The 57800-nt window shown below is 39.7% G+C and overlaps 2 protein-coding genes across 4 annotated transcripts in view; one reads left to right on the forward strand and one right to left on the reverse strand.

Moving 5' to 3' along the window:
- LOC100497894 (elongin-A) overlaps positions 1 to 7052 on the reverse strand; it is a 25444-nt gene extending 18392 nt beyond the window's left edge. For both annotated transcript variants that reach the window (XM_004914492.4, XM_002934865.5), the window contains exon 1: positions 6888 to 7052. In XM_004914492.4, coding sequence (XP_004914549.1) covers positions 6888 to 6962 — 75 coding nt within the window. In that variant the 5' untranslated portion in view covers positions 6963 to 7052. The remainder of the gene's footprint in view (positions 1 to 6887) is intronic.
- A 5891-nt stretch (positions 7053 to 12943) lies between these two features.
- On the forward strand, positions 12944 to 26174 carry klhl31 (kelch like family member 31). Of its 2 annotated transcripts, none has more exons than XM_004914493.2 (3): positions 12944 to 13119; positions 18774 to 19977; positions 20891 to 26174. In XM_004914493.2, the coding sequence occupies exons 2-3, from the start codon at positions 18806 to 18808 to the stop codon at positions 21621 to 21623; spliced, it is 1905 nt and encodes a 634-aa protein (XP_004914550.1). In that variant the 5' UTR covers positions 12944 to 13119; positions 18774 to 18805; the 3' UTR covers positions 21624 to 26174. The 2 variants fall into 2 exon arrangements, with proteins under 2 accessions (XP_004914550.1, XP_002934899.1); XM_002934853.5 differs by lacking the exon at positions 12944 to 13119 and adding an exon at positions 14027 to 14138.
- Positions 26175 to 57800: the final 31626 nt, after the last annotated feature.

A 57800-nucleotide genomic window follows, 5' to 3' on the forward strand; every position in this document is an offset into this window, starting at 1 on the left:
CTGGCTCAAGAGCAACATTTTACTCACCAATCCCTTGGATGTCGCTCCCAGTGGCCTCAAAGTACTGTAGGTGTTATTTTTGAATTTCTGTCTTAGAGGCAATATTTGGTTGCATAAAAATCAGGTGCACTCACAAACAGAACCTCCTTTATGTAGCCTGCCAGGCCACATAGAGGCTACCAAATAACCAATCACAGCCCTTATTTGGCACCCCCAGGAACTTTTTTCGTGCTTGTGTTGTTCCCAAACTCTTAACATTTAAATGGCTCATGGGAAAAAAGTTTGGGGGGCCTCCTGCCCTAGAGCAGAACTGTATCAAAGCCTCATATCCCCAGTTATTATCATGAAGATTATATGCATACTACCCAAATAGTTAAGAAAAACTTTCTAGATATGCACTAAATTTAAGTTTTTGCATTCAAACAAATCTTCCACAGGAGTCAGATGACGAATACAACCCTAAATTTTCATATAATTGGTGAACAAAATATGACATTTGAAATTCCCCTTGTACACAGCCATTGACAACACAGTGACTTAATGTTTGGATTCATTTTGGCTAATCAGTTAACATTTACTGAATCCCAGAACTTTTTGAAGGATTCTTGCGAATCTTAATCGCTCCGCCTAGCTAAGTACCCCCGACCCACTCCAACATGAACAAAGCGCAGGGGGACAGCATCAACTTGGCTGCCTCAGGGTGCCAAGGACCCCTGAGATGGCACTGCAGCACACGGGTAAATTCAGAGAATGAGATTAGCATTAGAGAGGAAGTAACTGGAACTTTACATTTACTGGACAAGCCAGTCAGTTATCTTCCTTCAAATAGTAATACTCAAAAAATGTTTGTTTAATAAAAAAAAAGGCTAAATCGACCAACACCAATTTATCGTTTAACTCATGTTTACGTGATATTTTCATTAAATCCTAAGCATCTGGTAAATAACACGGATGTGATAAAATCCTTTTTCCTACTTGCTCAAACAAATTCAAGTAAACCTAGTAAAATCATAAAACATCCACAAGATTAACAGCTATCTGCTTAATTTCATTTAATTTCCTATTTTAATTTAAAGTAGTGCTGTTGTAGTCCCTGCAATTTCCCCACATGCGTCAAAATGCGCTTCTTGCCCTTCTGCATAGAAGCCCTTCTTGCCTTCCATTCCAAATCAAACACCTATTGATGCAGGGGAATCCTCACACTTGCGCCTAAAGAATTAGGTGCAGATTCCACTTGCACATCAAACACCGGAAATTACACCAGTCAGACTTCCATGACTAATTTGCAACCAAATGCAGTTGTGGTAGTTTTGCGAAATCTGATGGAATTGAGGTGGGTGCAGCAAAACTGCGTCAGGAGCATCGCCCCAGTGTGACTGCAGTGATGGCAGAATTCTGGTAAACACTGCATTGTGGTTAAAAAACTACATTTCTTTCATTGCAATTGCGGATGTACATGTGCCCTAAGATCAGCGCTGTCCCACTTTTGTGATGTCGAGGGCTGGAATTTCTCTAGCCTACATAGTGGAGGGCCGCTAATGGAAGCCAGTTTTGACCACTCCTCTTTTTTAAACCACACCCATGTTAACACAAGACCATGCCCACATTAATGGTCGTAGCACAGCAAAAACCCAAATGCTTGGTGCTCACTGCGTGGATATCAACCATCATTCATATGTGAAAGAATTATATTAGGTCATATTAAGACATCCTTAAATCCATAGGTCTCCTCCTCCCCTGTGGGCAGCACAGCACATAATTACACATTACCTTAGGGACAATTTGATGGCTCTTTCCAACTGCCAACAAACTCCCAGAATCTACCTGCCCTACCCTGCTGTGTGTGCCATAATCTACCTGCCCTACCCCACCTGTGTATGCCATCCTCTGCCTGCCCTTAGCTGCCTGTGTGTGCCATATACAGTGCAAACAGTGACACAATGCTGGCACTGTTCCTACAGTCTGTCTGAGGTGTAAAAAAAAAACTGAACAATGTGGGTGCTTACAGTCTGAGCCTGGCGTATGAACAATGCAGAGATTAAAAGATGTGTACAGTACAGGTTACATGTTAAAACAATACAGGCGATTTACAGCCTTAATCTGAGGTGTGAACAATGCAGGGGGCCAGTAATCCCAATACTGATACCATTTAAACCTTACACAAAGGTATGCCAGCAAAGCAGTCAGACAGGTGGGGGGGCCAAACAGAGGGAGGTTGTGGGCTGTCAGTTGGACAGCACTTCTTTAGATCATTAATTACGGACAATAATAGCAACAGTAAGTAGTTGGTCTTTATAAATGGAGAGTGCTAGTAAATGTTACCCTGGGGAGTAGTCTAAAGATGTTACATAAATAGCTTATGGCATAGTAGTCAACTGAACACAAGCTACACTAAGGTAGTAAAGTTATTTCATAAAATGAAGCTGTGATAAATCAATGGCTAAAACATTGCCCAGGAGGTAAAGTACTAACAGCCATTTATGGGAAGGGCCTTCTGTTATCTAGGAAGCTTAGAATGGCTGAGTGTGCAGTGAGCTCAGTAGCTATGTATGGGAATGGAAAGCTCAGTTTACCATAGACTATAAATGGGAAATGAAAATGCCTTCAAGTCCATGGGTAAAAACAGGCTGACCTCACAACCTGAAACAGTACTGAATGGGGGAAGCTAAACAGTAGAGTAGCAGATGTCCTTTGCCAGTAAAATTGTAAGGTTTCATTTTAATAAATCACCTGCTAAAAATGTATTAATTATATTATATATTCTCACACACACCTCCAGTGCTGGATCCACATCTGCCTCTACATACTGTATAAGCTAGCTCTCACAAAGTTATACTTTGAACACTGCACTTGCCTCTATTCTTTTAAACAAGTCCTTAACTTTGGTAGTGGAGCCGGAGGGGAGGGAAAGGTGAGACTTAGGGGGAAATGTAATAAAAGTCTTTAATAGCAAAATATTTGCAAGTCAAAACATTATTCCTTTACATGAACAATTATTTCTTTGTGCGAATTTAATGTTGCTCTTAAAAACCAAAAAAGGATTAAGCAACCAAAATTGTCAAGGAGAAGAAAAATTGCAAATGTGCAGGGTATCTAATAATAAAACATCTTACAAAAAAAGTTATTTTTGCATCAAATAAATATGCCATGTAGGCCTTTAAAATCTACAACGTTATAATTATCCAACAAAGATTGTTTTGTTGCAAAATACATATTTTGTTTCTAATGCACATTTCATGGGGCCCGTTTTCCTACTCAGGAAGGTACTGTCACAACCTAGAGCAGCTGTCTATCAATCTTCATTTTTATACAATGTACCTCCTCCCTGCACTATTCCTACCCATCACAACAGAAGCACATGCCTCAGCTGAGACAACAACCGGTCCAGATTCCCACAAGGTCACCTCTCCTATGGAAACATGTCACTTCTCACAGTTTCACCTCAGATCTGTCAATTAGTTACGCTCTGGGTGCACAAAGTGGTTTATCCACTTTTTTCAGCCTGTGTTTTTCCATGAGACAATCTGCTCTGTGTGCCCAGGGCCTTAATGTGGCCATACACTGGCAGATTTAGGCCACGGATTCAGGCCCTTCAGACCCTTATCGGGCCCTTATCTGCCCGTTTATGGGGCCCTCCAACGGTTCTACCAGACCAATATCTGATCCGATAAGCCAGATATCACCCACCTAAGGTTGGGATATTAGGGAAAGATCCGGTCCTCTAGCAACCTCGCTAAAAGAGTGGATCTTATGTATGGCCAGCTAAAGTTCTCATAAGAAAAAGGCAATTTAAAAAATCTAGTTTATGGCACTGTTTTCTGGAACTTGACAGGCAACATTTAGGGCTAAACTCCACTGAATATTTAGTACGATAGTGTCAGACGTACAAAACGCACTCTTCAAGTATATAGTAGCACAGGCTAAAATATAATGGAACTGAAAGAAAAATCTGATGTGTACACTACATGAAATATCTGACATCCCACACAACATGCCTGTTTGAAGGAACGCATTATGCTGCATCTTTATCAGAAGTGATAAAATCGGACGGTGTCTGACAGCCTTTTTCTCCTAGAAATTCACTGACTGTTGAATGTACATGCAGGAACAAAATACCCCATCTGACTTTACATTACAGCCTATGGAGATCAGATTTTGTAGGATCCTAGATTTTATTGAATCTTGTGCTGTTCCATGAAGGATCAGATTAAATCTGACCCACAAAATCTGATGAAAATCTCCCATGGAGATTAGCCCTTAGGTTCAACCTGCAAAGTAAAAGATAACACCTTTGTTTATCACACCTTAAGACGTTTGAAGACAGAGCAAAGACGCGAAAGACACAGAGTGAAGATGTGGAATGAACACGCGGAGTAAAGACGCGGATTAATAAAGACGCCGTACGACGTAGCTTACTCCTCCCTTATGAGAGGCCTAACTATTACGTGGTAGCAGATCGCCTGGAGCTCAACTCACTCTCTTCGTGTGTATTGTCATGCGACTTGTCGCCAAAAAAAAAATCGCGGGCGACAAATCTCCCCGTGTGCCAGAGCCCTAATGGAGACTGCACACACAAAGATTTTGGCTTATTCTGCCAGTGTACCACACATCACCATATGTCCAGGGAAGCAGGCACCATGGTCATTCATCCAAGGATTTGTGCAGCTGTACAATTTGTATGCATTAAATTGGCATAGAGGAGTCAGAGACTGAGGAGCACTGGTGTTAAAATAGAGTGCACAGGTTTTATTGTGGTTAGTGTTTATAATTTGTACCCACTGGTATCTGCACCTTATGCTGCATTAGTTGCAGCCATTTTTAGAAATGGGATAATTTGCAATGGATTTTCCTTCTCAGAACAAGCGGCATACAGTTTACAGGCAACTCAACTGGCAGTGCCTAGTGATACAACACAAGCACTTTACGTAACATTTGTTCAACCAAGTACATAGTACAGGACTACAAACAAACTGGTGCACAGCATTAATGGATGGCAAATGACAGGTGCAAATGTGGCCACATGACTAGGCCCAAATGAGACTATTAAATATCTGCACAGTCAGTAAGACCTCGAGTGTAACAGCCCTTTGCAAAATGTGGGACATTTAAAAGGTTTTTAAAACAAATAAAACATTAGCGCGAGGATTTCTTACATTGACCTTTTCTGCCATTCTCTCAATTAGGGATGCACCAACTCCATTATTTTTGGGTTTGGCCGAACCCCGAATTCTTCATGAAAGATTTGGCCGAATACCAAACCAAATCTGAATCCTAATTTTCATATGGAAGTTATGCTACGGAAAAGTTAAATAGAAGCGCACGCTTTAAGGAGAAAGAAAGGTAAAAACTAAGTAAGCTTTATCAGAAAGGTCTATGTAAATACAGCCATAAGCACTCACAGAAACACTGCACTGAATTCTCTGTCAAAAGATTTCTTGTGTCTGTAATTCCTCTGCCAGAGACAGGCAGCTTTCAGCTCTCTCCTCTCTGCTGCTCCCCCTCCCTCGAGAATGCTAAGAACTCACTCCCCCCCTTTAGGAATGTGGATCTGAGCCAATTAGCAGGAAGCTGACTAACTGAGCATGTTCACTTGGTCTGGGTGTCTGTGCAGAAGTGAGGCATTATGGGAACTTTCTTTACACAGCTCAGCATTTTTTCTGCCTGTTTGGCTTCAGATCTTCTGAACAGGTGAAATATGGGGAGACTTACGGGCACTATTGAGACAACTGAAGGTATGCCTGCAGCTTGAGATTAACTCTTTACTAGCCTTTCCTTCTCCTTTAAAAATTATTTTACTTCCCTGTTTATGTAACCAAAAGTCACAAGATTTTAAGGCTAAAATCCTGCTGAAAAAGACAGAATCGAATCTTCTATGAATCCTGGATTCTGTGCATCTGTACTCTCTATACAAAGGCTACCTAATACGTCATTCTGTAGCAATCAAATGCCCTCCATACTGGCATTCACAGAATGTGCTGAATATGCTACACAAGGGTGCAAATGAGCCAGAACACAGAAATATTAACAGCAAATCTGGTAGCAAGAAGGGCAAGCTAAGAGGACTGCCATGGCCACAAACTATGTTTCAACCGGTCTTGGTCTAAAGGCAGCAGTACACTATGCTATGGCCATTTGGGCAACTCATATTACTTCAGAACGTTCATACAATCAATATGCTAACTTTGCAACATTTAGCTGTGCATGGTACGCTGTACCCATTTCCACCAAAACACTTGCATGTAACCGAGTCCAGGACATCAATTATGTAATAATCCATTTGTGGCATTTGGGGGTAATGGCTGTGCTTTCCAACAGAAGGTAACATGACATAAATGACTTGGTGAAAAAATATACTAGAACATTACAGATTGTGTGTGTTGGAATCTCTGGATCCAACTGCATTTTATCATTAGCTAACTACTATGCTGATAAACTATTAATATGCATTAGTCTTTAAATAAATCAGATTCAACTTCAATACAAATAAATGGTTTGATAAATAATGTGTATGGTGAGGGGGAAATACAAAATATTTAGTCCACACTTACATAACAAAGAGCAGTGCAAAGGTTAAAGTAGATCCTTTACACCTGTATATCTAAATGAAAATGGTTAAAAAGAAATTAATTTTTCACCCACCCACGGATTCATTTGTCCATGAGCTGGCAGTGCCCATGAGAAGGTGCCCTGTTGGCTTTTGTAGCGTGTGACAATGAGGAGAGGGGAGAGGGGCTGCAAACTGATATGCCTGTTGCACTCCCGCAGCTGTGTCCCCCCCTCCCTCCGCTCCCACACCTGTTCCAATCCTGCCCCCGGCCTGCAGCCTGCCTACTGGGAGCTAACGGCTCAGTAAGTTTAGTAGCACAGGCATTAGGCGGCCGGCGTACCTTCCGTGTATCTTGTGCGCGGCCGAGTCGCTCTTTGAGCTGCTGGACCCTCTGCACTGTACCCTTCGCATCCATGTCGGCAGCTGAACCGGTTCCCTCCCGGGAATCGCATGCAGCGCATAAAGCACTCCGCGTCCAGCCGGTGCTATAACTGCTAGAGCGCCATCACACAGTGCTTTATATAGCCCTTGCCGCTGCGGGGCGCTATATTGCCCATGCGAGGCATAAAATGGCGCGCTGTTTGGCTTCTGTGTGTAAACATATGAGGGGTACCACAGAGATATCAGTGCTTGAAGGAATTGTAAATACCATATGTTTAGTTTAAATAAAGGCTTACATTTAGGCCCCCGGGCTTTTTTGCAAACATCGTAATCGTGTGTCTCACGGGGGCAAGTTATATCATAGAGCTGATGCTGTGTTTTTGGCCTACTAAACACACAGAAAGCCAAGCTTATAGAAAATGTTTTACATTATTATTCTCAGAGTATGTTCCAGAAAATGCACTGATTAATCTTGGGATTAGCAATGAATGCGTAGCAAAGGAGCATTGGCACCCAAGGTGAGGTTGGTTAGTGGTGTTACTGCTGGGGGTGCAACTGTACCAGGATGGAGGGCCAAAGTTTGATTAGTGTTGTCCAACTGGTGGCCCCCACCTGTCTGGCTGCTGTGACTGTTAGTGTAAACTTTAAATGGTAGCATTAATTAACTGGCCCCTACATTGTTCACAACTCAGATTTGGGTTGTAAGGCCCTGCATTGTTCACACCACATGTGTGCTATATTCTGTCTGCCCTATGCTGCATGTGTGTGCCATATTCTGCATGCTCTATGCTCAGTGCCGGATTTCTGATCCGTGTGCCCGAGGCCATCCACTTTCACTGCCCATTCATTGGGAAGAGGTCCCCATTGCTCCGTATGGGAGCGAAACTTCAGCACAGCGGGGCGGCATGCCGCCCTAGGCCCGGGCTTTTGTGGCCTCGCCACAAATCTGGGCCTGCCTATGCTGCCTGTGTGTGCCATACTCTGCTTGCCCTATGCTGCCTGTCTGGGCCATACTCGACCTGCCCTATGCTGCCTGTATGTGCCATACTCTACCCGCCCTATGCAGCCTGTGTGTGCCATACTCTGCCTGCCCTATGCTGCCTGTGTGTGCCATACTCGACCTGCCCTATGCTGCCTGTATGTGCCATACTCTACCTTCCTTATGCAGCCTGTATGTGCCATACTCTGCCTGCCCTATGCAGCCTGTGTGTGCCATACTCTGCCTGCCCTATGCTGCCTGTATGTGCCATACTCTACCTGCCCTATGCAGCCTGTATGTGCCATACTCTGCCTGCCCTATGCAGCCTGTGTGTGCCATACTCTGCCTGCCCTATGATGCCTGTATGTGCCATACTCTACCTGCCCTATGCAGCCTGTGTGTGCCATACTCTGCCTGCCCTATGCTGCCTGTGTGTGCCATACTCGACCTGCCCTATGCTGCCTGTGTGTGCCATACTCGACCTGCCCTATGCTGCCTGTATGTGCCATACTCTACCTGCCCTATGCAGCCTGTGTGTGCCATACTCTGCCTGCCCTATGCTTCCTGTGTGTGCCATACTCTACATGCCCTATCCTGCCTGTTTGTGTCATACTCTGCCTGAGCTATTCTGCCAGTGGTGGGTAACTGTTAGGGGTTTGTTCTGGGAGTTTGTTAACATTTGGAAATAGTTGTTAGGGATCCCTAAGGTGTGTAATTATGTGCTGGGGGTTGCTGTGCTGCCCACAGGGGAGGGTTATATTATGGCATATTATGTCTTAAAATTACATAATAAAGGTCTTTCACATATGAGTGATGGGTGATATCCCTGCAGTGAGCACTAATTATTTTTTTGTGTCCTACCACCATTAATGTGGGTATAATATTAAAAGCTCTTGTTATGACATGGGTGTGGTTTAAGAAAATGGGTGGTCAAAACTGGCTTCTAATATTGGCCTCTATTATATAGGCCCTCAGTAGCACAGAAGTTTGAAAGAACTCATCTAGATGGCTGAATTAACCCAATGCTATTGTAGTTACCAAACTAATCATCAAATAGGATGACTTCTAAAACCATTACATGTGTTGACTTGCCTCAAACTTACTTTAGCAGTATTTTAAAGCAATACAGTGTTTTAGCAGGTTTTTATTCCAGTTGCCCTAAGTTAAAAAAAGACACAGTTTAATCAAGTTTAACCTTTTCTGTCTAAGTGGAGCGTGACGCAGTGCCGATTTAGGAAACATAGAGCTCTGAGCTGTTTTGAAGACATGCTTCCTTCAACTTAAGTGTTCCCTCTAACAGAGTTGGACTGGCCTGCAAGAATACCAGAGAATCATCCAGTGGTCCCTAATCTGGAATAATTCCCACAAAACCTCTATTCCTTTCACCATAAACCTCTATTACCTCTATATTGATGGATGCTATCTCTGTCTAATTGTAGTGAGAGTAGACTCTGGTCCTCAGCTTCTCTGGTGGGCCTTAGAAGACCAGTTTTCTCTTTGGCATTTATCATGAAAGTGAGGGCTGATTACCTTTTGATTTCAATAGCAGTAATGTTTAAAAGGAAAGTTGCTGCACACTACAACCAGATCCCATCTGCTTTATTACAGATTGCTGACATCACTACATGAATGTGCCTCCACTAATAAATTGACTGAATTTACAGAAATAGTATCTGTTTGGTACAGAGTGGAACTACAGAACTATGGGCATCAGTTCCCAGATATTAAAAAGAATTCTATGGCGACCAAACTATTGACTGAAAAAATAGTTTTTTTAATCACTCTATGACGACCTGTCAATGCCTCTTAATTTTTTTGGAACTATATTTTTATTTATTTATGTACAGATAAAGATATAACAGCACAAATTAGATTTTTTTATTTTATTTTAGAAATGTATATTTTCTCCCATTGCTGTATTCATATAGTGGTGCCTAACTAGATTTTACAGTAAGTCATAAGGTGCTGTGACCTTTCAGGAAGCCATATATTGTGGAGATCAGGCCCTTTGTTGTTGTAAGTAATTTTCAAAAGGTGTTTAGAACTTATTTCTGTAGCCCAGGCCACATAGAATGCACATATCCCCATATGCAAAAAAAGGCACCAAGTTTGCCCTGTAGCAGTAACCCATAGCAACCAATAATATGTGTGCTTTTAAACAGGTGAGCAGTAAATTCTGTTTGCTAAATGGTTGCTGTGTGTTACTGCTCCTGGGCAAACTTACTGCATTTTACTACATAACCCTCATTACGTCATAACTTTAATAACATAGAGTCCTTCAAGCCATAGTATTGATAGACACTCATTAGTATCAATTTCGCCACAGACTTTTTAGAGAGGGCATTGAAAAACTGGATGTATATGAACAACATTCCGGTAAATCAGTTTAAAATAAAACAAATGTGCAAGTTCTCTGTTTCTATAACTTTGTTTGCCTGCAGTGGGTAAGCAGCTAAATCCCTGGTTGGGCTGTAGGCTCCAGAGAGCGATAGACTTGTGCTTTTGATGGCATACTGTTGTTGCATAGCTGAAAGCCATGTTTGTTTGTTTATTATTTTATGACACTGAAGAGAACAAGCTGACTCAGAAAAAGTTTGGAACTAGGACTTGCAGTTTGTTGTAATCATAAATCAGCAAAACGAAACTACTCTGCACCATCATTTTATATCATGCTGCATTTACTAGCCAAGGTATTTCTGATTACATCAGCATCAAATTCAACTGAATTATTCCTTCTTTTTTACTTAACGCTTTATCTACGAACAGGCTTAGCCCCACTGTCTTTTGTCTGTTGCCTTGTATGTATGTATGTATGTATGTATATTTTTATTTATAAAGCGCTACTTATGTACGCAGCAGTGTACAGTAGAATACATTAATACAGACAGGGGGTTAATAAGATAATAGATAAATACAAAGTATAACAATAAATACAAGATACAGTTACAGTTGCAATAAGTTAAGAGTCAAAGACACAAGAGGATGGAGGTCCCTGCACCGTAGAGCTTACAATCTATTGTACCAAGTCTTACAACCACTGTCACACTAGGTAAATATCACTTTATGGTCATTGGACTGATGCAATTGCAGTTCATACAAATATATTTAAAATGATAATTGATGGAGTTCTGTCATGTGTCCTCTATTCCTCTGCACCAAGCCCTATTCCCAATGATGTACCAATTTAAGGCTCTCTGTACATACCCTGTCCACTGACCATGTGCTATGCATACAGCTAGATAAGGTATAGCTCACTGTATGTCTTCTGCTCCCCTGCACCAAGTCTTATTGCAACAGACAGACTCAGAGATCCACTGTGTCTCCCCCTGCAAAGAGACTTGGCTAATTTTATTATTATTAGAATTGGAGACAAACATCACCACTGATGTTGCCCATAGGAACCAATCAGCAATAAAATTTGAACTAATACCTACAAGTAAAAAAACAAAAGCAAGGATCTGATTGGTTGCTATGGGCAACATTGTATGTCTTTAATGTAATTGACTACACCTCTATGAATTTATATTAGTGGAGAAATGAGTTTTAGGGCAAAGACACACGCAGCGATTATTAACCATGACTTTAAAAAGTTGCAATGACTGCAACTGCACGTATCTTCACCCTTAAACAGCTACTTGTTTTCAAAGGGGAGATATATTAGACCTTACATTTTATGCTTTTGAAGAAGTAAGTAATGGATTATAGGGATTAATATAATGTCAAGGGGTCACTGTAAGATATATACATGTCAGAATTTTACATAACAATTTATGTGAAAACTCCTGGTTTCCAAACATACAATGACTCAATGTTTATTGTTATCTCAAATGCATTTAAGAATCTGAGCACACAAAACAATATATATTTAATTATCTAAACGGGTCTAGCATTGGGTACAGGCCTACATAGATAACTGGGGCAACAAAAATCTGTTTACAGCAAACTCGCTAATAGTCAGTTACTGACAGGTATGGACATGCAAATGCTGAATTAAAATGGAGGGACACCATGGTAATGTTCCCTATACTAAATGTTATAAATTTACAAGCCACTTAGGGGTTCTGCATCAATGATATAGTCACAGATCTCTTTGGTGACTTGTCGTATTCTTATCCACTCTGTATTTAACTAATTATTAAAGGGGTAGTTCACCTTTAAAGGACAATGAAAGGTTAATATAAATTAAAAGTAAGTCTAAAGGCATTCTTACTGCATATCTAAATTTCCAGATCCCTGCTTGCTTCTCTGAGATATGGTGCTGGCAGCCTACAGCAGTGTGAAGACTACAGTGACATCACTGAAATCTCACTGTCCTTCCTGTAGGTGCCAGCGGCAGCCTTCCTATTCTCTGAGCATGTGTGTAACTTGATCCTGTCTCCTGTTCTGAGCTACACATGCCCACCAGCCAATCAGAAGCGGATCTGGCAGAGGGGAGGGGGGGGGGGAATATAACACATGTGCAGTATGAAGCAAGGAGGGAAAGGAAGTGTGGCGTTTTTACTAAACAATAGGAGGACTATTGGGCAGTATCCTTTTTAAATTTTGACTTGCATTCTCCTTTAAATTAATTTTTTATTATGACGTAGACTTTGATATTCTGAGACAATTTGCAATTGGTCTCCATTTTTCATGGTGTTTCAATTATTTTGCTTTTGGTTTAGCAGCTCTCCAGTTCGGTTTCGGTCCGGTTGCTAGGCTCTTATTTACCCTAGCAATAAGGCAGTACTTTAAATGAGAAATGGGAATATGAATAGGAAAGGCCTGATAACATAAACTATACTACTTGCTTGTCCTGGTCAAAAAAATGAAAGCAAACATAACTGGACAATATGATCATTGTCATTATTTCCCTTTACCAATACCACAAAGTAAATGCACAAAGTTTTTAATTAAAATGTTTCAGCTTTCTCTTTATAATACAACACAAAAAAATATCTTGCCCTGCTTATAGAAACATACAAAGCAATAGCAATGGCACCTCCCTGGAGGTGGTGCTGAAGGAACCAAAGGTGGAGTCACACTTAAATTTCAGTTCCCCCAAACGTTGGTCTCTTTGTAATGTGAAAGGGAAGGCTTGAGGAAGTGAGCCGTAGTGACCGGTGCTGAGAAGTGACAGTAGCTCTGGTGTGTCTGATCGTATGAATATTTGACTACCTTTGGAAGTAGTTCTGCTTCTGTGCACCAAGACTGGGACAGCAACTGACATCAAAGAGTAAGAAAAAAAGCCTCGTAAATATTTCCCAGATAGAAAATGAAATTGCCACTTTGGGGCAATGTTACTAATTTTTGGCGGTTTGTTCTCAGGCTAAAAGCAATCGATCATTTCTTGATAATATATGCAGTATTTTCTATTTAGTTATTACTGCCTTCAAGCGTAGATGGCAATAACTATGCATACACAAATCAGCATATATCCTTGGATTCTGGGGAGCTGGGTAAAGTTAAACAATTTTTAGGATTTTTTGTTTTTAGGAAATTTTTGTTATAAAAAAATATATTTATTATTTTTACATAAAGTAGCTTAATATATAGTACCTGTATATGAATATCTATAATATCTATGCATTATAATTTTACTTATCATAAATTGTAATTCAGTTTTTCAGTCTACAAGTACAAGAAGAAATGCCTATTTCTATAAATCACGTCTATTTTAAATCCATCAACTCAACTGTGCTGAAGTTGTTTCCCTGCTACATGTAAAATGCCACATGTATTTTCACTCATCTCAAATTCAGATCACGGTATGATAGCAAGTGTGGGGCAAAACGGGTTGACTGTTAATTTCTGGTATAAATATGAAGTATTAGATAGACTAATGGTTATTCATTAATTTTATTTGTTTTACTTGCAGTATTCCAGCTGTCAACATAAAGTTTTGATAGGGGTAGGGATAATAAACTCAAGAGGATTCAGTGGAATGTGTCCCAGCTGAGGGCATTGAGATGGCCACTATCTTTGGATGTTCTCCCTGTGAGCAGCACTTTGTGTTACTATTTGTAGACCTGACTGTGATTCCTTGTAACAGATGCAGCCTCCAGAATGTGAAATAGGGAGGGGAGATGGTTGGGGGCCGAGCTGGGGAGGCTGGGCAGATAAGCAGTGAACAGCTGATTTCTAGTTTTGCCCTAGTGAAGCTAATAGCTTAAGCACAAGTGGGCCTCTCACACTGCTTGTGGCAGAAGCAGTCCCTAAAGAGCAACATTCCATTTTAGAACTGACAATATACAGGTATTGTTTTGCATGTTTTTAAGACAATTCAACTGCTAAGCAATTGTTTTTCTGTTAATGTAAATGTTCTTTTACTGAGAACTCACAGATGGAAATATTTCAGGGTAACTAAGTGCAAACCCTGCAACAGTTTCAATAGGGGGTCAGCCAAGGTAACAAATCAGATTCTGATTTTAATTAATTTTAAATCGTAAATGTGAAAAAAAACTTTATTAAGAAGGGTGAAATATTTGTTTTGGGAGACTAATACTTGGTGAACTTCTCAGCTTTTCATTCTCCTTCTAGAGCACCTCTAAACCTTAATAATTCTGCCCCTATTTTCCCGCAAACTTAAATAGAAGTTCTGCTAGGCACCACATAGCTTTTATTATTTTCACTGTACCCCTATGCTTGTTTCTGAAAGTTGTACCTGTACCCGGAAGCACTGCTTTGGCCTAGGTGCAGGCACACACAGTATGCAGTTTAGAGCTGAAATACCCTGCGTGTGCCTGCACCTGGGCCTAAACAACGCTTCTGCTTGCAGGTTCTTCATCCCTTTTTCCCCTCAAGTTTTGGCCTCTGCCTTGCTGCTTTGCCTGGGACACTCTCATTTCTACCTACACCCCTTCCTAACCCCCCCCCCCCCCGTGTGGCAGAAGTAGGGATATTGAAGACATAACAACATTTTAAATGTAATTTTACACAGTTCTTGTTTAAAAATAAGCACAAGAACATTTTAATATGAACTGTGTGGAAATTGCCTGTGACGGTGTTGTCACCGGTTTCCTTAACACAGGTATACCTGATACTTCTTCTGTTGTTATTAACCCCAGAACTGCTATACTAAATCAGCTAGTATTTAATGGTATTATGACAGATCAAATATTTGATAGTACGTAAAGGCAAACACTGTATATTCTATTTTCAGCTATAATTTACATTACATTACATTTCTTTCTACTTTAATTCTAAGTAAAGGCATCCGCATAGGGCAATGTGTGCGGAACGTGAATTATTTGAGTGAGGGTTGCCATGCTGTGAAAGAGATAGTCAATCTCTTTCTTGGCCTCTTACGGCCCAGTTAGCATTCGGCCTGTTTGTATGGTATAGGTTAAGAAGTATAAGCAATGAACTTCATGTTAGCCTGTGATGGAATGGATTTGTCTTTCCCATAAAACTTTATGCAACATTTTATGATAACACATAACTATGTTAGATGCTACAGTACCTTATCCTGTATGCGTATACATACAACAATCGGTGTATTTGAATGATAATCAAAATAGGTGACAATGCTGCCATTGCCCAGATAAAGATTCTGGATTTTGCATTTGGCCCTGACAGTCATGTTGTGTCAAATTGCAAACATCCCATGTTAAAAGCAACATTTTTGTAAATTAGTCACATAATTTTATGTACTATATGACTATATGAAGCTTTTGAGGTATGTATAGCTTTATTTATAAAGCACCACAAGGGTACACAGCGCTGTACAATCTTACAAAATACAAAATTACACAGGTGTGATAAATTAATCGGAGAAAACAAATTATTTTAGGTTACTGGCTCAAGTCCATTCCTTTTACAGCTAATAGGAGGCAATGACCTTGGGGGCACAATGTTACCAGAAAACTTAAAGTTTGGGTTGTTGGTAAAACGTTTATTATGTGTCATAAAAGACTCCTATTAAATGTAATAGGGATTTGATTTGAGACAGTTCCAGGCATTTTGCTGATATGATGCATGTTTTCTAAGAAAACAACACAGTTGTAAAATGTCACATGTCATTACCTTATGGTGTTTTTTACACAAGCAATTTAGTTCATCAGATTTTCTGTGTAAACACACAAATTGAAACCAAACAAATCCTAGTCTCACAAATGTGATGTTTTATGATTCATTCATTTCTATCGCAATAGAGAAATATGGACATTCAATCAAATTGTTTTGGTGAACAGGTCGTAAATGTTCTGAGCCAAGGTTCCCTGTAAACAAATTATGTGTGTTCCTTATTCCGAAAATAGATCATTGCTCCAAATTCTCCTGAACAGAAGTGCAAGACCACTAAGGGGATGCAGAAAGCATTGCAGAGAGCACTTCTGCCTGGGGTCTGGCTGCATAGGAGAGGCAGTATGTACAGGACCTGTTACAGCCTACATCTGGCAGAGCACCCTATCTTTCATGTTTGAATAGTGCAATTGATTTCCACAGCTTGTGGGCAATGTTTTAACTCTGCCACATGCCTGGAAATGCTTTTTATAGGAAGTACCATGTGTTGTCTGGCACACAGGATTAGGACCTGAATATGTCTGGGCACTTTTTTTAAGTTGTAATCGCTCGTTTAAGGCAAACGAATGCCCTAAGAGTTAAGAAAATAGTTCAGACTAATTTTTAAAAATAGTGCTAAGCTAAGGCCAGAGTGTTCTTATAACTTGTTATTTACCTGTGGCACGGTGTATCTAAAATGAAATTCATAGCCTGATAAGAACGTTGGCCTACAGTAACTGACTGTCACTCAGGAAAGCCTAAGCCTTAATCTGCGCATGAGACAACAAAAACAGAACTCAACAATGCTTATGTAACTTACTAGTCACTACAGTAACTAGTTCAGAAAAAATAACATCTAACTGGAAAAGTGTAAAATTTCCAGAATTCTGGCAAATTGTTACATTCCTATCTGCTGTTAAGGAAGAACACTTGAATGTTGTTTATTTCAGCATTCCAAGTCAGTTTTCTATAGCACCTGGGTGATTATAATACTCAACTGGGTTGAGCCATTCTGTATCCCCAACATTGGTGAAGGCATTAGAAAGTTTAGTATATTTTAGGGCTCATGTACAATGCCCAACACAGCAGGCAAAGTGTAAAAAGTACATATGGTGCTCAGTGCAAAGCACAGCATCTAAGGAGACACAGTTGCTTAGGCTCTTGCACACTGCCCCAAGGGGTCATGAGTGACCCCTTTTAACTTATTCACCATTCCTGGAGAGCTGGACAGACCCAAAGAGTGAAGTAAAGTGCTGCAGAGGATTATAAGGCTTTGTTTATAAATTAAAACTGTAGCGCTCATGTACAATACCCCACGCAATGGGAACAGTACAAATAAATGGCTGATTTCCCACTGTGTGGGGCATAGTGTGAAAATCTGCAGTCCTCTGCAATCCATTTCAGAGTGCAGAGAGCTGCAGACCATGAATGGAATGTTGCTTGTGCTAGGCTGCCCTCTATGAAAAAGTGGGGGGTAGGGGGAGGCACAAAGGTGTCCTACCCTCCTGCCCCAGTCAGGGCTGAATATATATATATATATATAACAAACAAAAGATACCGCACTCACAGGTCTTATTTGCAGAAAATGGTGATTTATTTTTCACAGCATAACCCTCATATATATATATATATATATAGTAAATAATGAACCGGTATTGTGCAATATAAGGATATTATACAGTAATTTTCAATGGTGACCATATAAAGGCATGAGGCTGAGTGCTTTTAGAACAGGTCATGGAAATCCAGGGTGACTTTTAATATCCTCATATCTTTTATCAATGGATATATTATTTATTATAATAACACAAGTTTCAATGAGTCATGTGACAGAAATGACATCACTAAGCACCGATTATGATCGATGAACATATTTCCTACCACATTTTTCTTCCACACACGCACAAACACACATACTATATATTAGTAAGAGTGACAGTTTCTTTAATTATTGAATAAAAGTGTTTATATATATATACATACTTGTGCGTCCAATGAGTACTGTCATAAACTATAATGGAGTAACAGATGTCAGCTGTCAATGGCTTCAGAGTATATGCTGCATTTGACTTTGATTTAAATATAGTAAGTAATATGAGAACTGGTGAGACTAGCTGGTGCAGATATCCAAGGACTGACCTTTCTATTTTCCATTTATGACACAATAACTTTTACTCATACTCACATATTTATTACTGCTTTTGAATGCTTAAAAATATGTGGCAGCGTTATTTAAATTATTATGAAGACAGGACTTTTTTTTAGTTTAGCTCTATAACTTCTAAAAATACTCAAGTGATTTCTTATTCCATAACATTTTACCTTAGTTTTAAAACACCAAACCTAAAAATACAAGTAAAATAGATAGAAGGATCTATACTGGGAAGCAGATGGGTAATGAGATTCACATTAATTTATATACTATATATTAATTTCACTATACTATAAATTAATTCTGAATTATGATAGTATTATAAATACCACAGAAGCACCACGCTCTTTCTTATACATTAGCTTGTTTGCACTGTGGACACCATTTCCCATGTATTTATTAAATATCTCTTGGTCATTCACATGCTGTTTATCCAGTGAGATATTTTTGATAGAATCCTACATAAAAACTGTCCTAGTGCCAAGGGTACATTTTTAGAGACAACCTGAAACTAAAATACAGATTTTACATCAGACGAGTTTACTCTCATTATTCACTTGCCTATTATTACAGTATCCATATCCTTTTAAAGAATGTACATATCTCTTAATTTTTCCTGTCTACTATATTCTGATTTCTCTACAGCCTTCAGCACTTTTAACAACACTGTAAACATAAACATAGGTATACACCTATACACACTCCTAATACGATTTTTTTTTTTTTTTTTTTTTTAGAAAGGTCTTGGCTGTGATTCCTCATTGCAGTCATGGCACCAAAGAAGAAGAATGCTAAGAAGAATAAGGCAGACATCAATGAGATGACCATCATTGTAGAGGACAGCCCTCTAAGCAAACTTAATGGTTTGAGTGGTCTAATTGATGGTGGGAATGGCTTCAGTTACATCTCAACAGAAGTTACGGATTCCTCCTATGGCACTACCCTTATGGAAGGGATGAGCAGAATGAGGCAGGACAGTTTCCTTTGTGATCTAACCATTGGTACCAAAACAAAATCTTTTATGGTTCACAAAGTTGTTATGGCCTCCTGCAGTGAATACTTCTATGACATCCTCAAGAAAGATTCCTCAACTCAGAGAGTTGACCTGAATGATATCTCTCCATTAGGCTTAGCCACTGTAATAACATATGCATACACTGGAAAGATCACCCTTTCTTTATATACTATTGGCAGCACCATATCTTCAGCAATTTACCTGCAGATCAATGCCCTTGTAAACATGTGCTGTGATTTTCTAATGCAAGAAATGAATGTTGAAAACTGCATGTATGTTGCTAATATTGCAGAAACCTATGGACTCAAAAGTACAAAAGAAGCAGCACAGAAATTTATCAGAGACAACTTCATTGAGTTTTCTGATACAGACCAGTTTTTAAAATTAACCTTTGATCAAATCAATGAACTTCTAATAGATGACTATTTACAGCTTCCTTCTGAAATTGTGGCGTTCCAGATTGCAATGAAATGGCTAGACTTTGATGAAAAGAGAATAAAATATGCCTCCGAACTCCTTAGCAATATCCGCTTTGGTACCATCTCAGCCCAAGACCTTGTCAACTATGTCCAGTCAGTGCCTCGTATGATGCAAGATACAGATTGCCACAGACTTTTGGTAGAAGCCATGAATTATCATCTCCTTCCATATCATCAGAACACATTGCAGTCTAGAAGAACAAAGATACGTGGTGGTTCCAGGGTCCTGGTTACTGTTGGGGGTCGCCCAGCTCTCGCAGAAAAGTCCCTAAGCAGAGAAATCCTATACCGAGATCCTGATGGTGGATGGAAAAGACTGGCAGAGCTTCCAGCTAAGAGTTTCAATCAGTGTGTCACTGTAATGGATGGATTTCTTTATATTGCTGGTGGTGAAGACCAGAATGATGCCCGAAACCAAGCCAAACATGCTGTCAGCAATTTCTGCAGGTAATACAAATTCCAGATATGCATAAATAGCCTAACTGTGCATAACTGTGCCTTGATTTCTTTTTAAACGTTGCACTGTTGCTTTATAGTACTATTTGAGCCTCAAAAATCAGATATTTTAATGTATACTAACTCGTATAGTATTGTATACTAAGTAAATTGAGCTTGCTCCTGATTTTTAAGAAACAATTAAAACATTGGAGACTGTAATATGTTCCACCAAAAATGCATTTAAAGAAACAGTAACACCAAAAAATAAAAGAGCTTTAAAGTAATAAAAATATAATGCACTGTTGCCCTGCACTGGTAAAACTGGTGTGTTTGCTACAGTAACACTACTATAATTCATATAATAAGCTGCTGTGTAGCCCCGGGGGCAGAAATTCAAGCTGGAAAAAAGAAAAGGCACAGGTTACATAACAGATAAGCTCTGTAGAATACAATAGTGTTTTATCCGTTATCTGTTATGTGCCTGTGCCTTTTCTCCTTTGAATGGCTGCCCCCATACTACACAGCAGCTTATTTATATAAATTATAGTAGACTTTCTGAAGTAAACACACAACTTTTACCAGTGCAGGGCAGCAGCACATTATATTTTAGTTACTTTTATACACTTTCATTTTTTGGTGTTACTGTTCCTTTAACTTTTAGAGCCATTCGTTTTGAATATCAGATGGCATACTATCTGCACACTGTCTGCAACTGAAGGTTTTATTTACACACACCATGCAAAACCTGATAGGTCTGCCCACGGAGGTCACTTGTATTTGTTCAAGGAGAGGACCTATGGTAGGCATATGTATAAACTAAACTGTGCCTTTTATTTTGTAATTTCATGTTTTTATGCTCATAGAAATATTTGCAGCTATAAGCTTTATCATTGTTCTCTTTTCTTACTTTAACCATTTTTAGATATGACCCTCGTTTCAACACATGGATTCATCTCGCAAACATGATCCAGAAACGCACACATTTCAGTTTCAATGTGTTTAATGGGCTTATTTTTGCAATCGGAGGCCGGAATTCTGACGGCGGTCTGGCATCAGTTGAGTGCTATGTGCCTTCAACCAATCAGTGGCAAATGAAAGCACCACTAGAGGTAGCTAGGTGCTGTCATTCTAGCTCCATAATAGATGGTAAAATCTTGGTCGTAGGTGGATATATAAATAATGCATACTCTCGATCTGTGTGCATGTATGACCCTTCTATGGATAGCTGGCAAGATAAAGCAAACCTCAGTACCCCTAGAGGATGGCATTGCTCTGTTACACTTGGTGACAGGGTGTATGTTATGGGTGGCAGTCAACTTGGTGGTCGTGGTGAGAGAGTTGATGTCCTACCCGTTGAGTGTTACAATCCCCACACAGGTCAGTGGAGCTATGTTGCTCCTCTTCAGAATGGAGTTAGTACAGCCGGTGCTTCAACTCTTAATGGAAAAATCTATCTAGTCGGTGGTTGGAATGAAGTTGAAAAGAAATATAAGAAATGCATCCAGTGCTACAATCCTGATCTCAATGAATGGACAGAGGAAGATGAGTTACCTGAAGCAACAGTTGGAGTGTCATGCTGCTCCATTAACATGCCCAATTTTAAAACACGAGAATCTAGGGCAAGTTCAGTATCTTCTGTACCAGTCAGTATATAAATAACACCTGAAAAAATGTTAGTGCCACTGTTCTTTTTTTACACAGATCTACTTCAATCTCTTATGCCCATTATTTTGAAGTTTGTGATAATAATTAAATTATTTTAAACATGTCTTAGGAAAGTTATTATAGTAAAGTAGAAGGAAAGGCTAAATCACTGGTGCCAATTGCTAGGCACTCCCCAGTGATTGTAATCGCTTACCTGAAACCTGCCAGGGGGTAATGCAAACGAGCGATCCTCTTCCTTCCTTCTCCTTTTGATGAGATCCTGGGGCCCGCGCATGCACAGTGGAGCGAAAAGCTGGCTGTTTTGTTAAAGTTAGGCTTTTTGCATGCACGAAGGCTGAAGAAGGAAGAGGATCGCTTCATCGCATACACCCCGGCCGATGCAGTACCAACCTGGGGTCTCAGGGTAAGCAATTACAAAACTGGGGGGTGCCTAATATTTTGGCACCCCACAGTCATTGTAACTTTCCTTTTCCTTTAAAGAAACGCACTGGAAAATAAACAAAAACATTATTTACTTCCATCAAAGATCTTTTAAAAGGAACATCCCATGAAAAGCAAATATGGGGCCATTTAGGTTTAAATCATGATTTGGGAAGTACAGGCCTTGTATTACAAATACATAAATAACAATATATTTATATATAATCCATGAACACATGCTCCAAAGATGGGGATGGAGCATTTTAACTGTAAAACTTTTGATTTTGGTTCCAAGAATTCTGGATAATGGATTCCATACCTTCTTTCATACACACATATATCCATGTGAGGGCTATAAAGCTGATTCTCAATAATAATTTGTATACTCAGGGTCTTGAAAAGCCTTCTACAAAAAGGATGTGCCCTCAGGACCTGCACTTGGCTTCTTTATTTTGCTTTCCTTTTATTAACTGTGAATACAGGAAACATTTCAGAAATAAATGGGTGGTATATACGGCATACTTTTGTGTATAGATTTGAAATATATACTTTGATGTTATTGTTTCAAACAGCATATACCACTCATATATCTGCTACTTTAGCAGACTAAGAGCCACTTTAAAGTAGTGTCTGCTACCAGTCCAAAGTATATGGCAAGTACTTGTTTAAGTGGCCCAGCTTTACTTTATATATTAAATATGCAATACTAATTTCTGCACATGATCTAGAAATAAAGTAATTAGGGCCCTCCAAATGTGTCATTATAGGAAAAGACACATTCATGAGACAGTGGCATAAAAATATGTACACACTACAGAATATATCTGATTGATTTAAACACACTGGAACTATTCAGTTCTGTAATAGTACTTGAGATATACAGACTATTCTAGGATTCTAGGTTCATTTAGAGCTCAGTCATTTGTGATTACCATGACATCTTTGTTTAATTAGAACTGTGAAAAAAATATTGCTCTTTAATCCTGTGGATCAATTTTATAAGATTAGGCCTGTATTTAACATTTTGGTGTTTTTTTTTTTTTGAAACTGTTCAAGACAAAAAAAAAATAAACATTATTTGCATGAATCAGTGTAAAATGCTGCCTTTTATCAAGGCAATGTTCCTTTTTGATATAGTAAAAGTCCCATAAATAGCACACTTTGCCCAAAATGTAGTGTGGCCAGTAGGCTACTGCAATAAGGGTATATATAGAGGGGTGCTCTTTACTCACACAATTAATCTGGTATTATAAACTAAAAAGCTTGCGCGTTTCTATAGAAGTCAATGGGAGCTGTCCTAGGCATAGTCAAGCCATATTTTCAATCCAAGTTTTCGAGTGTTATTTGAGTTTGTAAACTTGAAAATTCAAGGTTTTTGAGTTTTTAATTGCATGAGTTTACCACATTAATAAGTAAGTGAACATTCAATATGCAAGTTTACTCAATTTAGTGAAACAAACTCAAATTCACAAATTTGAAAACTGATAAATAAGCCCATTAATCTCTCAAATGCCTATTACATGCTTTGTACATAGCATCTGAGATTGTCTAAGGACAGGGTGACATCAACACTCTAAAGAACATTGTAAAGAAATCCCACTACTGTCTAGGAATGGTCTGTTAGGTATGGGATCCCTTATACAGAAACGTGTTATCCAGAAATTCCGAATTACAGAAAGGCTATGTCCCATAGGCATAATTTTAATTTTTAAAAATGATTTCCTTTTTCTCTGTAATAATAAAACAGTACCTTGTACTTGATCCCAACTAAGATATAATTAATCCTTATTGGAGGAAAAACACTCCTATTGGGTTAATTTAATGTTTAAATTATTTTTAGCAGTTAAGTTAAGGAGATCCAAATTACGGATAGATCACTTATCCGGAAAACCCCAGGTCCTGAGCATTTTGGATAACAGGTCCCATACCTGTACAACGTTTAAGTCAGTTGTCAGTTCTGCCACTGTAGAACCCAGAAACAAAAAAGGTAGAGCAGAAAAGGGTAGAGGGATTATGTAGCCTATTTTAAGATGCATTTCACCTTTTTTGTTATCACTGTGACACCTTCTGTGTTTATATAGATATGTTGTGTCTTTTTAGGAGTCCATCCCACATAAATGTGAAGGGTATCCTGTTTTTATTTCGACTATGCTCACTTGGTCATACATGTGAATAATATTTTGCAGCCCTCTAACAGCTTTAGGGACATCCTGGGATCTGCAGCTCATTGACAGTTTGGGAGATATAAGTTGGACACTGTTGATCTCTAGACAGACTCTGCCTATCCATTGCTCCCTATTTGTTGTTGGTTGTCTTGCTGAATATGTTAAGTATTCGTGCACACCAACAGTTGTTGTGACCCATTTTGGTTATCCCTATTGCTGAGTATTTTTCTCTTTTTTTTGAATGTTAGTTCAGAAGGTTTAGAATGTAGTGACTGCCCAAGCTGTGCATGTCCTTCAGCTGTTTATGCATTGAGCACTGTAGGCTATTGAGATTCCCTTGAATTGAATTTGACTGAATGCAGTTGGCTAGGGAAGACACCACAAAAATGCACAGTAAAAGTTATGTCTTAAAAATTTCAAGTTTTGAAAATTTAAAAGTATATTTAGGACAGCAAGACGTGGGTTATCGGACAAGTGGAATTTGATATTGCTGCACATCACACATTCTGGCACATACATTGCAGAGAAATTTTGGAAGTCTTGTGCTTAGCAACCAAGGCTCCAGTCTTAAAAATGGAGTCAGCTATGAGAATAGGCAACATCACATGTTGTGCCCCAGTGCCAGAATTAACAGCAATGTAAGTCTTTGTAGGACAATTTAGGGGTATCATAAGTGAAATATAGCTGATATATGTTCTGGTTATTTGAATGAATACAAATAAATAGATGAGGGCTCAAACACTCTGAATCTGCAAGTGTTGCTGAACTACCAGCTTATGGTTATTTGTGTAGTTCAGCAATATTTGAATAGTCACACATTAAATATAGAGTACATAGGTATATATAACATGTGGTATAAAACATTCAAGATAATGACCATTCATATTATAGTAATAGAGCAAGTACAATTCATAAATACTTTAATACTGCACAGGCATCACTCAGATGTAACATTTTAGAACATGTTAAATTTGCATTAATTTTTAATTCTGTTCAAATCCTTGATACCTGAATAAATAAGTTGCAACAGAAGACATTTTATGTTGGTCACTTTACTCTAGATTGAGGTGTCAGACACCTCCCTGAGCATGCTGGGAGTTACCATCATTAACAGCTGGAGCACATGTGATCCCACCTGCCATGATTTTATTCTATTTTATTTAAAGTTTTTATTTAGTTCATAATCAGTGCATACAACCACAAGGGAACACATAGCTTTTTATTCTGTAAAAAAATGTAAAAAAGAAAAAAAGTAGTTGTTTGTGTAATGTATAGCTGTATGTAGTCAGGACATGTTCCTTAGTAGCCTACAATGATTTCATTGATGGAGCTTATTGGATATAATGGGCCCATTACAGCACATAAAATGAATAAATGAGCCCCTAGATCTGTACTTCGAATATTGTAGTTCACAACGAACAGGCCATTTTAACAGCAAAACTACTAGTAGTGCTAAACCTTTTCAAATAGTACACCAAAAATAATGACTTTTTTCAAATTTTTTTTTTTTGTTTTTTTGCTGTTACAGCTTTAATATCTGCTGTCCAGCACTGAGTAACTTTCACAATTTCAACAAATTCATTTTTAAAAGGTATCTATAAGAAAAAAACAGAAGAATAGAAAATAAAAAAATCATCATTGGTGGTATGCTAAATAAAAACAAAGCTTTGTGAAAGTTAACTGCCTCCTTAATATCAATGGTAACTAACAAAATTAAAAAGAAAAAAAAACAGAAATGATTTAGTACATATTTTAGGCAATGCATTTTCAGAGTATATCACTGTTCATCAGCCCTGGGGTTGGCTACAAATTGTAACAAGATAGATGTAAGCTATTCTATAAAAAAATGGAAACTATTTGTGCAAATAAAACATTTGGATAAAGTATGCAGTTGTGTTTGGTTATCTGTTTTAAGAATAAAATAAAAACATGGCAACATGTCAAGTAAATGATTAATATATGTTGTACTTTATTCACACTTTTTTTCATGTTTTTTCTTTGAATGAATAATGTTAGGATAAGGATGTTATGCGTTATTTGTTTTCCCCAGAGGGCTCTTGCGCTCCTGTGCGGTGGAACATTACTGACAGGACCGCACTGAAATGCCGAACACAGATGCACTCTGTCCCAACAGTACTGTCCCTATAGAGTAGAATGGGGGTGTGTTAACTCCTGCAACAGCATGGGACTGCAACAAAAGCTGCCTGTGTGCAAGAGCCCAAGCTCTCACATGTCAGGTAGAACTGCGTGGGATTTTGCATGCAGATTTAAATGGGATGGCAAAGGGGCAAATATACATTTGCTATGTATAGGTGTTCTTTTCAAGAAGAATAAATCTAACATGTGAAAATACTAAACTTGGTACGAGGTGTGAAACTTTGCAACATTTCTTTTTTAAACAAACTGCACGTGTCAGGATAAAAGCCAGTCAGTAAAGTGGCAGCTTCTTGTTCTTTAAAAGCAGCATCACAGGTCAGTTTTGCACCTAATAGTTTTTACATTAGGACAGATGGGCAGAGCAGCACACCTTGTCTCATGGGATAAAAAAACAAAATTATAAGGCATTATGTTTAAATGGCCACTGCACCACATAATGGATAGGGGCAAATATTGCATACCTTCTCTTGTGCCCTATATGTCAAGGGCAGTTATGTCATTATGAGCTCACTACATATGGGTACTTTGGGGGTTCCTTTGCATGTGAACAGTGTAGCATTGCTAATGCACCCTCACACAGAACAATGTGTAATACCTGTACTACCTAGATACTATATTTAGTACCAGGTTATTATTTTCATGTATACCTAATACTCGAGGCTCAAGGAGCGCTATAAAAATTTACATACATACATACAAGGCTGACATGATTTTTCATGGTGGATGTTATGACCTACTTTTTCTTTAGCCTGTTTTCTTGGCCTGAATAAAATAGAAGGACTGCAAGAGCCAACTGCCCAACTTTTTTTCTTTTTCCACTGTGTGCAAAACTACCCTTGGGCTTTTTGCAGTGATCTTGCATGCGTAGGCCAGCTCAGTGTTCCACTCCTGCCTGCAATCCTTTCCACATAGTCCTTGGGAAATACCCAGTTTGGCGTCCAACATATATCCTGTATCCTAGATATAAATACTGACAAACCATTATCACATATCAAGCCATGAGAAATACAGCAAATAAAGGAATCTTGGGACCAGATATATACATCCGCACTTCAATATTCACTAAACACTTCCAAAAGGTAATTTTAAAGTTATATATGGTTCTTACAAGCTTACACAAAATAAATTACCTACTGGGTCAGGGCTGTTTTAGGTAATACTTTAGGAGGGTACAGTGTTGCACATATGGTGGGACTGCCCCTAAGTCAAAAAGATTTTGGCCTAAAGTTCATAATATGACAATCCATAACAACATGGGGAAGGTAAACAACAACGAGCGAGAGGTGGAGGAATACATTTTTGGACTAGGCGACCGACAGAAGAGGGATGTACCTAGCCCCCCGTGATTGAGCCATAGGCACGTGCCTCTTCTACCTACCCCTAGTTTCGGCCCTGATAGCACCTATGTATTTGCTGAATATTGTAAAAGAGGTGCTAAATGTGCACTATGTGAAGGAATCCTTTGCTTTACACTTGCCACTGACCAGGTCTCTCTCGGGGGGTTGATACTTCCTGGTGCAACCCCCCTTGTGCTTACCTTTTGAGTGAGATTGAGGGAGTGCAGAGGTCAATCGCTAGTGCAAAAAATACAGTTGTGCTCTCTGCACCAGAAGAACCAGATTTCTATTTTAAAAGCTGGAATTTGGGCTCTTAGGGTAGTGGCACAAACAGGGTAATTGCATTCACTTTTGTGCTTAAGGATTTATGCACAACATCTGAGTGTATAAATAAAAGCCCATATTACACCCATTTTATCACCTGTACAATTAGATGGAAATTAATAACTGGCATAATATTTTACCTCTAAATTGCACAATCAAAAGGTAGCCACAACTTATGCGTAATTATCCATTGGGAATGCAAGTCGTGTCCATGTAAGTAAATTGCATTGGGCTGGCTGCTTTGTAGTCACCTTTTGCAATTACTGAAGCGGATGTCTGGTAAATAAAGCTTGAACCTTTCACTTGCCTTTTAGTAAAGGAGGTTGTATAATTTTTTTTTGTATATTCTAAAGTAAATTATATTGCACCACTGCCATCTTGTGGACAAATAAATCATATACACAATATTTATTTATGTTCCTGTTACTTGATTAACTGTATGGAAAGTTTTTTAAGTATGGATTAAAAAGAAAAATCCTTTAATCCTATCTGTACAGCACCTATCTGCCCACTCACCCCAAGTTGCCAGTGTGTGCATGTCTGTTACATGCAATAAGCCCCTTTTTAGGAACACCTAATAGGGTGGATCTGACTGTTCTGTATGCTATTGGATAATAGATAAGTAAGTATACATTAAAATATGTGTTCTCCACTCTGCCAATATTCCTTTGTTTCTTGCTCCACAACACTGACCTTTACAGTCTGTTTTGTTTTAGCTACATTTTACTTGACCTTTCAAAGTTATTGTGTTCTTTGCATTCTATAATTCTATAACAACAGTCTTAGGTTACCGACATCTTAGAACAAAGGTCTGTGGAGCTATCAACAATAGTGCCTCTTAACCTGTTAAGTTCTCTAGACATATTGCTAAGTCCTGTGTGTATATTTATATAATTTAAAAGATTTATATTGAGCTGTAAAACATATATTAAGCTCCTATGTAGTTGCACGTAAGTGTGTTTTTGACATGGATTTCTTTATTATAAATACATCTTTCTACCTAAGGTTGTGCAGTATTCAGAACATTAGATTAAAACTTAACCTATATTAACCATACTCTTAAACTTAATCCCCACTAAGAACACGGTTATACCAGACACATTAACACAACAACTATTAAATGCAGCAAGAACACTAATCCCGAGACACTGGAAAGCTAGAGACCCCCCAACGTATCTAGAATGGATCCATTTAGTGGAAGAAATAAGAAAACTGGAAGAGATCACCTTTATGAACCAAAACAAGAGCTCAGACTTTAAAAGGCTGTGGGAACCATGGACCACATACATAACATCTCACCACACATAACACACCCGTTGACCAACAACATAGACACTCATCCCCAAAATATGAACGACTTTAATTATTGAATTTCATTGTTTAGGAATATCTTATTGTTATCTCCTATATTTGTATGCTGATTGTAACTGAAGATAAATACAAAATACTTACCCCTTACCCTTCTTTTTTCTGTACCCCCTTTTTTCTTTTTCCTTTACTCTGCAAAAATTAAAATAAAGAATATTTAAAAAAAAAAAAAAAAAAAAACTTAACCTATATTAAAGTTGATTAAAGGGGGCATAAAAATAACACCCTGCTTGTATACTGTGTTTGGACAACAAAGAAGTATTGTGGCAACTGATATAAGACATTCAGCAACCTAACAATCACACTGCTTCACCATATAACATCTGTAGATCAGTACAGCATGTACCTCTAATGCAAAAAAAAGTGTGGATTTTGGCCAACTTGAGATGTAGGAGAAATTCACCCCCAGTGTAGTTATCACCCACCTTCCAATCCAATCTGTATCTCAGCGCTGAAGGAGGGTTTTAGTTCACAGATCACTAAATATGGTAGAATGGAGCCACCATCCATGGACTTGACCAAAAACAACTTAACGACAATTTAAACAGCGGTGATGTCTATCTAATTCCAGTGCACATTCGAGAGAGTATGAGATGGGACAGCTTCCTTGGTATATCATCATATGTACCTGTTGCCCATCCACCCCTTCTCTGTAACAATTATTCTCTACTGTAACACATGTACATTGTGCACTCCCATTAACATAACAGCTATATCGAAGGCAATCGTTGAATTAAACTGCAGAAATGTCTAGCATTTATTTATAAACAAAAGAGAAAACAAAAGCGAAAAACTAAATTAAAATGTATTGTACTGTATGAGATATTACAGAAATGAGCTCAAAGAAATGCTCCCATTTAAACCCTGTGGGGAAAGAGCATCTAAAGCAAATATCCATTAATACTCATATTAAAGGAGAAGGAAAGGTTAAAAACAAAGTGAGCTTTATCAGAAAGTCTATGTAAATACAGCCATGAACACATATAGGGGCTGATTTACTTACCCACGAACGGGTCGAATGGAGTCCGATTGCGTTTTTTTCGTAATGATCGGTACTTTGCGATTTTTTCGTATGTTTTGCGATTTTTTCGGATTCTTTACGAATTTTTCGGATCCAATACGATTTTTGCGTAAAAACGCGAGTTTTCCTATCCATTACGAAAGTTGCGTAAAAAGTTGCGCATTTTGCGTAGCGTTAAAACTTACGCGAAAAATGCGCAACTTTTCACGTAAGTTTTAACGCTACGCAAAATGCGCAACTTTTTACGCAACTTTCGTAATGGATACGAAAAACTCGCGTTTTTACGCAAAAATCGTATTGGATCCGAAAAATTCGTACAGAATCCGAAAAAATCGCAAAACATACGAAAAAGTCGCAAAATGTTCGTTTTCAAGTCGGAACTTTTCCAATTCGGGTCGGATTCGTGGGTTAGTAAATCAGCGCCATAGAGTCCTTTAGAAAAAAGAAACAACACATTTCTTCCCTTCTATTCTGTATGCCCCTTTCTTCTCATCTCTTCCCTTCTATTCCTCTTTCCTCTCTCCCCTCTGCTGTAATCACGATAGTGTAAAAAAAAGTTACACATTGTGCATTTTGTGAATTTTCACACAAATCTAAACCTTATTTACAAACCTATACCAAGGCACACACACAGAGGCTTATGAAGGTGCTACCACAAAAGCAGTTGTAACAGACACACTTATGCAAGCACATACAAAATTCGTTAGGCAGGCACTCAAAGAGATGAGAGGCTGTGTCAGGTTAGATCCAGTTACAAAAAATCAAGACATACTAAATAAACAGACACGCGTACTTTGCCAGACACACACACAAGACATCTTATTTCACCTCATTTCAAGCCTGGCTGCAGATACTGCCCATTTTCCCCTCAATTTAAACCCCAGTATAGCTGCAGAGTGATTGGATGAGCTGCAAGTTAAATTCCTCCAACCTATCCAATCTGTGTTCAGTTGTACCAGGACTTAGGGCTGTGATACATGGGGAGATTGCGGCAAATCTCCCTTGTCGCGAGCAACTTATCTCCCCGAAATGCCATCCCACCGGCGAGAATGTAAATCGCCGGTGGGATGGCATACACGGTGCAGCGATTTACATTCTCGCCGTTGGGATGGCATTTCGGGGAGATTTGTCGCGCGCCAACTAATCTCCCCATGTGTCATAGCCCTTAAACTCTCAGATTCAAATGAGTAGTAGCTGCAGACAGCAGAATTGAAAATGCTTAACTTCAGGTCAGAAACCCCAGGGGGGCAAGTCCCCCCTCTTTGCATCTATTCATGTCTGATGACATCATAAATGTTTATTTGACATCACAAGTCAATTACAGAAAATTTATATCATAATTCTTTATATTTATATGTGGCGACTGTGAAACAGGATTGACATTTGGAAAATCTAAAATCTAAAGAAGACATTGTTTTTGTTATGTAACTGATTGCTCATTAGCTTTGTATTGTTTGAGGGCATAGTAGTTATTATTACATTACTTGCTTTTTTTAATGTGATTACCTTTTCATAATTTTTCTCTTCCCATTTAGGCTTTGGATATACCATGGCCTCTGCTAGGAATTTTTTTTGCTTTAGACAGCTTCTTAACCCTTTAAGTGCCAAGGGACGTAGATTCTACGTCCCAGGTACCAAGGGACCAAAGTGCCATGGGACGTAGAATCTACGTCCAATGGCACTGTCGGGTTTACAAGCGCTGCGCTCGCTTTTAAAGCAGCGCAGCGCTTGTAAACCCCTCAGATCCCCCTAGGCAACGAGCAAACATAGACATACTCACCGATCCGGGTCCCCGAGCCGCACCGATCGCGTCGCCAGCCAATGACAGCAGTGGACACGCGTTGATGACGTGTCCACTGCTGTCCCTTTAAATAGCGCCGCCTACTGTCGGCTCCCTCACTCCTGCTGCGCACTTCGGACGAGATGGAGCTCCCCTGCTGCCTTCCTGCTGGATTGATCGCCCCTGATCGCCCCTGATCGTCTGCCTGCCTTGGGTAAGCTGAACTACAACTCTCTACCACTGTTTATTTTGCTTATTTCTATCTCAACTGTCTAAAAAATTTTTTTTTTTTTTTTTTTGCATTTTTTCTTCTATCTTTGTCATTATTACACTTTTGTACACATACACACTGATTTACAACTTTCCCAAGCACACACAGACACTTACACACACACTTACACTTACACTTTTTTTTTTTTTTTTTTTTTTTTTTTCTTTCTTTTCTTTTCTTTCTGTCTTTGTTTTCTTTGGCAGTCTTTTTTTTTACTAAAACTTTATTTCTGATCTTGCTCTATAATTATCTGATTTATTTGGTTGCATTTTAGTGTTTTTTTGGCATTTTCATAATTGATTTCTGTTTTTGAATTATTCTATTGCACTGTAACTTTTTGTATTGCTATTGGGTGCTGAATTTGCAGTGACATTGGTGGATCCAGGGCTCTGACCACCGATTTCATTGCAATTATTGTTCTTCTGTTGGTTTAGGTGGTTTTATTGGATTTTACGGTGTTTTATCTTTGCATTGTTCTTTATTGTGTGTTTAGTGCCCCAAAAAGGTTGCTTTTGCAGTGACATTGGTGGATCCAGGGCTCTTACCGATTTCATTGCAACTATTGTTCTTTGATTGCTTTTAGTGGTTTTATTCCATTTGATTTCAGTTGTTCTAGAAAGGTCCAGAGGTGCTAAGATTGTTCTGGTAGTTTCTATTGCCAAGGGTTAGGCTGATGCCACACGAGGCGTAGGGCTGATTTTTTCAGCAAGTGGAAAAACGCTTGCCGAAAATTCAGCCCTACGCCTGCTACTTGTTCCTGCACCCGAATGAATGGGATACGCTCGGGTGCAGGCACGTGTAGCCGATATACGCATGAAAACGCGAGACTTTGCATTCTCACGCGTTTTCATGCGTATATCGGCTACATGTGCCTGCACCCGAGCGTATCCCATTCATTCGGGTGCAGGCAAAAAAAAAGGGGTGCATAGAGTGCAGCCCCAATATTATGCATTTTCAGGTTTGGCGGCCATGTACTTATGTGCAACCAGACATAGGTATCGTTTTATTCAGGGGAACTTGCAGATTGATGGTTAGTAAGTTTTTGGTAGTTGCCATGGAGATTTTGGGGAGAAATCTAGGTTTTTTATCTGGTTTTTCCTTGATTTCTGACCAAAATCTAGGTTTGTATCTGGTTTTTCCTTGATTTCTGACCAAAGCGCTGACTTCTGCAAGGGACTGCGGCCACAATTTTCCATGTAGAAAGAGAAGAGTGGCGTCTCTGAATAGCTGAAGGTGTGCACTTTTCGTAAATATATAGATTGTGGGGGTTATCTCACAGGTAGGGGGGGTTAACAGTGAAAAACTGCAGGTAGTGCACATAGAGCGCAGCCCCCAAAATTTCAACTGAAATTGCCCTTATGCATTGCCCCTGTTTGGGGGCATTTGGTGGCCACGTCTTTATGTGCACCCATACATATGGGGTATCGTTTTATTCAGGGGAACTTGCAAATTGAGGTTTAGTAAGTTTTTGGTAGTTGCCATGGAGATTTTGGGGAGAAATCTAGGTTTTTTATCTGGTTTTTCCTTGATTTCTGACCAAAATCTAGGTTTGTATCTGGTTTTTCCTTGATTTCTGACCAAAGCGCTGACTTCTGCAAGGGACTACGGCCACAATTTTCCACGTAGAAAGAGAAGAGTGGCGTCTCTGAATAGCTGAAGGTGTGCACTTTTCGTAAATATATAGATTGTGGGGGTTATCTCACAGGTAGGGGGGGTTAACACTGAAAAACTGCAGGTAGTGCACATAGAGCGCAGCCCCCAAAATTTCAACTGAAATTGCCCTTATGCATTGCCCCTGTTTGGGGGCATTTGGTGGCCACGTCTTTATGTGCACCCATACATATGGGGTATCGTTTTATTCAGGGGAACTTGCAGATTGATGGTTAGTAAGTTTTTGGTAGTTGCCATGGAGATTTTGGGGAGAAATCTAGGTTTGTATCTGGTTTTTCCTTGATTTCTGACCAAAGCGCTAACTTCTGCAAGGGACTGCGGCCACAATTTTCCATGTAGAAAGAGGAGAGTGGCGTCTCTGAATAGCTGAAGGTGTGCACTTTTCAGAAATATATAGTTTGCGGGGGTTATTTCACAGGTATGGGGGTGTTTAGACTAAATAACTGCAGATAGAGCACAGCCCCCCCTTATGCATTGCCCCTGTTTGGGGGCATTTGGTGGCCACGTCTTTATGTGCACCCATACATATGGGGTATCGTTTTATTCAGGGGAACTTGCAAATTGAGGTTTAGTAAGTTTTTGGTAGTTGCCATGGAGATTTTGGGGAGAAATCTAGGTTTTTATCTGGTTTTTCCTTGATTTCTGACCAAAATCTAGGGTTGTATCTGGTTTTTCCTTGATTTCTGACCAAAGCGCTGACTTCTGCAAGGGACTGCGGCCACAATTTTCCATGTAGAAAGAGAAGAGTGGTGTCTCTGAATAGCTGAAGGTGTGCACTTTTCGTAAATATATAGATTGTGGGGGTATCTCACAGGTAGGGGGGGTTATCACTGAAAAACTGCAGGTAGTGCACATAGAGCGCAGCCCCCAAAATTTCAACTGAAATTCCCCTTATGCATTGCCCCTGTTTTGGGGCATTTGGTGGCCACGTCTTTATGTGCACCCATACATATGGGGTATCGTTTTATTCAGGGGAACTTGCAGATTGATGGTTAGTAAGTTTTTGGTAGTTGCCATGGAGATTTTGGGGAGAAATCTAGGTTTGTATCTGGTTTTTCCTTGATTTCTGACCAAAGCGCTAACTTCTGCAAGGGACTGCGGCCACAATTTTCCATGTAGAAAGAGGAGAGTGGCGTCTCTGAATAGCTGAAGGTGTGCACTTTTCAGAAATATATAGTTTGCGGGGGTTATTTCACAGGTATGGGGGTGTTTAGACTAAATAACTGCAGATAGAGCACAGCCCCCCCTTATGCATTGCCCCTGTTTGGGGGCATTTGGTGGCCACGTCTTTATGTGCACCCATACATATGGGGTATCGTTTTATTCAGGGGAACTTGCAAATTGAGGTTTAGTAAGTTTTTGGTAGTTGCCATGGAGATTTTGGGGAGAAATCTAGGTTTTTATCTGGTTTTTCCTTGATTTCTGACCAAAATCTAGTGTTGTATCTGGTTTTTCCTTGATTTCTGACCAAAGCGCTAACTTCTGCAAGGGACTGCGGCCACAATTTTCCATGTAGAAAGAGGAGAGTGGCGTCTCTGAATAGCTGAAGGTGTGCACTTTTCAGAAATATATAGTTTGCGGGGGTTATTTCACAGGTATGGGGGTGTTTAGACTAAATAACTGCAGATAGAGCACAGCCCCCCCTTATGCATTGCCCCTGTTTGGGGGCATTTGGTGGCCACGTCTTTATGTGCACCCATACATATGGGGTATCGTTTTATTCAGGGGAACTTGCAAATTGAGGTTTAGTAAGTTTTTGGTAGTTGCCATGGAGATTTTGGGGAGAAATCTAGGTTTGTATCTGGTTTTTCCTTGATTTCTGACCAAAGCGCTAACTTCTGCAAGGGACTGCGGCCACAATTTTCCATGTAGAAAGAGGAGAGTGGCGTCTCTGAATAGCTGAAGGTGTGCACTTTTCAGAAATATATAGTTTGCGGGGGTTATTTCACAGGTAGGGGGGGTTAACACTGAAAAACTGCAGGTAGTGCACATAGAGCGCAGCCCCCAAAATTTCAACTGAAATTGCCCTTATGCATTGCCCCTGTTTTGGGGCATTTGGTGGCCACGTCTTTATGTGCACCCATACATATGGGGTATCGTTTTATTCAGGGGAACTTGCAGATTGATGGTTAGTAAGTTTTTGGTAGTTGCCATGGAGATTTTGGGGAGAAATCTAGGTTTGTATCTAGTTTTTCCTTGATTTCTGACCAAAGCGCTGACTTCTGCAAGGGACTGCGGCCACAATTTTCCATGTAGAAAGAGAAGAGTGGTGTCTCTGAATAGCTGAAGGTTTGCACTTTTCGTAAATATATAGATTGTGGGGGTTATCTCACAGGTAGGGGGGGTTAACACTGAAAAACTGCAGGTAGTGCACATAGAGCGCAGCCCCCAAAATTTCAACTGAAATTGCCCTTATGCATTGCCCCTGTTTTGGGGCATTTGGTGGCCACGTCTTTATGTGCACCCATACATATGGGGTATCGTTTTATTCAGGGGAACTTGCAGATTGATGGTTAGTAAGTTTTTGGTAGTTGCCATGGAGATTTTGGGGAGAAATCTAGGTTTTTTATCTGTTTTTTCCTTGATTTCTGACCAAAGCGCTGACTTCTGCAAGGGACTGCGGCCACAATTTTCCATGTAGAAAGAGAAGAGTGGTGTCTCTGAATAGCTGAAGGTGTGCACTTTTCAGAAATATATAGTTTGTGGGGGTTATTTCACAGGTAGGGGGGGTTAACACTGAAAAACTGCAGGAAGTGCACATAGAGCGCAGCCCCCACATTTTTAGCTGTAATTGCCCTTGTGCATTGCCCCTGCTTTGGAGTGTTTGGTGCCCATGTCTTTATGTGCACCCATACATATGGGGCATCATTTTATTCAGGAGAAGTTTGTCTTTCAAATATGCCTTTGTTAGAAAATTTTTATGAGATTTTTTTTTGTCAAATCCACATTTGATCATGCGTCCAAGTTTACGTTTTAGAAAAAAAAAAAAAATGTCATAAAAAGTTCCAAATTTCACAATGCACTGACAAAAGGTATTTGGCTTTTGAGTGAAAACTACATTGCACCTAGAAACCTGAAGGTCTGTAGTTTCTAAAGATACCAAACATGAGGGGATATTTTAGATTTACATATAAGTTATGCTGCATTAACTGTTACAAGCACTTTTCTGCTTTGTTCTGGTGTGATATTGTACTAAGTATTGCCTTAGTTTGGGGGTTACTTCTGGACAGGAACTGTGGGGTACCACCACATATTTGGTATCGTTGGAATTGGGAGTATCAGGGCTTTTACAAACAATAAAAAAAAGTGAGTAAAATTAACTTTTCTATGGAAAAAAACCTCAAAATATACAGAAATTTTTCATAATTTTATTTTTTTTTTACATATTTCACCCAAAATACACATCATATCTCCAGAAAAGTTATAAAATTTGGTATGTATGTCGAAGCCCAATTAGTGACGAAAAAAACGATATATAATTTCCCTAGTTTCGTGGAGGTTTTCCTACCAAAAAACATTGTTAAAGTGAATGAGTACAAAATGCTTAAAAAACGTCTGGCACTGGGGGGAACCGAAATGACGAATTCGGCTGGCACTTAAAGGGTTAAATCTTATCTACTCGAGCTTGTTTATATTTTTGTGTGGGGTTTACATGTCCTTTAACCATTTTTCTGCCAACGACGTATGGGATACTTCGTGGCAGAAAAAGGCTTTAACTGCCAACGACATTTTATACTTTGTTGGCAGATAAAGGATACTCTCTGTGCAGAGAGTTTCTAGCCATGACAGCCCCCTGGGCAACAAGCCAGGGGGGCTGTCATTTCGGTCCTGTGACATGATCGGCGCAGGACTGACCTACAAGCAGAAGACGCGATCGCATCGTGTCTGCTGCTTGTTCCTGCTTCCTCCTTCCCCCCCAGCGCTGGCCCTGCTCCCAGGACTGCAGATGGAGAACAGAGCAGCAATCCCTGCTTCAGGACAGGTAAGATTTTTTTTTTTTTGCACAATTTAGCAGTTTTTACTTTTTTTTTTCATTTTGCACATTTATATACTCTCATATAAACACTTACACACTGTCACACAACTTTAACACATGTATACACATTTTTTACCACTTTGTTTTTAGTTCAGTTTTAGTTCCCTAAAAACTGTATATTTTGACAGCATGACTATTGGACCTGATCTGTTTTTAGCATAGCTTTGTCATGTGTAACTTTGGTGTACAAAAATAACTTAACCTATTTTGAATTCTTCCAAAAATATATGACTTTCTGGAAATAACAGAAATGATAGCTCATATGGGGGTATGTTCACATTTGGGCCCCTACATGCCACATACTTGGGTAAACCTATACATATTGGGCATCAAACTGTTCAGTGGACCCCTGGTGTTCAAATTCAGAGTGTTTTATTTGGTTACTTTATAACCTGTAGCAGATAAGATACTATAGACTGGAAGCTTTGGTGCAATTTTTTAAAAATTTTCAAATTTTGATAAAAACCAATAACTTTAGGAAAGCATTGCGACTTGATAGTTTGGAGTAGACAGAAAGTTGTGCCTACTATGGATTCCCCAGAATCTGTTCTTTCCAAAAATGTACAATTTTCTGGGATAAACCTTCTGTTAGTGGAATTTTTGGCCTTGAAATCTAAAGTATGCAGCTTTCTGAAGCAGTGCTTTGGAAATTTGGTAGTGTACTGCTGGGAGTTTGTGACCTATACAAGTGAGAAATCTTCATAAAACTATATATATTTGGTATTGGCATGTTCAGGAGAAATGGGACTTTCTAAATCAGTTGTATTTTCGTTGATAATATAATTTTTGTTTCTAGTATGTGTGTTTATATTATGGAAAATTTGATTTTTTTTTTTAATTTTTTAGACATTTAGAAGCCCATATCTTGTTACAGAATTGGAATTACACAAAAATTCTACCATATTTTGAAAGCTTAGGTTGTCCTGAAGAAAACAATATATTGTTTTCCTGGGTAAACTAAAAGTCCCCCCGAGGAAAGGCCCCTAAAGTGAAAAAAAGAATGTGGAACTTGAAGAAGAAACAGAATACTACCACTTTCTACTACAAAGTGGAAATAATCTCTCAACCAAGAGCCTAGAGAAACAGAGACATGGGACATACACATCTTGCAAAAAAAAGCAAAAGAATGGCAAAGAAAAATAAAATCTACAACCCTATTTGAATGAAGTAGAGGGATACAAGACCTCAGTTGACATAATAATAGAGAATGATAAGCTTGAGGCTTCTAGCAATACAGAGCAAGAGAGAAGCAATGATGCCACCCGTTGCAAAAATTAAGAACAGAAAAACAAGCCAGAAGAAGGACCCTTAAAGGTGAAAAAGACCAAAAAGTTGGCAAGGAAAGATACATAATAAACAGACCACCAAAGATCATGCACCACATTCTACACAAAAGAAGAGAATAAATTCTCTGATGATTATTGTGCGTATATTGAAATTATTGGCCAGCCCTTCCCAAACAGGATCAGCAGCATAAAAACGGTCTGCAAGGTACTGATTGTCTGGATGACAAAATAATTAATGCTCATATGCTCTCCCAAAATAGGGATTTACTGCAAGTAACTTTTATTAAATCCAAACAGAAAGGCAATGCTGCGGGATAGGCCAGCCAATCAGTATAGTCTCCCAGTGATGTTTATATTGGAATACTGACAAAATGATGGGAGGGAGAGGAGGTGTAAATATTCCAGTGGGAGTAAGAGGAGACAGAAAGTTGGGAGATAAACTGATGGGGGAGAGTTGAGATGGAAGGGAGTCGTGGCGGAAATATAAAGGCTGGTGAACACACTTATTGGAGAGAAGGAATTACAGTGGCTTGCAAAAGTATTCGGCCCCCTTGAACTTTTCCACATTTTGTCACATTACAGCCACAAACATGAATCAATTTTATTGGAATTCCACATGAAAGACCAATACAAAGTGGTGTACATGTGAGAAGTGTAACGAAAATCATACATGATTCCAAACATTTGTTACAAATAAATAACTGCAGTGGGGTGGGCGTAATTATTCAGCCCCGAGTCAATACTTTGTAGAACCACCTTTTGCTGCAATTCCAGCTGCCAGGCTTTTAGGGTATGTCTCTACCAGCTTTGCACATCTAGAGACTGAAATCCTTGCCCATTCTTCTTTGCAAAACAGCTCCAGCTCAGTCAGATTAGATGGACAGCGTTTGTGAACAGCAGTTTTCAGATCTTGCCACAGATTCTCGATTGGATTTAGATCTGGACTTTGACTGGGCCATTCTTACACATGGATATGTTTTGTTTTAAACCATTCCATTGTTGCCCTGGCTTTATGTTTAGGGTTGTTGTCTTGCTGGAAGGTGAACCTCCGCCCCAGTCTCAAGTCTTTTGCAGACTCCAAGAGGTTTTCTTCCAAGATTGCCCTGTATTTGGCTCCATCCATCTTCCCATCAACTCTGACCAGCTTCCCTGTCCCTGCTGAAGAGAAGCACCCCCAGAGCATGATGCTGCCACCACCATATTTGACAGTGGGGATGGTGTGTTCAGAGTGATGCGCAGTGTTAGTTTTCCGCCACACATAGAGTTTTGCATTTTGGCCAAAAAGTTCCATTTTGGTCTCATCTGACCAGAGCACCTTCTTCCACATGTTTGCTGTGTCCCCCACATGGCTTGTGGCAAACTGCAAACGGGACTTCTTATGGTTTTCTGTTAACAATGGCTTTCTTCTTGCCACTCTTCCATAAAGGCCAACTTTGTGCAGTGCACGACTAATAGTTGTCCTATGGACAGATTCCCCCACCTGAGCTGTAGATCTCTGCAGCTCGTCCAGAGTCACCATGGGCCTCTTGGCTGCATTTCTGATCAGCGCTCTCCTTGTTCGGCCTGTGAGTTTAGGTGGACGGCCTTGTCTTGGTAGGTTTACAGTTGTGCCATACTCCTTCCATTTACAATCCGCAAGCGGGGGAGGATTTGGTCTGGGGAACCAGGCAATCTCTCTCTATATAAGCAAAAGGCATGGGAGTGACTAAGCCCTCTGATTCAAACCAGCCCCCAGGTCAAGAATGGCAATAGTGCACGGGAGTGCCAGCCTTTGAAAAATATGACCAGAGGTAAATAGATAGGACCACCATACGGGGTTTACCTTGACGTGGTATGGTGGCTTACTAATCTTATGATCATAATTTTGTAACTAAAAACCCCTGTTTCTTGTCAATATACTGTATGCACTAGCATGAAACTAATAGACAATTTACTTATGAAACAGGGGACCAGGGAATGTGCATTGATCAATCCCTTTTGTCTTTCTGTATACTCCTTCCATTTCTGAATGATCGCTTGAACAGTGCTCCGTGGGATGTTCAAGGCTTTGGAAATCTTTTTGTAGCCTAAGCCTGCTTTAAATTTCTCAATAACTTTATCCCTGACCTGTCTGGTGTGTTCTTTGGACTTCATGGTGTTGTTGCTCCCAATATTCTCTTAGACAACCTCTGAGGCCGTCACAGAGCAGCTGTATTTGTACTGACATTAGATTACACACAGGTGCACTCTATTTAGTCATTAGCACTCATCAGGCAATGTCTATGGGCAACTGACTGCACTCAGACCAAAGGGGGCTGAATAATTACGCACACCCCACTTTGCAGTTATTTATTTGTAAAAAATGTTTGGAATCATGTATGATTTTCATTTCACTTCTCACGTGTACACCACTTTGTATTGGTCTTTCACGTGGAATTCCAATAAAATTGATTCATGTTTGTGGCTGTAATGTGACAAAATGTGGAAAAGTTCAAGGGGGCCAAATACTTTTGCAAGCCACTGTACATCTTTCCTAAAAGGTGCAATGAAATGCAAGGAGATACTTTCACTGTTAAAAATATTCAATTTACTATGGGAACATTGATTAGAACCTGATTTTGAAACCATAAGCAGGTAAGAAGAAACATGTAAATAAAAAAGATGTAGAACCCTTGTCCGAAAACAAAATGGTGCTGAAGATGGAGCACATGGGGGATAATTAACCTCTACTGATCCCATGCACAAAGGAAAATATAGGCCCATGAATATATTCTCTCCATGATGTTTTGTGTAAGCAGGAAATAGAGATGGATAGAAGGTAAAAGAGGAATGAACTGAACTCAGCGGAAGAATTTGTTAGAATTTATTATACTTTTAATACTAAACATAAGTAGTCAAAGTAGTCAGACTGGGGCAAAGTAGTCAAACAAAAGCAACCTGATTTCTAGACTAGGCCTATATACATGCTAAGGCAGTGATCCCCAACCAGTGGCTCGTGAGTAACATGTTGCTCTCCATCCCCTTGGATTTTGCTCCCAGTAGCCTCAAAGTAGGTGCATATTTTTTCATTCTTGACTTGTAGGCATGTTTTGGTTGCATAAAAACCAGATGTACAGCCAAACAGAGCCTTCTGTAGGCTTCTAGTCCATATAGGGGCTACCAAATAGCCAATAAGTCCTTATTTGGCACCACCAGGAACATAATTGTGTTGCTCCCCAATTCTTTTTACATTTGAATGTGGCTCATGGGTTGGGGATCCCTGTGCTAAGGTAATGCCAGGTTTGTAGGAAATTAATTTATTAGAAAAGCCCAGAAAGTCGCTCACAGCTCCAATAATTGTGTACCTAGGGGGACTGTTTAAGCAGTGAGTATAAATCATAAGATTGTGTTGCACTATACATGACCCAAAAACAGGTGATAATATTTGGGAATAAAGGCTCCATTCTTATACCCCAGTCCTATTATCCATAGGGCCCCAGGTTTGATCCCCGTATCCAGGCCCAGATTTGTGGAAAGGCCACAAAGGCACGGGCCTAGGGAGGCACAAATTTGGGGGCGGCATGCCGCCCCGCCGCACCAAAATGTTAAACTTTTTCTCCCAAACGGAGCAATAGGGACCTCTCCCCCACTGCTCCGTATGCAAGTGTAAAGCCCTTGGCATGCGCGATCACGAGTTTGCGCATGCGCTGTGGCAGGGGGTTGGAAGCAACCGCAGGGCGTCCGGATTACAAATCAGCGCTGCCCGTATCAGGAACTTTTCTAATTTTCCCTATGTTCTCTGTGTACCTTCTTACACATATGTGTAGGCATAGTCTACAGGTGTAAAATGTGAAACTGACCATTGGTATTTTCAGACAACAGAGAAAACATATAGATTGTACTGTACAGCAATACGTACAAAAGTAGTGCTTTATAAATAAAGATATACATACATTCAATTTATAGGCGCTATCAAATGTAGTTATGACCCCCATGAAAATAATATTCCTGAATACCAGATATATTTCGGTAAAAATCAAACATCCAAGAACAGTGTCCTAAAAAGATGAATTCGTAAATTCAGTGCTTAAGGGTGAGGCATCATAGAGGGTTATAGAGAACAGGACAGCATAAGAAAATAGAAGAAAAAAAGAGAAATTGAATGTAGGGAACACAAGAGAAAGGTGTATTTGATAGCAGATTAAATAATGGTGAGAGGATGATATATTTTATACAATGTAGGGTAATCTGCTAGAGATTGATAAAGAGTGGTGGAATTTCACTGTTGCAAGCTCATTTTTTATAAATATGCCCCTAGATGTCTATAATTTCCACTACTCCTCTTCACTTATTAACATGTTTTCAGGCACAAGTAAGCACTCTGTTTGGATAACATTATCCCTAGATATGTGTGGGTCAAGCTGGAAAATCTCTGTAACCCAATAACTTTTTAACCTTTGACAAGCTGTGCTGTTAATTCATGTGTTATACATTAATGTCCCTTTGGAATGGATTGTACCAAAAAAGTAATGCACTGGCTTGTTTTTTACCCTCACTGTTCCTCTTATCCCCCACAATAACAAGTAATTGCTATGCAAGGATTCAGGTAAACTAAAGCCTAAATATGTATATACCTATAAATGCCTGTTTTCTATACTCAACTTATTGCAACAGCCTAAAGGATCTTTATAGTACTAATGATCCACGTCGTCCCAGGAGCTCCCTATCTTGGATTTTGTTAGGAGTGTCTGCCACACTTACATGCTCAGAAAGCTCTGGTCAGCTGTTAAAGGAACAGTAACACCAAAAAATGAAAGAGCTTTAAAGTAATAAAAATATAATGCACTGTTGCCCTGCACTGGTAAAACTGGTGTGTTTGCTACAGTAACACTACTATAATTTATTTAATAAGCTGCTGTGTAGCCATGGGGGCAGCCATTCAAGCTGGAAAAAAGGAGAAAAGGCACAGGTTACACAGCAGATAACAGATAAGTTCAGTAGAATACAATAGTGTTTTATCTGTTATCTGCTGTGTGCCTGTGCCTTGTCTCCTTTGAATGGCTGCCTCCATGGCTACATAGCAGCTTATTTATATACATTATAGTAGACTTTCTGAAGTAAAACACAACTTTTACCAGTGCAGGGCAGCAGCACATTATATTTTAGTTACTTTTATACACTTTCATTTTTTGGTGTTACTGTTCCTTTTAGAAGCTAAGCTTAGGGGTTGCTGCAATTTATCAAGCAGAATATAAACTGATATCACTGATTATTAAATTTTGAAGCAAATTGCATTGGTTTCAGAGCTGCCATGTAATCTGATTACTCATCAGCCTTATATTGTGATTATATTCTGTATATACTGTATATTGTGCATCAGTCCCTACTCACTAACTGACAGCAGCACAGAGCATGTGCAGTGAATCAGCTGAAAAGAAGATGGGGAGTTACTGGGGCATATTTGGATTCACAGATTGCTAAAGGACTGTGGCTGCCTTGGGCTGGTACAGAAACATTATGTACAACATTTCTATTCTGCTTCCTTTTTAATTTATCAACAAGTTAATTAGTGAAACAAACAACCATTTATTGGCTTGTTGATTAATTATCTATATATTCAGTGGGATATAACTTTAGACTTTCTTTCTTAGTCTAACAATAATTTTCCTGCTTTCTTGTTAGGCTTTAATTCTCCTTTAAACTAAGCACCCTGTACCCGGTGGGGGAATGTCTAAGGCCTGGAAGTGGAAGGTGTACTGCAGACAAATGCTTTGTGGATGACAGAGACAGCCATTCTTCCGAATATTGCAGTACTGGATAGGCAGCCTGTCAGGTGGGACACCGCTGGGGGTGGGAATCAAGGGGGCCACCCCACAAAATTGTGTTTATTTGTCTTAATATTCCACAGTTACAGCCTTCTTACATGTAGAGTTAATTAAATGTTGTGCAGTAAGAGATCATCATGGGTGCAATAAGAGTATATAGTGTTTAGTTTGTGTATGGAAAGTGTATGGCCTGTTACCTGTTTCCCAAAAACATGACTGTACGTGGGGATAGTTCAGGCCTAAAACAACAGGACTGGATCATTATCTCAATCATGGCATGGGGTTCGTTAATTCCATATATGCTACATTTAGCCTCCTCAAACAAAAATATCACCCTCCCCATTAATCCAGGACTGCCTGCTTTTGGCAGCGTACAGCTGCAGATGGCAGCAAGTAGATGTTTGCACTTTTTAAATCAAAGATGAGTAGAGGACCTGAAGAGAAAAAGAAGCAATAATAATAAACAAAGTTTAACAATAAAATTAAAAACCTTGTATTTTTGGTTTTTTTTGGTTGCTAGTGGTGAGTTGCATGCTTAAAAGGAGGAAAATAGGAAGCCTAATAAGTAAAAAAAACACACAAACACAACAAAACGCAAAATAAATAATACAAAGTTGGTTAGAATAGTTCCATCTATAACACAATAAAAGTGTATTACATACTCCTCTACAAACTTCAGAAAAGTCACATTTTGGCCCTAAGCCTAGTAACTATAAGATAATATTACTTCAGCAGAAACTACACTGCCTACATAGGCCACTAAATAATGGCAGTAATTTGTCTGACAGTGATGGGCCTTCAGCAATTAACTGGTCAATCACTTTCAACTAGTCAGGTTCTCTTCTCCATGAGCCCCTGCTGATCACACAGTGGCAGATAGACGCAGACCGAAAATCTGCCCCTATGCTTCGAAAAGCTTATTGATGTACCTGCATCCTTGTCTTAGCATTTGGGCCAAGTGAAGGCACATGGAGCTGATTTTGGCATGAAACTGCTAGAGTATAGAGTTATGTGCAGGCCCACCAATAAGCTTACTGAAGTATAGTGGTGTATTCTCAGACTGCATTTATCCACAGGCCATGAGCACGAGTTACAGTCCCTCTTTAGGGCACCAACACACAATTTAGTTTTCCAAGGTAGCCCAAGTTTCCTCGTGAGGCATCTTTGGAAAACCAAAGCGACGCGTATGCCATCCCACCAGCAATTCACATGTGTGTGGGAAGACATTTTGGGGAGATTAGTTGGGCACAGTAGCGAAGATTTATCGCAGGTGACTAATCGACCCGTGTGCCTGTGCTTTTAGGGCTCTGGCACACGGGGAGATTAGACGCCCGCGACAAGTCTCCCTGTTCGCGGGCGACTAATCTCCCCGAGTTGCCATCCCACCGGCGAAAATGTAAGTCGCCGGTGGGATGGCACACGCTGCGCAGGCGATTTTGGCAAATCGCCAAAGTTGCCTCGCGAGGCATTTTCGGCGATTTGCCGAAATCGCGCCGCCGCGTGTGCCATCCCACCGGCAACTTACATTTTCGCCGGTGGGATGGCATGGGATGGCAACTCAGGGAGATTAGTCGCCTGTGAACAGGGAGATTTGTCGCGGGCGACTAATCTCCCCGTGTGCCAGAGCCCTTACAGTCACCCTGCTAATTTCAGTGATATCAGGTGATGAAATGTAAACAGAACCTTGTCTGGCCAGCCTGTCAGCAAAACAATGGATAGATAAAAAGATAACAAATCTCTGACACTTCTTCTGTAGGATTCAATTGCCTGAACTGATAGAAATCCTGTATCTGTCAGCTGTCATGGCAATGACACATAGGATGTTTTGTCACCCGCGATTAATCTTGGCTACCACAGGTGATAAAACATCCCTTTTTTCCTTTTCAATGGCTTACATGCAAATTGCCTGTGGGGAAACAAATGCAGCGCTGCTACTTTCTGAAGAGGCCCGAAGTTCCTCAAAAGGCAGCTTTGGGTTACTTCACAAAGCCGAAGCGACACAAATGTACAATTTACAGTACATTATTGCCGGTGATAAACCATTAAGGGGAGAATAGTTGCCTGTGGTGCAGGAGATTTATCAGGGGTGACTGATCTTAGACTAAGGCTAGGGGCACAAGGGATGATCCCCTCCCATGCGCTCCTGCATGTAGCTCCACTGAGACCAACACTGTGCCTGGACAGTAGTGGATTCACAGTTTTTCTGCCTGTGTTTATACACAAGCAGAGAAACAGCCAAATGTGGCAGTAGCCTAAGGGTCACATCAGACAGGACCTTTTGTTGCTTGGAAATAAAAAATCTGAATATACCTTCACTTTGCCTCGTTCAAAACAGTGGTATTGCAAAATTTCAGAAAAACATAAGGATATAGTTCATATTTGGTTCTGACGCAACCTGTATGAGCAGTGACAGGGGTTTCCATGAATGTCTATAGAAGGTGCGCAGATGATTTCTGGCTATACTCCACCAGTGTATTTACATATATTTTTGATTGGTGTATGTTCTCAAAAGTGATGGGATTCAATCTGACATCTCTTTACATCAAAATTACACACTCATTTGTGTCATTTGCTGATACTGGACAGGTTGTAAGAGAGTTCACTCACTGCAGACCTTTCAAACATAGTACACACCCAATGCCGTCAGTAGATACACACTTTGTGCTCAGTCAGCAGCTGTGAGAAACATTCTATTACAAAAGAGGTCAGAGCAGGAGCAGCAAGTTAGAATCAAATGCAAAACAATAAGTGTAATCTCTGAGGAAGATAAGGTAAAGCCTAGAAAATTGGTTAGGGCCGTGGTAGACGGGGAGATTAGTCGCCCGCGACAAATGCGCAATGTGCCATCCCACCAGCTTGAATCTAAATCGCCGGTGGGATGGCATATGCGGCGCCGTGATTTCCCGAACTCACGTAAGTTTCCTCTCAAGGCAGCTTCCGTGCCGCATATGCCATCCCACCGGCGATTTACATTCAAGCCGGTGGGATGGCATATCGGGGAGATTAGTCGCCCGCGACATCGGAGATTTGTCACGGGCGACTAATCTCTCCGTCTACCACGACCCTTAAAGGAATACTGTCATGGAAAACATGTTTATTTCAAAACACATCAATTACTAGAGCTTCTCCAGCAGACGCGGCGGCGCGATTTTTGCAAATCGCCGAAAATGCCTCGCGAGGCAACTTCGGCAATTTGCCCCTTAAGGGCTCTGGCACACAAGGGAGTTTAAAGCGATTTACATTTTCGCCGCGGGGATGTCATATCGGGGAGTTTAGTCGCCCGCAACAAGGGAGATTTGTCGCAGGCGACTAAACTCCCTTGTGTGCCAGAGCCATAATAGTAAGAAATCCAAGTCTGACTTGGGATTCCAGTTACATGAGAGTAGGAGAAATACCGTATATACTCGAGTATAAGCCGATTCAGCAGCATATATGTTTATGACAAACATATACATGGTTGTTCCTTAAATTCCTCCTAGCTTCTACTGTCATTCAGATGCAGAATGTAGAGAGAACCAGCAGATACAAGACTCGGGGGGGCTTGTACTTACTATCTGCCTATAGCGGGAATTTAGTAGAGGTTTCATTGTACCAAGAGAGCCAGGCCCAGACTGGCAATCTGAGGATTCTGGCAAATGCCAGAGGGGCTGCTGTAAGATGCCATAGACAGTCACTTTTAGTGGGCTGCTGGGGGCTGTTTGAGCCTCTGTGTATGGGAAATGCCAAGGCCTATTTTGAATCCCAGTCCAGACCTGCATAGAACTGCACTTTGCACCTTGAGCTAGAATTGGGCCCAAATGCAATTTTGTGCTCCTTTGGACTACAGCAGTTAAGCAAATTAATAAATGAGACTTCTAATTTCTAGACATTCTCCAAAGTCTCCATGCTATTCGTTTAACTAAACTAGGTGAACTTTCGTCAGGAACTTCGGGTGACTTCTAAAATAAAGCAACGTATATGTCTTTCTAATCCGACAATCCACTTTATTGCTGGTGAAAGACTTTTCGGGGAGATTAGTCACCCAAAATATTTAACCCACGAGCTCAGTATGCCATTGCCACTGCTGTTAAATCTGCATTACTGTGGACAACAAATCTCATGAAAATGGTAACATGATAATTGCCATAAGTGAATTGCATTACTTGCTGCAATTTGGTTTAATGAAAAAAAATGAGAAGGAAGGCATTTCCCCATGATTAAGCTGAATCGGCACAAGTATTGTATTTCCCTTGTGGCGTTTCTCATGTTCGCAGAGGGGATGGCATTTTTGGGAGATCTGTTGCCGTGGTAGAGCTGATTTAACCGTGGGTGACATCTTACCGTGTTCCATAACCTTAAGGGTGGGTGAAGACACATGGAGCAACTAGTAGCAGCTACTTGTAACAGTTACTAAAATAGACAATGCTGATCATTTACTGATAAATATATGTGTTTTAGCAGAAGCCATTCTCAGTATTGTCTATGGCAGGGTATTTTCTGGCATTTAGTAGCCGTGAAAAAGTAGCTCAGTGTGTCTTCACCCTAAAAGGTAAAGGGAAGGGGTTATATACTGGTAATCTAATTATCTTACTCACAAGTACCAAACATGGAGTAGCTCATTATACACTGGGCCCAATACGTATTTGATTAAAGGAAAAGTAACACTAACATTTTTAAGTAAAAAATCTATTCTACCCTGCCCCAATAATTGCCCTATCCTGCAAACCATTTAGTATTTTGAATGCTTTATTAGAAAATTCCTGTTGAAACTTGGCTTCCGGTCATTTGAAAAAAGGAGATATGGCGATGCAGGGGAAGCATCCACTATGTGGCGATCGATTGATCAATCCTAGCCTTCCTTCTGTATAGGAAAGAGTCAGGCTAGGATCAATCAATCGATCGCCGCATAGTGGATTTTCTAATAAAGCATTCAAAATACTAAATTGTTTGCAGGATAGGGCAATTATTGGGGCAGGGTAGAATAGATTTTTTACTTAAAAATGTTTAGTGTTACTTTTCCTTTAAAACCAATTTACAAACAACAGTAATTAATGTACAACAGTAATTAAAGTAATTGCATGTATTGAAAATTATGATTTAATAGGTATCACTGAGACCTGGTGGGATGATAAATGCGACTGGGCTGTGAATTTAAATGGGTATACACTTTTTAGGAGGGACAGAGAGATTAAAAAGGGTGGAGGGGTTTGTCTTTACGTAAAGTCAGACTTAAAGCCATGTAATAAAGACATTACCAATGAAAACGTCGAATCTCTTTGGGTAGAAATTTCAGTAGGGCTGAAGGTCACAAAGAAAATGATCATTGGTGTATGTTATAAACCACCCCGTATAGATGAGGGGGATGAGGCCCAGCTATTGTTGCAAATGGAGGAGGCTTCAAAACTGGGTCAAGTTGTTGTTATGGGGGACTTTAATTATCCGGACATTGACTGGAGTAATGGGGTGGCTAAGTCAGAAAAAGCTAGTAGGTTTGTAAATATGCTAAATGACAACTTTTTATTTCAGGCAGTTCAAGAACCCACTAGGAATGACGCTATTTTGGACCTGGTGATTTCTAATAATAATGAACTTATCTCTAACATTTGTGTGGGTGAGCATTTGGGGAACAGTGATCACAACATGGTCTCCTTTGAGATAATGCTGCAGAGACAGCGCTATAAGGGAGTAACTAAAACACTCAATTTTAGACGTGCAGACTTTGCCAGTATAAGGGCATCTCTGCAATGTGTCAACTGGGAAAGGCTTTTCATGGGGTTAGACACAGAAGGAAAATGGAACATCTTTAAAACATTGCTTTGTAGGTATACGCAACAGTATATCCCCCTAGTAAGCAAGGAGAGGCATCGCAAAGCAAAACCTTTATGGCTGAATAAAAGTGTTATTGTCGAGGTTGGTAAGAAAAAACGTGCTTTTAGGGCATTCAAGTTAGCTGGGACAGCAGAAACTTTCATCAGGTACAAGGAAGCAAATAAAGCATGCAAAAAAGCTATCAGGCAAGCTAAAATAGAGATGGAAAGGGATATTGCTGCTAGGAGTAAAAAGAATCCAAAATTATTTTTTAATTATGTGAATAGTAAAAAAATGAAGCAAGAAGGGGTGGGAACTTTATTATCACGGGGGGGTACGTTGGTTGATGAAAACGGGGAAAAAGCTGAAATTTTGAACTCTTATTTTTCATCTGTCTATACATCTGAGGAGCCAGATAATGAAGGCTTCCCTTGTAATATGCCCAGTTCTAGTAATTTAGCTACTGACGCATGGGTCACTCGGGAGGAAATTCAAAAGAGACTTGAACATGTAAAGGTAAACAAAGGTCCAGGGCCGGATGGGATTCATCCCAGGGTATTAAATGAGCTGAGCGCTGTGATTGCCAAACCTCTTCACTTAATTTTTCAGGATTCATTGAGGTCTGGCATGGTGCCAAGAGACTGGCGGATTGCTAATGTGGTGCCGTTATTTAAAAAGGGATCCCGTTCTCAGCCTGAAAACTATAGGCCTGTTAGTCTGACATCAGTAGTAGGAAAACTTTTGGAAGGGGTAATAAGGGATAGGGTACTTGAATACATTGCAGTTCACAATACTATTAGTTTGTGCCAGCATGGTTTTATGCGTAACAGATCTTGCCAGACTAATTTAGTTGCCTTTTATGAGGAGGTGAGTAGGAACCTTGATGCTGGAATGGCAGTTGATGTCATCTACTTGGACTTTGCTAAAGCGTTTGATACAGTACCTCACAGAAGGTTAATGATCAAATTAAGGAATATTGGCCTAGAACATAATATTTGTAATTGGATAGAGAACTGGCTGAAGGATAGAGTACAAAGAGTGGTTGTAAATGGAACATTTTCTAATTGGACCAGTGTGGTTAGTGGAGTACCGCAGGGGTCAGTCCTTGGGCCTTTGCTGTTTAACTTGTTTATTAATGACCTGGAGGTGGGCATAGACAGTATTGTTTCTATTTTTGCTGATGACACTAAATTGTGCAAAACTATAAGTTCCATGCAGGATGCTGCCGCTTTGCAGAGCGATTTGACAAAATTAGATAACTGGGCAGCAAACTGGAAAATGAGGTTCAATGTTGATAAGTGCAAAGTTATGCACTTTGGTAGAAATAATATAAACGCAAACTATCTACTGAATGGTAGTGTGTTGGGGGTTTCCTTAATGGAGAAGGATCTAGGGGTTTTTGTTGATAACAAGTTGTCTAATTCCAGGCAGTGTCATTCTGTGGCTACTACAGCAAATAAAGTGCTGTCTTGTATAAAAAAGGGCATTGACTCAAGGGATGAGAACATAATTTTGCCCCTTTATAGGTCCCTGGTAAGGCCTCACCTTGAGTATGCAGTGCAGTTTTGGGCTCCAGTCCTTAAGAAGGATATTAATGAGCTGGAGAGAGTGCAGAGACGTGCAACTAAACTGGTTAAGGGGATGGAAGATTTAAACTATGAGGTTAGACTGTCGAGGTTGGGGTTGTTTTCTCTGGAAAAGAGGCGCTTGCGAGGGGACATGATTACTCTGTACAAGTACATTAGAGGGGATTATAGGCAGTTGGGGGATGTTCTTTTTTCCCATAAAAACAATCAACGCACCAGAGGTCACCCCTTTAGATTAGAGGAACGGAGCTTCCATTTGAAGCAGCGTAGGTGGTTTTTCACGGTGAGGGCAGTGAGGTTATGGAATGCCCTTCCTAGTGATGTGGTAATGGCAGATTCTGTTAATGCCTTTAAGAGGGGCCTGGATGAGTTCTTGATCAATCAGAATATCCAAGGCTATTGTGATACTAATATCTACAGTTAGTACTAGTGGTTGTATTTATAGTTTATGTATGTGAGTATAGATTGGTAGGTGTGGGTTAGGTGTGCTGGGTTTACTTGGATGGGTTGAACTTGATGGACACAGGTCTTTTTTCAACCCTATGTAACTATGTAACTAACTATGTAACTATAAAAGAAAGTAAAAGACAAAACCTAGACCCAAATTCCCTTTTGCAGTTTTATGCATTCTGTTTGGCTCAGTATAGACTTGATAGATTATGATGTACATATATATTCAACAAAAGATGATTAGTACTTGTTGTGTCTCTTTGAGGTCTATTTCTGGTTCAGTTATTCAGTAAAGTACAATTATAATCAAACTTTATTCCAGCTATGCACAACTGCACACTCAGCTATTTAGTTAATGTGAAGGAAATTCAAAGCAGAAGGCTTAAGAAAACAAGCAGATGGGAAGTGGGGATTAGCAATTATCATATTGGGCTTTTCACTGACCTCTTGTTATTTGACTGTTAAACTACAAAAAGATGAGTAGTCTGCATGTTGTGTGCCATGGGCATGTTCATTAATGACCCCCACTTAAACTAACAGTTTTGATCAAATGTAATTGATTACTGTAAAGAGGACAGGTACATTTGTTAGTTTAAATATCAAGCAACAGTAACTAGCACCAGTTTTTGGGATAGTGGGATCTCTCTGGCCCAATCCTATAAGTACATTTTAGTATCAGTACCTTGAGAGACAATGGGGTGCCAGTTGCATTTAAAACTATGATAAATGGAGTTTATAAGCAAAGGCAAAAGGTTGATTACGCATTACACCTCTGAGTTAACTTTTAGTATGATGTAGAGAAGGAATTCCCAACCTCTTAGACCCATGAGCCACATTCAAATGGAAAAAATGTTGGGGAGCAACACAAGCATGAAAAATGTTCCTGGGGGAGCAAATAAGAGCTATGATTGGCTATTTGGTAGCCCCTATGTGGACTGGCAGCCTACAGAAGGCTCTGTTTGGCTTTACACTGAGTTTTACTTTGAGGCCCCTGGGAGCAACATCCAAGGGGTTGGTGAGCAACACATTGCTCACAAACCACTGGTTAGGGATCACTGATGTGTTTTTTATTTGTGGTTTTTTAATAATTTTACTGTTTTTTCAGCAACTCTCCAGTTTATAATTTCTGCATAAGAGACTGGTGTATGAATAGACGAGGACCTGAATTCAGCACCCCGCCTCAGGGGTCCTGGCTGTCCGAGAAGGGGGAGCCACATTGCTAGTGCAGAGAGTGCAGAGAGTGCAGAGAGCGAATTTAAAAAAAGCAGAATTTCGGCTCTTTAAGTTACCAGGAGCGGATTTTTGCCACCTGCCTGAATTGAAAAACAAGTAAAATAAAGTTGTAGCCACACAGAGCAAAGCAGTTTTTTTGGCTGCTAGGGTCAGTGACCCCATTTGAAAGTTGCAAAGATTCAAAAGAAGACAAGGGCAAATAATTAAACAAAACTATAAAAAATTAATTATGAAGAACAATTAAAAAATTGCTTAGAAATTAATTCCATTCTATAACATACTAAAAGTTAACTTAACAGGTGATCCCCCCCTTTAAGGCAAAGAATGACAAGGTAAATATGAAAACAAAGTAAAAAATCTAATTTTATCAGTAACAGTGCAGTATCACAAATAAGAGTACAAATACTAGCAGCAAAGCACCAGTCTTTCCACACCTCTATTATTGACTGTGTGGCTGCTCCTATTACAAAGAAAAGGGAGAATACCTATGAAGATGAGTGAAAGCCTTAAGGTAACTAGAAACTAGGTTGACTTGAAATTCTGGGTTCAGAAATAGCTGATGTTTCATTCCCCTTGTGTGAATACAGTTGGTCAGAAGTAAATATTTTCTATGCTGGATGCAATGGTCTAATGAAAGATGAAGTGCTTTTCTTAGATGACCGAAAATACTTTTGAAGTTGTAAGTCTAAATTTCACAAGGTTATGTATAAACCGTGCAATGTTGGTGTCACGGTGGCAGAAGGATTATCAATTTTGCTACTTTTGGCTGGCTGGAATTTTTTCCTGTTAACGGACATCATTTCATATTGCCTAGAATCAGGCCCGGATCAGCAATCTGTAAATTTTGACAAATGCCGCTGTAAGATACAATAGTCAGTCACTATTAATTGGGCTGCTGTGGGGCTGTTTGTGCTTCTGTTTACTTGAAATGCTAGGCTACGCCTATTTTGAATTCCATTCCGGACCTGCCTGGAATAAACCAAGTGCAGCCAGTTGTACCATTATATGGTACAGGTATCGGACCCCTTATCCGGAAACCCGTTATCCAGAAAGCTCCGAATTACGGAATGCCTGTCTCCCATAGACTCCATTTTAATCAAATAATTCAGAATTTTAAAACTGATTTCCTTTTTCTATGTAGAAATAAAACAGAACCTTGTAATTGATTCCAACTAAGATATAAATAATCCTTATTGGATGCAAAACAATCCTATTGGGTTTAATTAATGTTTTATTGATTTTTTAGTAGACTTAAGGTATGGAGATCCAAATTACGGAAAGACCCCTTATCCGGAATACCCTTGGTCCCGAGCATTCTGGATAATGGGTCCTATACCTGTATATCTTTTAACTTCTTAAACGCTTTTTTTTTTAAGGTGTGCCATTCACCCCCACCACTGACCTCAACCTAGAATGTTACACGATGCAAAATTTTGTGACGTTCTGCTGAAAATTTGTGGACATGGCCTGGGGGAGTCCCCAGTCAATAAATACTGAAAGATTCAGCTCTGAGGGTCTTCGAGCCAGTAATTACAACAAACGTCACAAGATTGAATAGAAGTGACCTGGATGAGACTTTACAGAAAAACAACTTCTCATTTGATTTGGCATTTTCATCTAATTTTCCACATCCCTTTGCATGGACCAAACATAAAGTAGCTTTCGTATTCATATTTGTCCTGTTTAGCCCAAGGTATAACCAAAAACATATATTTTTTAGTAATTAAAACAATAGGCAAAAGGGGTGTTCAACACAAACACTATTTATTAAAGGAGAAGGAAAGGCAAAAACTAAGTAAACTTTATCAGAAAGGTCTATGTAAATACAGCCAGAAGCACTCACAGAAATGCTGCACTGAGTTTTCTTTCATAAGAAACAGGATTTCTTGTCTGCTTGTTTTCCTGTGCCAGAGCCACGCAGCTCTCTCCTGCTCCCCCCTCCCTCAAGAATGCTAAGAACTCCCTCCCCCCCCTTAGAAATGTAGATCTGAGCCAATCAGCAGGAAGCTGACTCATAGTCTTACTAACTGAGCATGTACACGGGTCTAGGTCTCGGTCTCGGTGCAGGAGAGAGGCATTATGGGAACTTTCTTTACAGAGCTCAGCGTTTTGTTTCCTGTGAGGCTTCTGATCATCTGAATGGGAGAAATATGGGGAGACTTAAGGGCACTATTGAGAGAACTGAAGGTATGCCTGCAGCTTGAGGTTAACTCTTTATTAGCCTTTCCTTCTCCTTTAAATTTATTTTAAAAATTGACTATACTGTCCCTGCAAAGCAACCAAGTCTGCAAAATACCCTAGGGTACTTTTTTGAGTAAAGTATTGTGGTCCAGCCAAGGCAGAAAGTGAGGTGTGGACCTGTAATAGGACACAGGGGCAACCCCTCCATTTCTGCATCATACTACTCATACTTGGGTTTGTCTGGCTGGACTTGATGAGACACTGCTGGATAAGGTACTGGTTTATTTTTATACAATAATAAATAAATTCCACATAAGAAACGGCAGATTTCCAATGTATGTTAAAGAATTATTAAGGATTATAAAATTAAGGACTGTTTATTATGGATTACAAAATTAAATTTTTTGCTTTCTATAGGTGCCAATTTGTATTGTGAGCACTTTTAAACAGGGGAGGATATACAGTTGTACAGTTGCCTGTATTTATATATATATATATATACAGTGGTGTGAAAAACTATTTGCCCCCTTCCTGATTTCTTATTCTTTTGCATGTTTGTCACACTTAAATGTTTCTGCTCATCAAAAACCGTTAACTATTAGTCAAAGATAACATAATTGAACACAAAATGCAGTTTTTAAATGAAGGTTTACATTATTAAGGGAGAAAAAAAACTCCAAATCTACATGGCCCTGTGTGAAAAAGTGATTGCCCCCCTTGTTAAAAAATAACTTAACTGTGGTTTATCAATTTCAATTTTCAATTTCAATATCAATTTCTGTAGTCACCCCCAGGCCTGATTACTGCCACACCTGTTTCAATCAAGAAATCACTTAAATAGGAGCTACCTGACACAGAGAAGTAGACCAAAAGCACCTCAAAAGCTAGACATCATGCCAAGATCCAAAGAAATTCAGGAACAAATGAGAACAAAAGTAATTGAGATCTATCAGTCTGGTAAAGGTTATAAAGCCATTTCTAAAGCTTTGGGACTCCAGCGAACCACAGTGAGAGCCATTATCCACAAATGGCAAAAACATGGAACAGTGGTGAACCTTCCCAGGAGTGGCCGGCCGACCAAAATTACCCCAAGAGCGCAGAGACAACTCATCTGAGAGGCCACAAAAGACCCCAGGACAACATCTAAAGAACTGCAGGCCTCACTTGCCTCAATTAAGGTCAGTGTTCACGACTCCACCATAAGAAAGAGACTGGGCAAAAACGGCCTGCATGGCAGATTTCCAAGGCGCAAACCACTTTTAAGCAAAAAGAACATTAAGGCTCGTCTCAATTTTGCTAAAAAAACATCTC

This window comes from Xenopus tropicalis, chromosome 5 (assembly GCF_000004195.4).
Source record: "Xenopus tropicalis strain Nigerian chromosome 5, UCB_Xtro_10.0, whole genome shotgun sequence".
In the NCBI taxonomy this organism is placed as follows: domain Eukaryota; kingdom Metazoa; phylum Chordata; class Amphibia; order Anura; family Pipidae; genus Xenopus; species Xenopus tropicalis.

What these genes read in the sequence shown, in the direction of transcription:
- klhl31 (XM_004914493.2), top strand. Translation starts at nt 18,806, where the DNA reads ATGGCACCAAAGAAGAAGAATGCTAAGAAGAATAAGGCAGACATCAAT. An exon ending in GCTGTCAGCAATTTCTGCAG is followed by an intron (nt 19,978 to 20,890) that starts GTAATACAAATT and finishes AACCATTTTTAG; the next exon opens with ATATGACCCTCGTTTCAACA.